At 31.9% G+C, this 72089-nt stretch overlaps 1 protein-coding gene across 3 annotated transcripts; it reads right to left on the bottom strand.

Moving 5' to 3' along the window:
- Positions 1-6687: 6687 nt before the first annotated feature.
- On the bottom strand, positions 6688-50709 carry LOC131045284 (homeobox protein knotted-1-like 3). Of its 3 annotated transcripts, none has more exons than XM_057978844.2 (7): positions 50683-50709; positions 49561-50575; positions 19126-19246; positions 8553-8746; positions 8202-8333; positions 7526-7662; positions 6688-7422 (listed from the first exon to the last, which is right to left on the bottom strand). In XM_057978844.2, exons 2-7 carry the CDS (start codon positions 50437-50439, stop codon positions 7419-7421), a joined length of 1467 nt encoding a protein of 488 aa, XP_057834827.1. In that variant the 5' UTR covers positions 50440-50575; positions 50683-50709; the 3' UTR covers positions 6688-7418. The 3 variants fall into 3 exon arrangements, with proteins under 3 accessions (XP_057834827.1, XP_057834826.1, XP_057834829.1); XM_057978843.2 differs by lacking the exon at positions 50683-50709 and having other exon boundaries at positions 49561-50397; positions 50505-50655; XM_057978846.2 differs by lacking the exons at positions 49561-50575; positions 50683-50709 and adding an exon at positions 26892-27346.
- Between the last annotated feature and the right edge of the window lie 21380 nt (positions 50710-72089).

The raw sequence follows: 72089 nt of genomic DNA on the forward strand, positions 1-72089 counted from the left end.
GTACGATCCGCACTCCCGGAATCACTGAATGTAGGATTTTTTGGCAACTAGCTTGGTTCTTAGTATTAGGTTTCGAAGGGTCCAGATCCAATGACGGATTCTAAGAGCAAGTCACTTAAGGCTTTAGTTGAGCTTATCGGTGCAGGGAAGGCCCCCACATACGTCGAATTCACTCAACACTCCAGCCGCCTGACCAGTATATTTATATAGCGGCTCAAAAAACCCGCTCGAGAGTACGCTGGGAGAGATGATATCCCCAACGCATCCCAATTCGAAGTACCTCTGTGGGGTGATGAAATCCCCAGTCAAAGATACCCCTCACTACGTAGAACAAAATAAAATTTGGATGTCGTTGTCACATTCCTTCTTTCTCCCAAGAGCCTGATGGTGGGTAGAAAGTTAGTTAGTGCAACAGTAGATCCACCCCAAAAACAATAAAAAGTTCTTTTCCCTTAAGAAAATGAAAATAATTTAATCTAATGCAGCCTGATTTACGTTCGTTTTATAGCCCAAATTTAGGGGTTAGATCTGCATGTGCATGTCAATTTTAAACACCAAATCCAAGAATGAAGGCATACATGTCAATTTTAACCATTTGTTTGATTTTTAAGCACCAAAAACCAAGTGAAAGATGCATGCATGTCAATTTTAGCCCATGTTCATTTTAAGCACCAACAACGAAGTGTGAGATTATCCATGCATGTCAATTTTAACTGTTGTTGTTTTTAAGCACTAAAAATTGAAGTGTGAGATTATCATGCATGTCAATTTTAACTGTTGTTGATTTTAAGCACTAAAAATTGAAGTGTGAAGTGTGCATGCAAAATTACTAATCTAATCCCCTCTACGAATCCACCACAGGCTACAAATAGAAGATTAGTAGTAAAATTAAACCAACAAAAAATAGAAACTCAAAACTTGACAGAGGCGATTGCATGATACTACCTGAGCGATTGCGTGATACTTACAGACCGAATGCGTAACGGTATCTGGTCGATTGTGTAGCACTAACAACTCGATTGCGTGACAGAATGCAGACAACAAAAAAAAGTTAGTAAAAAACAAGAAAACTAAACCCGATCAGAAACTTGCGAAACCAATTGTGAAGCCCTAGCCAAATCCCTCATCATCCATTCAATATTGATTAGATCATATTTAACTGTATAAGAAAGAACTAGGCTATTACATCTGTCTAAGGCTAGTTGTTCTTCTGAATCCTGTATCAATTTTTCTGTCTGGAGAACTTTTTGATATCGTTTGGCTTCTCTCCTTCGTTGTTTCGTCCTTCTTGCACATGAAATCTTGAACTGAACTTTTCTTGCCATAAACAGTGTTAATCAAATCATGAAATAAAAAGCAATTTGATATCGGATTAACCAATTTTAAGAAAAAATTAAACAGAACAGATAACAGACGGAAGAAAAAATTAAACAGCAAAGCTTCCTACGAATGTGTGACCCAGAAAGGGCGATTGCGTGATCTGGACAAGGCGATTGTGTGACCCTGTCAGAACGAATGCGTGACCCCAAAGGATCGAATGCATAATTCTGTCTATGCGATTGCGTGACGATGTAAGCTCGATTGCATGATGGAAATATCTTTTCTCAAAATTCGTGCAACCTGAAAAAAAATAAAAAATCCGCACAATCTGCAAAAATCACACAGAACACAGAAAAGGTTAAATTGTTGTTAGTTCACATCGAGTTCACCAAAATGTGGGATGCAAAATTCATCTTCCATTAACAAAGTAATCAATTAGAAGCAAAAGGGAAATCACGAATCCCTCTTAACCAAAGAATTTAACAAACAATACAATGGAGTAACGCAATTAAGAAATAGGAATTATAAATCATCAAATCAAATCAAAAACTCCCTATTTCGTGACTGCGTAGAACTTACATTGCTCTTCTCCTCTTCGTGGTGTGATGGCTCTCAGATATTGCGCTGGTAACCTGCAAGTGACACAAATATTCAAAGTTCGTGATTCAGAGTCATTGTTCAGGATTGAGGAGATTGCATGCTCAATTTATAGAAAATTGGATGAGATTGATTGAAAGGTGGAACATATTGATCAAGAGGTGTGAACTCAGGTGAGCTCAAATGAAAATTGATAGTTGAACTGCTGATTGTAGGAGTGAAACTCAATAGATTGAATAGATTAATTGAGTTAACTGATTGAGAAAAAGTTGACTGAAGGAAGAAAAAGAATGATTGGTGGAAATAAAGAAGATGACAAAGAGAGCTTGATTTAGAAAAAGCTAACCGAAAGATGGAAATATAAGTTGAAGAGATAAATGATTGAATTAATTAATTTAACATGTGCTTGCATTTAGATTTAGATTATTAATTTAATCTTTGCATGAGATATTTATTCAAATAATTGAATTTATTTTAATTCAATTTAGTATTTGAATATATTTAGAACTTGACTTTGATTTTCAATTTGGTTTTTGAAATCATGCACATGTAATTGAATTTGGAAGAAATTAGAAGAATATGAAATTAAATGAAATTAGAATTTGGGGATTTGGAATTGAAGAATTAATTAGCTAATTAAATCATTTAAAGAAACTATTTAATTATTTAGAAATGGACTTTAATTAAATAATAAAGATTATTTGAATTAAAAGAATTAATTAAATAATCAATATTTAATTAATATTTAGAAGAGGGTTGAATGATTAGATGATTAGAGATAGAAATTGAATAATTAGCAATTTATTTAAATAATAAAGAATATTTAAATTGGGGAATTAATCATAATTAATTAAATAATTAATATTTAGGAAATGATTAAAGTGATTAAATGATGAAAGAATAAGAAATAGAATAATTAGTAAGATGATGAGGAAATATGAAATTAGAAGAATACAATTAATTAAATTAATTAAATAGTAAAGATTATTTAATCAATTAGAGGAATAATTAGTACATGATCAATGAGACATTTTTAGGTGTCTACACATTCCACTGTCAGAAATAGAAGCAACTAACTCAACCATCTCAACCATCTGAGTAACAAAGGACTATAAACTTGATAGTACAATATATGTGCAAATCATAAACATTATATCCAGAACTACAATCCATAATCTTCACATATTGAAGGAATGCAAAACCTTCTTCCATTGAGACATTAGAAACTCTTTTTTGCATAAATATTGTTTCTTGCATATTGAACCTTCTACTACACCAATCTTCTGGAAACACCTCGTGCTTACTCAATATCATTACCAAACCACTCAACAACATCAGACCATATTTTTTCGAACCATCTACAAAAAATGGCAACATTAATTAATAAACAAAACAGGTTGACATCAATGACAACATAACACAACTCAAGTTTCTAATAGGAAGAGCCCCTAGAAGCCCTCCTTCCATCATGTTAGTGATAATGAACTATTCATCCTTGAAAATCAAAAGGAAGATGTCTTTTAGGGCTTGCTTTAATGCTATTTAAAAATATAATTCAAACTCTCAAAATGTAGTAGCAAAGACTCATCTATTGAATATTGCTTGTGTAATTTAAACCCACATAACATGTTTCTTTTGATCAAATAGTGGAGAACAAAGTGACAAATGGATAAATAATACATAGGAATCTACTTGTGGTCCACCCACATCAACCAAGGATGAATCAAACTCTCATTTTCTATTTCTTTTGGACCAGTGGTCTTCAAGTACATTTACTTTGCTCCCCTCACCCACCCTACCCCCGCCACTGCCCTCCTCAATGTATCAATAAAGAGCACTAAGGCATTGCTTGTCCTACCCCTCATCAAGAGAAAGTTGGCATCCATTTAGACCAAATTTTTCATTTTTTGAGGGGTATAAAATCTTGTATCAATCAATCATTATCAGGACATGAGCATAAATGCTCTTAATTCACACCAATCCATTGGTGTCCATTACTTTGGTTATTGAGCTAATTCATTTTTGTAGGAATAGATTAGGTTCAAAGTGTGTATTATTGGAAGGGGAGGCCTTTAGAATCCCAATCAATAGATTGAGGAATTCAAGATTTTATCTCTCTCAATGAATGTTTATTGGGCACTTAATCAATAGGTCAAGCAATGGGTGATACCAACCCACTAGGTCTTTACATCAAGGACCTTAGGCACCAAGTAGAAGGAAATCAAGAAAATCCCTTGATGTAGATATATTTCACTCAAGGATGAACAAGTGGACCATGGGCTAGCCTTTATTCACTCAAGTGTGACTAGAGTGAGCATGAGCCTACTAGTCTATCAATTCCAACCATGTCTTTATTCTATTATAGTTGATTATCCAAGAAGGTTGACTAAGTATTATTGATGTAGCTAGATTTTACTCTCAATCATTTGGTAATCAAAAAGGAAAGATGACTAAAATTTTGGGAGACTAAATGGTTTTGTGTCCAACTTAACTCAAGTAATCGTATCACATACATGAAAGGTGCACTTAACCAATGAACAACAGTTGTATAAAACACATGATACAAACCCACTTGAAAAAGAAAAGATTTTGCATCATTGATCCATAGATCAATAGGTTCAAGCAACTCTTTGGGTACCTTAATTATCAACCATGCTTGTTTATATGTTCTTTGAGTAGAGTGAGTTAAACTATCAATTGCAAACGTAAGCACCACTTATAATTCTAAAACCATCATCTAACATGTACAAAACAATTGTCATATTTGCAACTACCCATAACAATAACACAATTACTACCTATTGTTCATAGAAATTTTATTATTATGCAAAAGTCAATCAATTTGTGCATATTTTTTTGATGAGTTTTTTGATTAATTTTTATAGGGGTCTATCTTTACAATTATGGTAGCCCTACCATGTACAAGTATCTTTGGCCATGCATGCAAGGAAATTAGTGAGTTGCACAATTTCCTCCCACATATTCAATATGTGAAATAAGGATTTCTATTGATTATGTGCAAGTAATGTTTGATACATATATTTAGAAAGTGTGTTATATTTTGTGTGCTAAACATCTATTTTAGTGCATGGTATAAGCTCTCATTCATATATATTACATGAAGACTCTTCAAGTTAAGCTAAAACCCAAGAAAGATAATTGAGAGCCTAGCCCTTGCAAAGAGACTATTGTCAAATATAATTAACAAGTATTTAGGTTTTCTAGGTTTAATTTACAAATACATCTTTTAAGAGTGATTACCACTTATTACAAGCCATGGTTGATCCGATTACCACCTTATTACATGCAATGATTGAGAAGTAGACTTAACTTGGAAATTGTCTCTTAAGGATAGACTTAACTAGAAACTATCTCTTACAAAAAGATATTCATTGTAAAATTTAATTTTGAAATTTAATTTTAATATCATACTTGACATTATTCAATTCCGTATCAAATACGATAAACACTAATAAAAATATTTAGATTATTACACCAGCATAACCTACAAAGGCAACACTATAGTAGCTCAACATATCCATGTAAGAAAAACAAAAAGCCAATAGTAAACAAAATAGACGAGAAGTTTCTATTTAGAAGATTTAATTTCGTATGATATTTGATTTACTTTTTATTTATATCATATAAAGTAGAAAATATAGAGAAGTTTCTATTTTATTGGACTTGATTTGATTTTAATAATAATATCTATAAATATTTTTTATATAAATTTTTCTAAATATAAGTCTACTAGATAATATTCATTGATCTCTTTTAAGAATGATTGCCATGATTCTTACCACTACCAACTTATTACATGTTACTAGCAACTTGGAATCTACAATTATGCCCTACAATTCCTGCTTTGAGGCCGGCAAATTGAGGAATAAAAGAGAGGCTTAAGTAAATTTTGGTCGAAGACATACTCCGGCCTCAAGCTAACAAGCATAAAATAAGATGGAGAACATTAAGTCACATATCCTCCATTTGCTTTTTAGTTCATAGAGAATCATTTCCTGCATCAAAATTCGCCACATATGTGACTGGAGATAACCATGGTGACACAAGTATTTTGTATCAATGGATAATTTGGGGTACTCGAAAAATTTAAGGCAGACAGTCATGTTGAGCCAAACAGTAGTTTGCCGGTTTTCAAATTCAGTGAATTCCCTGCCAATTTGTGAGGTTGTCTAAATTAAGATTGGCCTCAAAGATTTCAGCAAGGAAGAATGGCACCTTCAATTGGAAACAACCTTTTCCATGCATGGCTATTATAGACAAATGGTGAGAGGTCCAATTATTGACATGACAAGGAGCATGAAGGAATGTTACGGAATCCTGGTTAGAGAACAATAGAATAAGTACCAGGGCGTCAACAAAAATGGGGAATGCAACAGCAGATTCAAGCAACAAAATGATGTCTTTATATATACCAATTCCTTTATTTTAAAATAAGATTAAATCCTACATTAATACTATTGATTCACTGAATATTACAAAATAAACATTTGAAAATAAATTAAAATGATCGAGAAATGGCTAAGATATATCTAACCAGTCTAAGAAGTCAATACACGAACCCTGCCTAAATGAGAAATGCCATGAATAAAAAGACGTGGCACAGAATATTTGCTATAAGCTTCAATCCTATTTTAAAGGACCCACTAACATTTATTGAGAAAAACATCTTATATGGCTCACAGATTTTTGCTTAATTAGTACACAAGCCTCCTCTAATTGGCTTAGAATCCCCAGTATAAACTCTTAAAATGCCACAAGAAGAGGGTGCTATGATATAAACTTAAAACCTTTCAGAACTGCGTAGTCCTGAACAATTATTTAAAAGTGAATGGCCCAAAAGACTAATATGAAATGGGGCACCCAAAGGCCCTCGTAAGCCTCTAAACATATAGATAAAGACTCTGAACTAACAGTTTGTATAGTGGAGTTGTGGATACCTTTATGCACGCCTGGATCTGTAGCTTCTTATTGATAAAAGAAGGCTGAATTGATGTAGTGGTTACATGTCCCATTCCACCAATGCATGAAAAAAAAAATTGTTATATTGAGCTTCTTAATTCTCCATAATGCTTCTTGTACATTTATAAGCGTAGGTTTTTGACTTCTTTCTACGCAGAACTAGATGCTAACGTATTATATCTAACAAGAGAATGTCAAATTATGTTGTAGGCAGCAAATTTTGTGATACACTCTTACAAATTTATTCCCTCTTCCCTGTGATCTCACCTTTTCTCTAGAAAGTCATTGGAACTTTAGCTCTGTTGAAATCAATATGATTTCCCCCCTGCAATCACTTCAGGGCACTGCAATTTGATACATTTCTCTTCTAATATATTTAGGCTACAATCTCAGATACATGTTTGGATGGTAATGTATAGTGAAAGCAGGAGTCAGTATACTGTTTGTACAGTGAGATATGCTTAAGTACCAAGCAAGTAAAGTACAAGGTTGATCTGCTATCGCATACTACTGAAGGCTCATCACCTGCAGCACAAAAATCTCTCTCAGCTTTTTGTAATTTAATTTTATAACTTTTAGTCAGTGACTGTCAAGACTCAAGACCTTTAGGAATTAGGGCCCAACATACCTCTTACGTTTGGATTTTAAAACGTTAGATGAAGAAGGGTTGCTGTGCCAGTTGCGTTTGCGCTGGTTGATGAACCAGTTATTGATTTGCTTAAGTTGCAGGCCCGTTTCTTGTACAAGTCTTGCCTTTTCGTCTTCCTGTGAACAACAAAAATGTAGAAATATAAAGCACAACTCTACAATGTTTTGTAGTACTGAAAATAGCACATTACAAAACCATGCTTAGTTCATAAGTGTACTGTTACTACTGAAAACAAAACCCAATATTCAGATATCTGGAGATCTCTGTCCTATCCACTCTTTTTAGAAATTTTACAACATTTCGGGTCTAACTTCTAGACTTCTCTTCAGGGCAATGTACAAACTGGATTACTACCATAACCACCACAAATGTAGCCTAAATAAAATTAGGCATGAATAAAATTGACTTTAATTTCTTAACCTTCAGTTGCAATTTGATTAGAAAAATTCGTCCTACATGTTATTAACATTGTTCAATTTGGCTATAAAATTAAGAATTGAACTCTGCTGAATGTTCTAGACATTTTTCACGAATGCAGCACAGCCAGACCATGAATAGCATTAAACGATTTCCATACAATTGACATTCTTGTCTACAAGTCATCCGTATGATATAACTTATCTATACAAAAAACAAGCAAAGATTAGATGAGTACAGTTGGGTAAGGCCATTTTGAATGTGATTGCCACCAAGCCTTCAGCAGAGACGTGGTATCGCCAGGAAGTTTTCCTGCTCTCCGCTTACGTAAGATCTCCTCTCTTACATCAACGATTCGTGCTTTGTATCCCTGTATGGAATTTATAAGCAATAGAAACAAGGTCTCAGGATTCACTGGATATTTGAAGCTGTTATTAAACATCACGTTTAATCCACAAAACATTAGCCATATTCAATGATTTGCACAGTGGATCTCTCTATCGCGCAAAACCCATGTGCTTATCGTACTCTTGCTTTAATAATTCAGCTATTAATAGAAATGCATTACAGTATATATAAGTCAACTCACCTGTTTGAGATCATGCTTGAGCTCCTGTCTGACACGTTCCATAAGAGAACGTTCGGTTTCTGTTGGTATAAGGGGTCCGAATCCTCCTGTGTCATGTCCATCCAAACCTCCATCATAAAGATTGGTGTCACTGTCACCCTGATCATCATCATCATCAGACATAGTTGCACCTGTACCTTCCCCAGGCGACACCCCTGTTACAGAACAAATTAATAATACAAAATTTTAGTCATTTATACTATGCACTACTAATATTCGGATTGCTCAGCTCAAGTAAACCCTCTAAAACATTAGAAACATACTACAATATCCTTTCTTTAACATTCCTGCAGTGATGATAATGATCTATGATATATTTCCTTAAGGGTGGAGGATCAAAGAGAAATCAAGGCAGCGATATCTACCAAGCAGAAGATATGTACCATTTTAAATGATTCTAATAAAAAACCAGAAGAATGAAAGACCGGTTAACATATAATTAGATCAAAAAATATCGTATGGGCATTGGACGCAGCGTAAGAGAATTTGGCTGATATCGGGTTCTTTGTGGCATTTTATAATTAAGAGAATGACCAATGTGCAATATGTAGTGTATAACTTATGGTGGAGAATAATAGAATAAATAAAAACTAAAAATAATATACAGTATTTTTATTTAAGAAAATTTGTTTGGATTAAAATTCAGTGCAGTAAAATTCTTCTTATTACATATGATTGAATCATTCTCCAATACAATAATGAAACTCTTACTTCACATTTAATCAATGATATTAATAGACACATGAAAAGTTTTTAGATAGGAGTGATCCAGTTTTGATTCTTTTGGGATTGGTGTATTTCTGATGGATGTTCCATTCTCACAAGTTCTCTTCTGTATGCCTCGTAGCTTTCTTTATATCTAATGAGGCTGGTTATGTAATTGGGAAGGATTTTTCCAGGCCCTTGGGCTTTTTGTAATGGGTAGATAGGCTTATGTTATCTTGAGCAATACTGAAAGGTTTTCTTACAGTGCTCTTTGAACCAGACACATGTAAAAAAACAAAAAAATATAAATATAATTCAGTGGTCTTATCCACTTTTATCAAGAAGAAATTAAAAAATTAAAAAATTAAAAAATAAAAAAACGATACATGAAAAGTGATTCTACACATTAATATGAAGCATGCAAAAGATAAACATGAATACTTTAAAACATTAGATAAAAATAGGAAAAACTCATGTTAATTTCTAAAAATTGTTTCGCAATATTTCAATAACTAGTGATTAGCCCCCATTTCAACTATTATCTTGAAAAATATATAAAGACTTATTCAACAGAAACAACTATAACTAATGATTAACCCCATTTCAATTATTAAATGAAAAATATACAAAACTTATCCAACAGAAACAACTATCATCCAAGCTTAGCTTTAAAAGAATTGATTCCATTCGATTCAATTAACCTTCCTTCACCAACATGTTGATAAAGCAGTCTTATGATGATTATTTCATTAAGTTGCCTGAGAATGTCAGTGGCATTCCTCTAGACTTTATGTTCTCAAGGCCGATAAGGTTCAGCATGATCACAGAAATTTTTTAATTTGTCAAATTTTAGTGAACTAAACAGTTTTCCACACCAATTTTATTGGAAGAAACGAAAACTGCAATATAATTTTATTAGTGTTTCGCAGTTCAGCTCGTAACCAAGATTTGTATTCCTAATTGTGTTGTAACTAGCTTGTGTACTAAATGAAATAGTCTCATGTTTTGGTGCAACTGCAACATAATTCCTTCCTTAAACATTTACTGATATATCTTCTGTTTAATATTAAAACAGAAGCCATGAGCACAGTTGTTTCATTTTTATTGAGAAACCTAAATTCAAGTTTTCCTTTATAACTTAAAGTTTAAACGTAAACTTGAGCAGGAAATAATTAAATATGCTCTGCGTTACCTCAGTACTACATCAGATGTTTTTGGTTAAAATGGAAAAATTTAGAAGCGATTGAGCAAAACAGGGTAGAGGCAGAGGTCCTCTGTATCAGTTTTGTATCAGAGAAACCAGAGCTGATTTGAAAAAGCTCTGCATCTCCCACTGTTATGTTTTCTCTCCAAGAATTGGACATGCATAGGTGTACATAGATTTCTTGGAGGACAGTAAATGAAACCACAGCTGCACTAAGAGGAATTAAAACCAAAGAAGGGATATAAAAAGTATTCACAAATGTGTGCGCATATAGGAATTTGCAGCAATGAGCTCTCTAAAGTCAGCAAAGATAAAACTATATATATAGATCATAATAAGTAAACATCATATCCTTTGAAAATAATATTTCAGAGTTTTTCCCTTTTTGTTTACAACATTAAATGACAACCTTGAATTGTGATGCACTGTTCCACAATTAGAAAGAATGCCCCTAATTTAGATAACCAAATACATATATCAAACAACTATTTAATCAACTGCAAACCAATTTCAGTGTCTCAAGCGTGACAACAATCTAGATATCATATGTTAACACCCAAGTTGCTGAATCAGAATCAAAGATAGATATACACGTTACATGGGTAAGGTATGCTAATACGGAAAAAATTGGGGGTTAGATATGTTCATATAAAAAATGTATGAAAATGATAATTATATACATATTTGCATTCTAGAAAACATGAATTAAGTTCAGAATACTACATATCACGCATATGCTAAACAAAACTACCATAAATATGTATAGTAATTTGATATCAATTTGTCAAACTCAAATGCTATGACTGATATTTACTGTTCAATATTAAATTAATACAATTAGTAATCAGTTTATATGGTTCTTCACCAAGATCATCATCATCACCATGTAGGTAGGTTAGAAGAACCATAGGCTGCCCCACTGGCACTCACAATTAAAGTATGATGGCTATCTGACTCCTCAAAAATTGACAGTTTTGTGGTATCAAAAAAAATTAGGTCAGCTCACTCTAGATCTGCATACTATAACTTTGTTGCCCCTTCTTCGTACTCATTATGTTTGTGTAAAAGAAGGTGCAAGTTAGAATGTATTTAAACTAGCTCCTCTACCTTACTTGAAGTCGACCAATTAACTTAGTGGATGGAGTATGTACTCCAATTCTCCTCAAATGAAAAGGAACTAGCAATCTATTTGAGGCAACGGGAGAGATAGTTATTGAATTGTAAATCAAAATTCAAATTTGAAAACAAATATTTCAAAAATAATAATAAATTCAAATGTAAAGAGTTGCAATAAACATTAAAAATCCTACTTCAATAGAATTTTCATCACGAGTCTACAAGTATGGTAATTTAGGTACCACCAAAGGTGAGCATCCTTCCTATACTTGTCATGAAGAGAGGAAACACTTCAACCAATGGAGGCTACAAAATCAGCAAACTAGCTCACCAATTTCTAGATAATTGTATAGTGGCCTCCTTGTCAGCAAAGGAAAGATCTCATTGGTGTAATATTTGGGATTCAATGCAAAGCCAAGATGTAATGGAGTGGTCATTTTTTATTCCACTACAACACAAATTGTTTACACCTCTTTGAAGAAAATCATTAGAGAATCTTGATATTTTTCATTTATGATGGACTTTTGTCTTCTCAGTCTTTGAGTTAATGCCATCATATATTTCTCTCAAACATGGCTTATCCATGACAAAAAAGAAAAGCATTCTCATGATGGACTCAATGAAACTAAAAAAATATTCCAGATGATTCCATATGTGTCATCTAGGATCATTTATGTGCATCTGTTGTTTTCTCACTCTTGGAATGTCTATATGAACTAAAGTTGACCATGTTGAAAACCACCTCTCACACCTTTACAAGCCATCTCAAGATGATTACATTGGAGACGATTGAGTCTCACCAAGCTATAATAGAATTTAAATATTTAATATAAATATATATATATATTTGAATTCTAGAAAATAAATTACCAATATGAAATATAAAATTTTAAAATTATATTGTTTTAATTATCTTCAGCAGCTCTAATTGCGAGAATGATATAAAAAGGGCCTATATTTGGTGGTTTCTGATGAACATTTGGATTATTTAGCCTCAACATAGACTTGTTCAATTAAATATATTTTCTTGACCAACCTTTGTAGCATGAGGTTGAACAAGCAATCAGAAAACAACACACGGTGTCAAAAATATATGTGAAAACCATGCCTCAACCAACATATCAGCGACTTTGCATTGTTCTTCATGACTTGGACAATATTTTGAGAACTAACTTCTTGAATGCATTGTATAACATCAAGGATGTTAGCGATAAATTGTGCACCCTTCAATATCCTTCAAACTCCATAGCTTTCGACAACACTGCCCTTATAGGGCGCATTCTAATCGCATTGATCAACAATTGGTTTCTGGCATCCTTCTATCAAAAGTGGACACCGCAATTTGTTTCCATGAATGCCTAATGGGAGCCAATAAAGCTTTTATATTTTTTACCTCCTTTGACAATAAGTTGTCATGCACCTTCTCATAACCTACACCAATGCATCCTTTTGCCTTTTGGAGTATCATTTGTTTTTTTCAAGAAAAAAAAAATTAAGGACAACCCATTTGTGTATAGGCATCTTGCACTGGTTTGATCAACAATCTATATAATGTCATTTTGCAATGCCCTCTCTAATGACCCTTCATTCTCTTCCAATCAGTGAGCTCTTTCTTATTCCTACCAAAAAACAAGTGGCTCCCTGCCACAAAATCAAGGATGACATTACAAGATGCGAAGTACAAGGCCTCCATGATCCCCTTCCTCTCCTCAAAGGATGCCCTTTTCTAAGGACAAGGGTTGCATCTACTTTCTCTTGCTCATTGATATATTTTGCTGTTTTATAAGTTGGCACAGTTACACCATTTTTCTCTAGGCAACCTTTGATTCCCATGCGAGGAATGACACACAAACGAGCTTTCACCCAAATATATGAGCTTGTATACCACTAACCACTCCCACTTCACATCCAAACATATATCCCACCGCTTGGAATCTACTATATAACTTCTATATGCTTCCACAAAGGTGAACTTGAATAGATTTTGAAGTGGGGATGGCCAACATAGCTAGAACTTGCTGCCATCGTAATCCCTAAGGCAACGAAATTTTAAACCATAAATCCTTTAATACATTAATTATAACAGTTTACACTTTCTAGGCTATGTACATCAAAATTGTTTAAGTCGCCTAATTTCAAAAATTGTCAAAGTGTAGAGACTAGTGTTACAAGATTCACCTAGACTAGAATCATGAAAGCAAAACAAAATGGGTTCTGGGGAATACTCACTTGGGTACCTATGAGTCCAAATAAGAAGACTGATTATGTTGAAAAAAAATAATTAAAAATATCAAACCTAATAACTTAAAATGAACTTCTACACTCTAAAATGCAAGCACAAGAAGAAATAGTGGAGCCAAAACTACATTCTCTAGAAGAAAAAAGCAGCACACAAGATGAGTAAAAAGTATTGATTGAATGCCATTTGGGAAAGTTTGTAGCAGCCCAAAGTACATCTAGAGGATCCTATCAAGCATTTAGAAGAGTCCATTGTTGCTTTGGAGCAGCCCACTATCAATCTAAACAAGTTTAAAGAGGTAATTTTCTTTTCGAATCTTTTTTATAATTTCATTTGTTTTCTATAGTTTTTTGAAAGATTTGTAGAACAAAGAAAAAACCCTCCCTATCATTAATTATTTTTTATAACACCCTACCTATTTTTGTAAAAAAAATTCAATTTTATAGTTGTCCAAGCTTGAAAATGCAATTCTTTTTTGACCAAAAGTCTATTAGCAAACTTGGGCTTGAGACAAATCTAACCTTTTAAAGATCATAATGTAAAAAATTACAAATAAACCTTCAATCTATATGGCAAGCATCTTGTGGTCGCTCCAAGTTCTAATGTGAAGAACTAGGCAATAACTATTTAGCCACCTACACTCTTTAATTGACTTTGAACTTGAAATTGTGAAAATGCCTTGGCATTGCTCATTATTTCACTTATAATGAAAAGACCCCTCCCACCCTTAATATGTTTGAGCAGCTTAGATATAGTGGTGGACCATAATATTCCATGGTGCATTTCCCTTTGCTACTTGGAATTGGCTTAGGAGTGTGTTTACCATCGACCTCACATTTTTTGCAGTCTTCTTCTACTCATAGGTTTCTTCAAGGTAATTCTTTTGTCTTCTCAATTGTGCATGGTGTTTTCTCTCATTTATATTCTCTATTAGTTCAATTTATTTACTAGCAAATTTACAAAAGCTTATTTCTTTCATTCAATCCACTATTGATGAACTCAGGTCCCAATTTGAGCCTCAGAGCATATTTCTTGTCTGGTTGCCCCATCTTCGGCCTTGGAACTTAGTTTTGGTCCTCACGTTCCATTTTTCCATCTCGTGTCCCACTTTTGCCCTGTGGTCCCTTTTGGGTCCCAAATGCCCGATTGTGGTTGTTGAGTCCCGCTTTGGGCATCAGAGCATGTTTCTTGTCCTCCAAACTCGTATAGTATGGAATAGTCATCTTAGTTTGTAAATTTGTTAGTGTACACCTACCACATCCCTATAATGTCACAACAACGCTTAGAAGATCTTGGTTAGAGATCCTCCAACAACACAAATTCCTTAGTGTATAGTTCTCAATGCAATCATATGCCACACAATCTGCATAGAGGAAACTGCCCCAAAAAAGAACTTATGTAGGAGAAATGATGCTAATGGAATCATAAATGTAGTAGAAAGAAATAATGATACACTCATTTATAACAAAAGAATTTACTTTGTAAAGCTATGTCGACAAAAACCCAACAAAAACAACATTCATTGTAATTAATCAGCTGTTAACTGTGGCCCCAATCCATGTGAATATTTATCATCACATCAATACAAGAAATTGCTAGGCAGTATTACAATGCAATTGATATAAACTATGGGCTGAATAAAGAAAACAACCTATAAGAGCCCAAAACATGTACTGATAACAAAGTACACACATGTATTGTCTATCCTCTTCTTTGTGTTTAGGTGACCTTCCTGATTTGGATAAGCACTATAATGCTAGATCAAAACAAAGCTTTCTAATGTATTATGTATTTAAACCACATTAAGAGGTGGTCCCTTTTTTGGTGGAATTTCACTATTTGCTGTGTCTTCCTCTACATAAGGTGTAGTGGTTTGTCATTGTGTTATGTCTCTTGATGTTCCTGCTCTTGGTTGTCAAATGTTGTTTTTCTTGCTTCTTTGTATGAGTTTGGCTCCTCTAGTTTGTAGCTTTGATCAAAAGTGTTTACTATGATTAAAAACAAAGCATACACACAAGGTATACAACAGATATCTTTTGTTACACAAGAACACACTACAACAGATATCTTGTGTTACACAAGAACACACCCCCACCCCTCAGAACCCCATCTCATGCCCTTAGGTTTTTTGGGGACAGCAGGGGACAGCCCCTAGCCATCCTCCCTCAACAAGAAAATTTTGGAAACATCTTGGAAACACATCCTCATTTTAGGGGATGTCAAGAAATATTTAGGGGATGCCTAGCTGTCCCCAAGGACGTCCCAAGGATCCCAAGCCTACAAAAAAATTGTTCATGATATTAAAAAAAAAAATTTAAATATATCATGACAGCATTAATACTACAACAATAAGTATATCATGACAGCACTAGAACAGCAATTAGATTAATCATGACAGCACTATAACATCAATTAAATTAATCATGACATCAGTGACAGCAATAACTGTAGTATAACAGCAATAAATGCATAGTGATTCAGATTCATTGTTAATGATATAAGTTATATAACATCTAACACTAACAGCAATGATTTGGATTTCTGATTTAATTGTTCAAAACAGTTTCAAACATCAAAATCTTGATGTGGTATTAGAGTTAGTTATTATTGTCAGTTGCAAAAGAGATTAAAGGTGCATTGCCCATGGTCTGGTACAATGTGGTGTTGTATGAAAAGTGCAAAGAAACAATTTCTTTTCGGAATGTGAGTGGCATGCATGCTTCTGCAGAAATCATCCAACATCATTTTAACAGTATCATGTTATATTGATACAGTTATACTGCTGTTTACTAATATGTAAAAAAATGAGTATATATTTCAAAATTTTATATATACTACCATCCCCTCCCATCTCCAAAAAGTTGTCCTCTGACTGCTATCCTTGAAATGCATCCCCTGCCATCCCACAGCCCCAGTAATGCCATGAAATATAACTCATATCCATCAATCCACCACATGACCACTTGCAAGTATCTGGGCACTAAATCTTTACCACAGTTTCGTGGCAATTTTGAGGACAAAAATTAAGACTTTTCCAATAAGCATAGAGTGGATTCCTAACAATTTTCCACAAGGAATGTAAATATGCAATCAGATCTGGAAAGTTTTGCTTGTTGATTCCCATGTGAACAAAATCTTCCACTAGTAAAGCAGTATGAAAACAGTACTCTCTAAACACGCTTCAAGAAATTTAGATCTGCAATCAGAATATGTGCTTTATGATCTATTTAAATCTACTCTTTAGAAAAACTATTTTAATTGAAGAAAAAATTGCAACTCAACACCTTGTGAGATCTCATCATACCTTCGCACTCCCTTGTAGCAATGAAGGACCAAAACCTAGGAAACCTCGTCTAATAAGGCATTCTCTATTTTGAGGTTAACTGTTAGACTGCTATTTCAAGGTTTTGCAAATGGGATGAAAAGTTAAGTGAGTTCAATTTTGGGAAACTTTTTTTCAAGTGTATTTTAGTTGGAGTAGTAATGGGATGTATGATCTTCAGAGAAGTTCTGAAGCTTTGTCCTTGTGAGCATCTTCTGTATGCAATGAATGCTAAACTGAAACAGACCATTCACAGTCATGAGAGATAAATTCTTGTTAACCATTATTCATGAAATATGAGCCAACCAGATTGACTCAAAAACTATAGAGACAAATCCTGATAAAACATCACAAAGACTGCCTTCTTACAATTCTTCTGATATTACAAAATTTCCTAGACCTGTAAGTATTTGGTAAAAGTTCTGAGACGAGGAACATGTAGCTACATTTCTTTCTCTGCCAATGTAAAAGACTAACATTCCTGTGGATGAGACCTTGACTTAAAAACTTATAGGGATCGCAAATTGTAAAGGATGGTTGTATCAATTAAACTCTGTTCAAGGTCAGATCAATTTTAAATTATTCACCTCCCAACATTTAGACTAGATTGTAGGAAATGCATTAAGGTAACTATTGATGAATTCCCCTAGATTCTGCTTTTAATCAGCTTGGCATGAAGATTTAGGCGGGGCTTACAACAAACAAAATCATTTACAATGAATATCAGCTTTATTTCAAGTTATGCAGTTGTTTACCAATGACCAAAATAGATCGCTAAGGATGATAAAGGTTCAAAGAAAGACAACTTGCTCTGTTGTGGTTATCATTGACCTATCAGATAATGGGTTAAAGCAACAGAGGAGTCTTAAAAACAAAATAAATTATGTAAAATCAATATTGGCTCTATTTCAAATTATGTCAAGTCTTTCCTAATGACTCAATGAGTCAATGACCATAACAAAACACTAAGGATGCTCTAAGGCTCAGAGGAAGACATTACTTGATCTCTTGGGGTTATCAGTGACCTATAAAACAGTACATTAATGCCAGATAGGAGTCAAAAAGAAGAATGGTCGTGGAGAATGAATTTTTAACTCTATTTCACGTTATGTAAGTGTTAACTAATGGCCAAAAGTGAAGCAGAACACTAAGGATGTTCCAAGGTTCAAAGAAAGACACAACTTGATCTGTCGGGGTTATTCGTGACCGATCAAACAATACATGAAAGCAAGACAGGAGTAATTAGGGAAGAAAAACGCCGACTTCTTGGAAGTACATACAGTTTCTCGCGGCTTGCCAAACAGTGACACCAAGGAAATAAAGATACCCAAAACTATCAAATTAATGGAGCATATCTTTCGTGCCTAGTCAGAATTTCAATAAACAAATCCTTCTACTTTTAGTATTGTTGAGAAATGTCAAAATTGTAATTATCTTTTAGTTGTCATGAAAGTTGCTAATTGCAATTGTGACAACTTGCAAAGATGTTTTTTATTGTCAAAATAGTAAAAGTATGAAAAAGGGGAAAAATAAAAGAAAACTTGCTAAAATAAAGAAAATCTTTCAAAAGGTATTTATTTAGTGCTTGAGTTGAAAGAAATAGATGTTCTGTTTTTATTTGTGATTTGTACATAAGTAGTTTTCCAAATCATTTATGATTTATGATTTTTCTCATATCTATTTATTTAGTGCTTGAGTTGAAAGAAATAAATGTTATTCACATAAGCAAAGAAATGCTGCAGAATTTCTGTTATGTTTTGAATTATTCTGTTATCCATTACCATCTAAAATTTATTGTTATCTGTTTATTTGACTGCATAAAATTATCAGTATATTTTCACTGTCAACAAGTATCACACAGGTAAAATGGAGCGGTCTATCAATGATAACTCACCAAAGCATATCAGAAACAAGCGTGTTCATTTTTCCTATGCATAATTTCGCATACCTGTCAGACTGAGAAGAGACTGTTCGAGCTCCCAGCAAGCCATTACTGCTTCCATCGCATGAACACGAACATGCTGCTGCAGCTGCTCCTTAAAAGAGCAAAGCAGAAAAACGTAGTGCGTCTACAATGCAACAAAAATGCATCCATCCAATAAGCACCAAAAGAACAATAATTTAGCTAGATCAATGATATAATTACGTATTAAACATAGAAAACAAGCATTCAGGTAGGAATTGCGTGGAACATCCATCAGAGCCAACAATGAGCTCCCAAATTTGGAGACAACAAACTCAGGGCGCTTCAATTAATGTTTAACCATGCGTAGAGCAAAGTGTTGCTTGTAGGAGGAGCCAAATATTTAAGATTTATGTTTTCAATAAAACAACATATACAAATGTGTATTTCGGTATAGTTAACCGAATTAAATAGGATAGGTATAAGCAAATTGAGTTGAGTTATTAGCTTTCAAGATTTATTTTTCTGTAAAAGAAGTCAAGGTGTGAATACGAATAAAACATTCAAAATTTTCTTTAATTATAATCTGCTTTCCTGTACTACATTAAGTTTTTATCCGGGCATGTTATTAGCATTGTATATATATTTTTTACATGGTATCAGAGTTGAATTTCTAAAGAGTAAGTTTTCCTCTAAAATTCTGAAAATAAGAGATTGAGAAATGGCCATAGTTATTGTACATAAATTTCTGAAGCTTGTGGAACATTTTGATGGTATTAGATTTAATTTCACAAATCAAGGAATGGATATGCTTTTGTTGAACAGAAGGTACTGAAATTAAACTTATTCAACCTTAATCATTGGGTGAGAGTTAAAAGAAGACAAGGAATCATTGGGTGAGAGTTAAAAGAAGACAAGGAATTTTAAATTCAAGTGACAAAGTGCTTTTACAAGTCAGTGAATCAAAGACAACAAAAGAAATGTGGGATCGATTAGTTCCAATGAATCAATCAAAGATGCAAACTTGATTAGGCAAGACTCATTCCTATTTAAATTTAAGTTTACGTGACAATGTTTTCGCATGTTAATGAATTAAAAATAAATTAAAAATTACTAAAATTACAATAACCACAGAAAATATCAAACCACACAAACCAATTTAAGTTTGTGAAAACTTAAATGTCAGTGTGCGGATCAATGGTTAGAAATATGTTATGAGTATTACTAAACACTCAATCTAATATACACTTGCAAAAAGTAGTATAGCACTATTTAAAGAGGAAGTCACAAAGAAGGATGCAGGATTGAACGTTGAGACTTTTACATATGTATTTTAAGTAGGATATAAGAAGAAAAAGTGAAAGCAAATCTCAAACATCTCAGTATAATGTCTCAAAAGTAACAGACAAAATGGATGGGAGAAACGAACGGAAATTACTTTCATTGTGCCTAAAAGAATTTCCAAAATGGTAAGCACAGCGCACTAGTTGGAGAGGTGAAAGAAATGAAGGCAGTTGGAGCCAATGTAATTTGAATTAGTAGCCACAAGAATTTTTTTACAATCACTACATCCACAAATTCTAATACATCAAAATGCTGTTACTAAGACTCCGGAGCAACCCAATACACAACACCAGAAATTATTTTTGAGGCATACCAGAAGGTCCGAAAGGAAAGAATGTCATTTTTCAAAATAACAGTAAACATAAGATGATGGGAACGGATAATACCACTTGTTAAATGCCTAATGGTGTATGTAAGGAAGTCTGAGAAGTATGGTATGTCTCTACTAGGTAAAACCCTTTTAGCATATGTATCAGTAAAATTAATAGAACTGTTCGGATATATTGGTATTGTTGGAATCACTGTTTTTCATTATGTCAAAAGCTCGAGCTGTCAACGAACGAATGGGAGAGTGGTCAGAGACAAAAATCTACGCGAAGTGGGAGGAAGCACGTCGCGAATCCCAAATGAAGTGCTGACCAAGTCAACAGGTATAGCTTGACAGCAATGCACCTTTTCTAAAGGATGTGCAAAAGAGGATTATTACTAAAAGTTTTTAAGAGATATTGCTCATTTGTTTTATTCTTATTTTTTAAATATGTTTTTTTTTTAATTTTTAAAATAAATTTGATTGTAAAATATTGTTCAAGGATGTTTAGAAAAAACAAAAACTTATATGTCCATTTGTTTAATTTTTTAACTAAATTTAGTTGTAAAATGTTGCTCAAGGATGTTTTAAAAAATAAATCAAACATCTTTCAAACGCTTGTCAAAAAGACAAGGCTTACTAACCTCTTTGAAAGGTTTGTTTTATTTTTATAAACATCCTTTTGCAACATTTTACAATAGATTTGCTTGTGGAAGGTTTGTTAGTTTGACAATTCCTCAATCTATGGAATATTTAATTATTCCTACACATACTTCTCTATTGCTAGTTATTATTCTATCATGGTTGAACCTTTGTCTAATTGTGTGTTTTTCAACCACTCTATGATCCACTTCCAATTTTAACAGTCTTAATAAACTGCAAGTTGAGAACATGTAGTTCTCTTTGAACACATCACTTCTTAAAAAGTCCATGTTGGCCCACATGACATATCTGAAATCTTATACTAGTTCCAAATGATGATACAAGTTAGATTGATTGGTGGATTGATGACATCACTTCTACTACCTATTTCTTACGAATTTGTTGTAAGTTTTGTAACTAGCCAGCAAGGATATGCCCTATATCTTACATGGTCATGTCCTCAAAGTTCAACTAGCTCTATGCTCAACTTGAACTAGCAACTTTTCATAAACCCTTGCAAGTTTATGTGGCCAAATTGTACCACCAAGTGCAAGTGATCAATGCCTATGCAGCCCAAGGAGCTCAAATTAAATTCAAACTTACTTGCTAAAAGATTGGTGATAGAACTTTCAAGGAATCTCTTGAGGCCCGAGAGAAAGAAATTTTGCTTACAAAGTCAAAACCATCAAGGAGGCTAGTGAATGCATATTTAAACATCCTAAAATTTTAAATGCTTTTACTTGCTATAATTTTTACTTTAATATGACTTTAATTTATTAAAAAATATTAATTAAAAAAAAAATTAAACTAATGCCTCATAAGATTACATAATTCAATTAAACATAGCAATAAATCATAATACAATAAACTATTAAGTTTTAAAATAAATGTAGGTATATAATGATTGAAGTTCAATTTTTAAAATGATATTATTAATATATTAAAAATTAATAATAATAATTTTTTTATAGATATTACAATATATTTTATTTAATATTTTTGAATTTTAATATAAATTAATATTTTATAAGAGATGCATTTCTTTATATTAAATAAAATAAGTTAAGAATATTACAAGAGGCGTGTTTATTTTCTTAAAAAAAATAATGGATTGCTATAATAGACATTACTCACATCTTACATTAGAAATTTTTATTTTGTTCATGAGTAATTGTTATATAATATATTGACATAAGAATCAGTAGAAATTTGCAAGAATATAGTATTATATAATGTTTTAAGCATCTCTTTCTCATCATAATAATCATAATATTTCCCATTATAATAGTAATTGTAATATTTATGTATAAGTGTACAAGTTCTTTGAAATCTCTGTTAAGATTTAAATTTTATTTCACAATTACCAACATAATAACTAGCATACTAACAAGGCATTATTGCATGTACAAATTATAATCTCAAGTCATAGTCAAACCTCCAAAATTAGCATAAAAAAGTATACATATATTAGGGTGCACATCTTTATTTCATTTGATTTTATGGCTATTCAATTGTTAAATAGACCTCAAACTTTTTATTAATATATAATAAGTATTATATTACGAATTTAATTTAGTGTTAAAATTTGACTCTACATTTTTTCCCCACTTCTAATACAATTGGGTAGCACTATAATGTTAATTGACAATCTTTTACATCAAATTTAATTTTGTAGGTTACATCGAGGCCTACTTAGGAAGTGTCAAAATTAATGTTAAGATTGCATTACAAATTTATATTTATATTTTAACTTCAATCGTCCATAATAAACTTTCTATCAATTTAATTTAAATTTAATTAAGTAAGAAAAAAATATTTTAAAATGCATCATGATTCATAACAAACATCGCAAATCCTAATCTAAAATTTGAATTATCAAAATTTTAAGAAATGCAGACTAACATTATTAATAGAAATCATATATCTACAATTATAATCATGTTAAAAATTCTAGATCTCAATATTAACTTTGCTTTGGAAAGCCTCATGAATTTTTAAGATAGGAATTCATAGTTTCCAAAAATAATCCACTCTTTGTATTTTCTTTGTCTTGTTCATGTGAAAATAATTAGTTTAGAACATTGTTATTTACCTAAAATAAATTAAAATATAAATGGGATTAAAATAAAAAGGAAGATGAAGTAAGCATGACCATTGCTTCATAACGAACTTAGGCACTCTGAAAATAATATGTAGGTTTGCTTCATAATGAATTGTCAATTCAAGTTTGAACACAAAACTTTTGAGATACTAAAGAAAAACATGTATAGTAATTTTAATTATAATTTATACTTCAATGTATTATTTTAATAATATTTTGAATCTAATTTATTTTTAAGATTGACATTTTTCAATCATAACGGAAGTTTATAATGTTCATGAGTGAAGAGAGAAATTTTTAACTTACAGTATAAATATAATCATAAAAAATAGTAGTAGTATTAGAATATTATTGTAAGAAAAAGTTCAATAGATAAAAGATTTAACAACTATTTAAAATTAAATTTTGATTAAAATTATTTCAATAACAATATTCTACTAAAATTTCATCTACATAAATAATAATAATAACAATAATTAAATTAAATTTTAAATGATTAAAATTAACTTAAAACATTAAACAAGTCTCAAATTACATGTTTTTTTTTTCTTTTTTATCAAGATGAAACTTAAAATCCATTAAAACATAGTAAAAGATTCTTATGATTAAAAATTGATTAATAGTTTGATAAAATAATAATGAGCGCGGTAGTATTTTTTAATTTAATAGTGAATAAAAGATGGAAAATGTGTGTTATACTATTATATACAAGTTATATTTAATAAAATACAATACCAAAAAATGGCACATAAAGTGCAACAATTGACTAATAATTTTTATTAGTTTTAAAACTATCTCAATTTTTAATAGATTTAAAATATGTTAAAATAAATTAATTTAAAATTTATTTCTTTGATTGAATATATTAAATTATTTAATCATATTGTGATTTTTGTAAATTTATTTAAAGGTGGTATAGCATACTTCTTAGGCCTTAACATGAGGTGCTCAACTATAAATATGTACCGCCTATTTCTAAAAAAAAAGATATTCCAATTTTTGTCTTAAGGGAAGATGATATCTAAGAAACATGTCCAAGGCATATATACAGATAAATAATGAAACCTAACCATATAGAGGTCAACAATATCAAGATATGAAATGATATTATTTTTAACAAAATTATTAATTGTAATATCAACCACTAATAAAAATTAAAATCGAATAAAGATTTCAACACACCCTAATCAAAAGAGATATAAATACATTTTATTACCTCCAATTAAAATAAAAAACAATTAATAAATATTATATTCATGACATGATAAATTTGGAGAAAAAATAATGTTTTTTTTTTATATTGGCCATTACATATTATAAATTATAAAGAAGATTTAATAATATTAATTTTTGTTTAATAAAAAGAAGAGTTGTGAAAAATAGTTTATCTATCAATACAAACATCTTAAATAAATATCAATTCCAAGCTATTATATTTATTTAAGAATTATTTTATTTTATTTTATCCACAAAGTACTTGTATAAGTCATTTAAAGAAAAAATATATCAACCTTTTAGTCATCTCTTCATCCTCCCTTGCATCAAAAAAACTCCCACAAACATAGAGACAATATTGTGCTAACTTTGTTTCAACATAAAGAAAAAATTGCACAAAGACCATTGTATAGCAAATAGCACAAGACCCAACTTTGATTACATGATTTAACACACTCTCATATTAGAGACCAGGATAAGATCCCAAGGGGTTAAATTTATAGTGTACCATTGCTCATGTATGAAGTGTGAGAGTGTGGTAAATTTGTATCCTCTTAATAATTTAAGAGTGGGATATCATCTCATTGAATTGACTCCATTTTGATCAGAGTGAAACCAAACTCATGATGTAAAGAACTTATCTTGGGTGATATCATATTGTCAAAAATAGTTGCAAAGTGAGTTAGCCTCCATGTTGGCTTCCCTATAGATATGTTGCTTATTAAGAGTGCCCATCCAATTGAAGATAGGCCAAGCATTCATGGTATTTTTTAATAGTATATCCACCGTGTAATGATACATGTTATAGGAAAATCCTCTAGGTAAAAGACAATAGTGTCACTGTTCCAGTAATGCGGACAATAGGAGTATGGGAATTTAGGCTTTTTTTTACCAAAATTCAACCAAGAATAAATAAAAGAAATCAAGCATTTCGACTCCGAAAAGACCTGTAGGACCTATATTTAATACAATGATAGATGCGTGCATTTGAGTTATTAGCGTCACCAATTGAAAACAAAGAATCAAAGCTTACGAACTAGAACATATATTTTCTACCATGAGCTTTAATTTAAGCTGTGAAACTCACTATAAGATCGTACATTCGAAATAACTTGAAAGCAGCCATTATTGCTTTCATCAATTTTAAGCTAAACCAAGATACAATCAACAAAAGGAAGATACACCTAGAGGCTTGAAAACTATATTAAATACGGTATAAAGCTACAGTCCATAAGGCTGCAGGCAGCCAGAAATAGTTTCAGCCATAAATATGTACGACCAGATTCCAGTGATTCGTACAACACTTTTAGTCATTTTGCAATTAAATGCCTAAACCAGGGCTGCTAGTTGATGGTCTGGGGACCGTACTTCAAATCTTGTCATGTTATGGTGTGAATTCAAAATCCCCATACGAGTTACTGATCCCCATAACAGTTACTGATTATAAATTTAGTATCCGACGATTTTAATAGAATAATATAAGATGTAAAATTTAGCCAATGCTGTATAATCAATAAGGATTTCACACTAAAACACTGTAATGGCCAACAGATTTTGATTTGCTGGGTAAAAATAGTTATATATTAAAGATAACTAAAATCTAGTAGTAATCAATGTTTTTGAGCCTATGAACCCAAGAATTAAAAGGGAACATTTATTACTTGTGCATTGGCCTAATCTCTTACTTCACAGGCAAATTAAGCTGCCAACGGTCTACTGATGAATTGTAAGGGATTAGGCCGATGTAAAAGTAAACTTCAATTCTAAGTCTTCTGGCCTAATCTATGGTGTTAAAAAGCTACTTTCTGCAATAAACCTCCCAAAGGCAGTGTGGAAAAGCTATCTTAAACAATAAGGCAGGTTTACAACACTATGAAGTTGAAAAGACCCAGCTTACCACTATGTCTAGTGTTAGAGGAAATAGTACGCGGTTAACAGTACAGCCAACAACTATTTAGTTTAGAGTTAAAAAAAACTTACACTAAATTTGTGTGGTTGATATTAAAAGATAAATAAATTGACTGCAGGCTGTAATTCAGGTCAACAGGCATTGAGATAGCAAACGAAGGTACTGAAAAACTTGGCCAAGAAAAACTAGTTTTGTAGATTCAATGCATCTAAAAGCAATATTCTGAGCCAGATCAACTTTTAAGGGAAAAATTAAAACAAAAAAAAAAGAGAAAAAAAGGCACAGAATCGAACCAGAAATTGGTCAAGCTCCTTTTGGTCGGCATCGAGGTTTTCAGAATTGCTGAGAAGCGAATACTTGGAAAGAACATGGTGTGCCTGCGTTAACTGAGCGTCTATCCTGGGAAGCTGATCTACTGGTGTTGCTATGCGCAGGCACGCCACATGGGCCGCCAACAATTGGTCATAAAGCGGACGAGAAAGAATGTCCGCCTTAAATTTTGCGATCTGCCATAACCCCGGCGCATCATCTTCTCCCTCTTTCCCCGCTCCTCCACCGCCTCCTCCTCCACTATCACCCGTATCAGATGAATGAAGATGAAGCAGAGCTGAATGGCTCTTCCCTTCTCCTGAACTCTGAGATAAAGCCATCACAAAACCTTCTCTAAACTTCCTCTCCGCGAACCGCTTCCCCCGCCCACCAAATTACAAACCCCAAATCCTTCCTTCCCTGTTTTAGTTTCGCTACGTTTTACCTCTTTGGTTAATAATGTTTTCAGACATGTCCCTGCAAGTCACGAGATCGTACAACACGTGTCGAAGGGAGAAGGTCTGGACCATTTAAGTGGAAGGATCTACGGCGCGTTTTTTAACGAGCCCGGAATGCCACGTAAGCACAAGCATCTTGATAGGACAGGTCCGTTTGACTTTTCCGACTACTGTCGGCGCAGGCGGCAGCTCTTTTCATACCTGACATCCCGCCGGCGTCTACCCTAACTTTTGATGGTGACTGGTCAGCGTCCACGGAACGGCGCTATTACGAGGCTGTCTTACTCGGCTTTAAATTCAGCGGTCACTTATGCCCGTCAACCGTTTTTAGGCTGTGTTTTCACTATAGTCATTTTTCTTAACGTACTGTTTTTTAACATAGATCCATAGAAAATAGAGCATCAAATTAATTTACCATAATGAATGTTAAAGACAACATTTATTTTCATAAATGATAAATTTGTGTGATTCATTAGGTTAATAAATTTCTTGTTTTCACAAACACTAAACTTATTTTCTGAGAAAACACAAAGGACGTGTAAACAGCGTCAAATTTTAAGCCCTGATCATGCCTGGAGCCCGATCTGCCTCGGTGTTTCCTATTTTACATGCAGCACGGATAAAAAAATATTTAAAAATGATTTCGGTAGACCCCTCCTTCCACTTTCCCGTACGGGGAATTCGAGACGGAACGGACCTGACGCGGAGATTTGATGCCATTCAAGTGCAGCTCCCTTGCCTAACTCCCTTTACATGTATTTCACCGCTGCCGTTAACGTCCATGGTTGTGGATTCCACGACAGCTAAGTTTTTATTATTGTTTTATTTGTCATACAAACAATACAAAATAGCAAACAAGCGTTTAAGGGCTGTGTCATATTTCATATCATGTATTGGCGCCCTCAATAAGAATGAAATCTTCTTGTTGGCAGACATCGTGATATTTTCTGGGTATTGGGGGCATTGGTGAATACATTGTTTTGAATTCTTCATCGACAGTCCGGACTTTTAACTACAAGATTTTTTAAGAGCACAGAGCACAGCAGTACACTTCGCCATTAAAGAGAAGCATATTGTCCTGTGAATAATTTAGAATGTGGGTTGCTTCAGTTCAGAGTTTCTGATTCAGTTTTAATTGAATCATTAATTGTGTTGTTGTAAGTATGTTGTTATAAATAGTTGTTGCTCTTAATTTATAATAGTTCCAGAGTTAATTTCATATATTATTTTTATTAAAATTAGCAAAATTAATTATAGTAGAGCTGATTATTCATGACAATTTATATATAAGAGTATATTTAATTTTATAATTAAAATTATACATTAAATCATATCAAACATGTTCAGTAGTCCTCTTTGGACTCTAATCTAATCTCTTTTATTTACCTGTAAGGATTATAAGGATTTCTATTTACAAATGGACATCTTTGTTCATATACTCTAAGGGTAAGGAGCTATATCAATAGTGACTTTCCTTTTTAGCCAGACTCTTCAACACACTTTTACAAGATTATTAGAGATTTAAAAACTTCGAGGAAAACTAAATTGAGACATCTACTTGTTAGGTGTAAAACCTAGAGTGCAATATGCATTGCAAGTAGTCACTAACGTAGGTAGGTGCAAAGTTAAAAAACATAGACATATCTTGTTCAAATGCCTACAACATCTTTTCCAATTTGAGATTGAGTTGAGCATATTCAATTCCATATCTAGCTTATGTTGAACCAACATTGAAAACCAAAGGTAGAGACATGTGTATGGACACAAGAAGAAGCATTCTCACTAAATCAAGAGTATTCGTAAGTTGAAATTTCATAGATCACAATTTAGGATCTTTCACTTCTGTGTTTAATTTCTTGTAACAGACACACTAACAACCCATTTATTACTGATTAGGAAAATAATGAAATACTTTCCCTAACTCTCAAAACTAGTTGATTTTTAAAGATAGCCCATAAGAAATATGTTAAAAAAGGTTGATTTTTGTTATCATAGGCTTAAATAGAGTTACTTTAAGTTTAAATAATATTTACCCTTGATAAATAACATATTACAACTCCTTAAAACAATCTAGAATTGAATCTTGACACAAGACACTCATTAATCAACAATTAAAACTATGCATTCAACCATATTGAACATCTTCAATAAACCTCTTATGACTCTAATAGCCTAATCTCATTTGCTTACCTATAACAAGTTATTATGATTCCCTCTTTAATAATGGCCATCTCAAATTATATAATATTAGGGTAGGAAGCTATATAAATAGTGACTTTACTTTTCAAGAAGATTTCACAGCACACGAGATTGAAGCAGGTATCAATACTTCAAGGAAATCTAAACTAATACATATATGTTTTAGGTGTAAGACCTAGAGAGTAGGATCCCACAAGTAGTCACTAACTTGGGTAGCTATAAAAAATAAATACATATAGATACCTTGTTCAATAGCCCACAAAATCTCTTCTAGTTTGAGATTAAGTCAAGTATATTTAGTTTCATATCTATCTTATGTTGAACCAACATTGAAAGAAAAGGTAGAGACATGTATAGGAACATAAGAAGAAGCATTCTCACCAGATCAAGAATATTTGTAAGTTGAATTTTCATATCACAATTTAGGATCTTTCACTTTTGTGTTTGATGCTTTGTAATAGACTTAGGACACTCTCACAAGCCATTTCTTATTGATTACAGAATAAATGAAATATTTTCACTAACTCCCAAAAGTAGTCAAATTTTAAAGATAATCCATAAGCAAATTAAATAAAAAATGTTATTTTTTATTATTATAGGTAAACGGAGTTATATTGAATGTTTGGATAACATTTTCCCTTATAAGATGGGTAAATAACATTTTACGACTCCAAGTAGAAGAATTGAGAATCAGAACTTGACACAAGATATTCATTAATCAACAATAATTAATATCTTAAGAAATAGTATTTGAAAGTTCGATATAGTCTTTACCCAAGAACTTATGTAACTTTCATAAGGGAGATCGAAGTCTAATATGCATCTTAAACCTACAAGAAAAATACAGAATCTACTCCCCTCTTAATCTTCTATTTTTATTATTCCTTAAGTGTGGTTCCTAAGTTGAGATCTCCTAGAAGCAACTTATAATAAAAAGCAAGAGAAAGCGAGAGAAATTTTAGGAGTGCAACTCCACCTTTATGTGGCACCTAAATCTATTTTCATGAGATTTATTAAGAAAAATCTATCTATTAATTCACAAATGTGGTGTCATCCTTCAACTTGAGTCAAAGAGACATGCAATATTTCTAATAGGTTCCTGCAATGTAGGAACTATAACATGAAGACTTCTCTCTGAATTGAAACTCTTCCTTCATACATGGCATGTGAATTTCCATGCATACAAAGGTTATATATGCAATCTAAACTTTCTTTAAGCTCAAATCCAACATTTCAATAAGTTCGGCTCTTTTTTCTAGGCATTCAAATTGCTAGTCAACAACTTTTAAATGAAGTAAAGCTCTTCACAAATCTAGGCATCATTTTGGGAGGGAAATGGATTTCCTTTTAATTTCCAAAGGATTTTGAGACATAATTAATAAAAGGAAAGAAATATCTTTTTAGGTCGTATTAATTGTTCAATTCCTATGGTTTACCATTTCATGTTCACACACAACCTACCCTTAATGATATTCATATTTCGCTCCAAAAAATAATATACAAAAAATCCTAGAGATATTAACATTTTAAGTATTTTAAATGATGCAAATATTCAAATAAGTTTTTCCTACATAAAGCTATCTGTAATGATGATGGTTTATTTGACTATATTAAGATCTTCTTAGCTATATGCACCTCTTTTTGACCTCCTACAAATTATCATATTTTAATCTGATGATTTGAGATATGATTTATTGTTCATTTGGTTGATTTTTACCAATTTAGCACAAATGATAGGCATACTTACTTTTGCTTGTATATCATCTTGGATATTAATTGATATTTATCTAATAAAAAAGGATTAAATGATACTTTTAGGAAGTGTACTTACAAATTTATCATTGTATATTAACCATTTTTGTATTGAAATTCACATATCAAATTCAATCAAAAATTTATTACTTTTTAAGTTGATACATCTTTAGTATTCCATAAAAAAACACGTTGTGAAAAAATATAGTAAGCATATGTTAACACTCAAAAATAAAAGTTAGATTCAATTTGTATTAATTAATTTATTTGAGTTGTTTACTAATTTTGTAAAATGTTATTGTGTTTATAATTTGATTAGGTTGTCATAATCATGAACCATACATATGGAAACATTGTTTATTTGGTATGGTTAAACTCTAGTTAATTTCTTATCTTTATATACTAGCTCATGAGATGAACCTAGTTGGTGTCAACATCATAAAATTTTAAAAATTCAAAGAAAAAGATTAATTAATTAACATGATTATGATTAGTTATTATTGAATCTAGTGACCCAAGTAAACAAGGTTGTGATAGGATATAAATGCAACATTATATGAATTACGACTCTTCATCTTTCTCATTTTACAAGAAACGATTTTCTTGCTCAAATAAAAATTTGAAACAAGTATCTATGATGTCATTATAAAATCTATTTTATAGAAATCTTTCTGATCTATATAACTTCTAAATGAATTCATTTTTTCTCCCAAAAGGTAAAGTAAAAGTGGTTTTTTGTCAGAATGTTGATAGGTGCATAGGAGACTCCATTATAGGTATGATTTAAGACTAGAGGAGTTTTATCCAAGGGGGTTTGATCTATGAGGGTTTGATCTAATCCTTTTCAAATAAAATTCTTCAAATGAAACCTCTCGAAGCTTAAATCATTATATTTTCTAAAAAATATATGATCTCAAACAAAAATCAAGATATACCAAGTTTGGGAACCATTGTTATGGGATTACCTTATAATTGAAAGGGTTGGTTGGGCATTGGCATTAGACGTCAAACCACAAGTAACCACCACATATAGTGCCACATCAAACTACTTTTTGCCCACTTGGCACATAGTAACTAATAAACAAACTTGATCACTTTTCAACTCACTTTGCTAGCAACAACCCCCCACATATGATCTAACCCTTTTCAAATGAAACCTCTCAAAGATTAAATCATTATATTTTCTAAAAAATATATGATCTCAAACAAAAATCAAGATATCCCAAGTTTGGGAACCATTATTATGGGATTACCTTATAATTGAAAGGGTCGGTTAGGCATTGGCATTAGACGTCAAACCACAAGTAACCACCACATATAGTGCCACATCAAACTACTTTTTTCCCACTTGGCACATAGTAACTATCAAACAAACTTGATCACTTTTCAACTCACTTTGTCAGCAACAACCCCCCACATCCATAAAAGATTTATCGTGCCCAAACACAATAACCATTTCAATGCCTTCCAATATTATTCATGGTTATGATTATCATCAAGCCAACTTGGAAATTAGACATACATCAGTTGCATTAAATGAGGCTATTTATTAAGATACCCTTTAACCCCTAGCTTTTTAATGTTTATTCAATACTAAGCTCTTTCAATTCTACCTTGGATTTAGTTGAAGTGTTAAAAACCTATTAAATGTTAGCAATACCACCCTCTAGAATTGTCACAAGGTAGAGTTTACACCAATCATGTTAGTTAGCCTGTGAGCAACATTAACACAAATATTTTCCCAAATATCATTTAAGGAAATGAGTAAATCAAGTGGTGGATTCCCTCTCCATCCATAGAGACCTTGTGACCCACATTAAAATTTCTATTAATGCCAAGCAATTCTCAAGCATAGGTTTTGAACATGGGCTCTAGAAGATTCAATTTTTCAATCATGGAATGATACATGGCCCATTATCGTGATAATTTCTTTTTATTTTACGTGACATTCATGTGGTGAACTTCTCAAAGTAGGTTTAGCTCCTTAAGAAAAAGGGACTAGATCATCTTATACAATAGTTTAGCTATTTAATTTAAGAGATCCTTAAAATTAAATGGAAGTCAAAGCATGGAATTATAGAACACTATTGGCTTGTTTTTTGCCATTTTTTTTCTTATTAAAGGCACTTTTCCCATCACATCACCCACCACTTGAGAGAGATTGATGGTGGGACTTGAGCAAGTTTTGAATTTTGAAATATATTTTATTCATTAAAGGGTTAGGAGAGGTTTAGGGATAGGAAAACACTTTATTTAAATCAAAATTTGTAATCCTTGAATGAAAATTAAATGTTTTGCATCACTATGCTTGTATCATAACTTCAACCTATTTAGATCAACTATCTAGCAAAAGAGACAATTCAACCTATAGTCCTTTAGATAAATTTGCAAGTGTAGATCCTTACTATATGAAAGAAGATAGACATTAACATAGAGGGCATTAAGTTGGAATCCAAAACTTAAGTTTAACATTACTAAATAACTAGAGTCCAAGTAAGTATTTAATTCAAGTCAGAATCATTATTATTCCCAACCATAGTCAAAATCTTATAAGTAGGATCTTATTTAGCTAAATATCAATTACTTGACACACCTCACAATTGATCTAAAATTTTGATTATGAAATAGAAGCTGATTCACTTTATCTATAATGATCAACATGCTCATTTTAAATAAACAAAATTTTAAAAAATATATATTAAATTTATGTTTTGATAGTCTAAAACATTGGGGTCTTATCTTTGCACACAACTTGAAAGAGGAAGACAATAATACCAATTGACATGCATTTAAAACTATTACTATTTTTTGTATTATGCAAGTGTTTAGTTAAGCACTAACATAATCATTTGATAAATCATGTTTTTTTTAATCTAATTGTGAACTAGCTAGTTTTAACTAGAGACCTTCTAAAAATGCTTGTTTTATAAATGAATGTGTTAAAAGAGTTTCCAATCTTTAAAAATGGTGATGGCTTGTCAAGAGTGTGTCAAGTATTGGAAACAATAGGAAAGATGGAGCCTTGAATTCATTTCTTGATTTAACATTATGAACATGAACTTTATTAAATGAATAAAACAAAATGAATATTTACAACATTAACAATGATAAAATCTTTGACTCTCTATTTAACAAACCAAAGATTAAAAAAATATTATAGAACACCTTCATGTTGAAATCTATTTGATTATATTGAAGATGGAACAAAATTTAATAATGACAATTAACAATAATTATTACTTCAACACAATATTTTTAAATTAAATCAAATAATATATCAAAATTATCATCAAATAATATATCAAAATTAACACTAACAATAGAAATAATCAATCAATAAATTTCAAATCTTTGCTCAAATTCTTCTTTAAAAATAGAACTATTATTGTTTGGACAAACGACTCAATTTGAAGAAAATAGCAAATGATATACATCCAATCTTATCATAAGGATCAAGAGGTACTCCCTTCATTGAATCTTAACTAGGATTTAGGAATTGATCAAACTCTTTTATTTAATAATAATGATTTTGCTTCAAAGTGGAAGGGAGGTTCAAAATGAATACATTATACCTTAATTTAGGTTGTTGTCTATAAAGTGGTTAAAATAGCAATCTCCAATTTAAATAGTAGAATGAGACCAAGATTCAAAAGTGCCATCCATAATACATTATTTTGGATATTATATTATTTTATGGATTCCTTCATTGTTGTTACAATAAAAAAGAAAGTTTCAAGTATAACTTATAATTTGAGAAATGTCAACCAGGAAGCAACTAGAAAATGTACGTATAATTATAAAATATAAATGTATAATTCGTTATGTTTGTTTTATCATTTAAAAACATAGTTTAAAATTTTAAAATATTTATAATAATTAGTTAAAAATATATAATTTCATATATATTCTAGTTATAATCTTAATTTATGAATTCGGTTGTATGAACAATAATATTATTCAATTGAATAATTTACATATATTTTAATATAAATGATATTTTATTATTTGGACTAATAATATATAGTGTGAATGCTTGTACAATGAATATGATATATTTTATTGAGAGACTAATCATTTTCATCATTTCAATTTTTAACTTATATACGAATAATAAATAACAAATATCAATTAAAAATCGAATCTTATTTATATATATTCTTATAGAATTATATATTTCGACCTTATTATGAGTATACTTATATTCTTCCTGGAATAGTTTGTTTGTTATGCCCTGTTCAATTTTGTTTGTATATTCTCTTTAGTTCTCTGGTTCGTCTATAAATGTAAAAAATTCCTTGTTATTTTCGTAGAGCACGCGTCGGGGGATGTGACAAAATCCGTCGGTAGCTTTGCCCACCTACTGTCAAATTAAGAAATCAAATTCACAACTAACCAACTTAAAAAGGAGTGTCATTAGCCGACAACACTTTCTCAAATCTTATCTTCGTACATGTTTTTCTATGGCCCCAACATGCACGTGCTTTGCTTAGTTGTATGGTAGAGAGAGTTTAGCGCTTGAGTTAAACTTGTTTGGTTAAGCCAATAAAATGGTTGTTGCACTATGAGGACAAAATGCAAAAGAGGAAAAACAAAAAAAAAAAAAAAAACAAGAATGGCGCATATAAACTCGGTAAAACCTTATCTCCTAATATTTACAAATTAGTTATGAAGTTTAATCATGGCGCATGATGAATGTAATGGCATATCCTATACTTTCAAACGTTGATGATAAAGCTCTTTTATATAAATCGACGGTTGGTTAAAGAGTGATTATAAAGTAATCAAGTGCACCACTTGGTAATGCAGTCTGGCATGGTTGGTGGGGCTACCTAGTGCTTTGCTAGAGACGATCAATTGGGCGTGTTTATTAGTTGGTTTTACCACAATGCTTAACAAACAATTTTGTATATATATAATTGTTACACCATATTATTTTGAAATATTTTAAAACAATTGAAATCTTCTCAGCTAACAATATATATTATACTATAATATATTGTTTTAAAAAATATATTTTTATATAAGTATTGAAAAAAAAATATCTAGCAATTAATACTTGATTCATTGTTTTTTATACAAGTAATAAAGAATATGTATTTAATTATAAATAAGAGTCCAAATATTAAAGTGTCTAAATAGTATAATGATAGAGATAGGTTTTTTCTCAAATAAAATACTCTGGGTATTATAAGAGCATCTATTTATCAACTCAAAGTTTTGAATTAGAATTGTAAAGAGTAGACTAAGTATATGGTCTAATTTCTAGGTAGCCTACAATGCGAGGTGATTTGTGAAGAGTTGAATAAAGATTAGAATTCCAATTTACTTCCTTCGTTCCCTTAGCTAAAGCACCTCGATTATTTACAATAACACTTGAGTAATCCATAATGTCATCCATATATTTCTTGAGCTCTATTTTAGTCTACAAGATATTGTTAAAAAATATTGACAAGATTAGAAACCTAAACAAGAAAGTTAGATAATAAATGTGTTATTGCAACTCCAAGAAGTTTGATGTTATGAGAAAATAATGTTGAACATCTTTATTTCTAGATGAAAAAGGGATCATCTGACATGGTGAGAAGTATTAATCCGTAACAAAAAAATAATAGAGAAATGATTAGGAGCATTACAAAAATATTTAGAAACAAGAGTAGACTAAGCATATGGTCTAGTTTGGGTAGCCTTCTATTCATGGTGATTTGTGAAGAGTTTAATAAAGATCAAAATTTCTAGTTAAAATTTCTTAATTCTCTTAGCCAAATCACCTTGACTTTAATAGTAACATCTAGTTCATATGAAATGGCATCTATATGTTTCTTTGTTTCTTGAGCTCTATGTTAGCCCACATGGAATCAAAAAAAAATATTGACAAGATTGACAACCTAAAAAAGAAAGATAATAAATTTGTTATTGCAATTCTTAGATGTATGATGCCATTAGAAAATAATGTTGAGTATATTTATTTCCAGATGAAAAGGGATTATTTTTCAACATGATTCAAAGATGACATGACAACAAGTATTAACCCCTTATATGATAGATTTCCAAGTTAGTTTTATAAGGTAGCTAATAGGGAAAGGGGGATAAATTTCCATATAAATAGGGAATGGATATAAAACTAAAATATGTGTTTGGCAATTTTATTTTTTCGTAAACAAACAACACAAGGGACATGACTCAAAGATGATATGATGAGAAGTATTGACCCCTAAGAAGGCATATTTTAATAAGCATATAAAGACAAAGCCATATTTTATCCAACTTCCATTTTTGGGGGATCCACCATGATTGATGTACAAAAGAATTCAAAGTATTTTGATTTATTCATTGATAACTAAGATCAAAACTAACACAATAAAAAACTCAATTAATTAAGAGTATTAGATATTTATTTTGTCAAATTTTACAAGAACAATATGTTATCATCTATAAAATGGGTGTTTAATGTCGTAGCATTATCAAGTAGAAAAATATAATTGATTAGATTTTTAGCTCATGGTCATGTTGCAAGAGATACAATACCCAATAGCCTCCTCAATGAAATACAATACCCAATAGCCTCCTCAATGAAATATTGTAAAGGATTTCTCTAAGAACTACTAACAAATAGGTTCCTTAAAAAAGAGTGCAAATGACTTCTATAATACTTGGAATAAATTTGCACAATTGATTATTCATATTCTTAATTGCTTTTGTAAGCTTTTTCTTGCTTTTGTCCTAGAAATTAGAAGAAAAAAACTATCTTTGTATCCATTTTGTCTAATAAAGTATGGCTTTAATTTGATCCCCTTTGTCTTTGTCTACTTCCAATTTCTTTCAATTGTGTTAAAAAATTGCCATCTTCTTTTAGATGTCGCTATTGGTAGAGCTACAACCAACAAGTATTAACCTTTTCCAAATTGACTATAAATTTTGAAGCAAAATAATTTACTATTATATGGGATGAATCACGAGGATACCTCTACGGTAACAAAATAAAAGAAGAGTGAGCCCACTCTATCTTAGTGGTTAATTATATTTATTTGGAATCAAATTAATTAATTAATTTTATAAAATCATTAATAAAATAATATATTTTGTTTCAAATATTTATATTAAGTTTTTGAATAAGGGAAAACAGGTTTTGAAGGGACTCGAAACCCTGTACAAAGCAGGTTAGTAAGGGGGAACCTAAAACCCACATCTAAAGATATTCAAGAATAACCACTAAACGAAACAAAGCTAAGACAAGATGGAACAAAGCCAAGAAAGGGGATCGAAAAAGACTAACCCCTCCAAAAAGAAAAGTTGCCTGACAAAAAAAGCATATACATGGGAAATCTGCAGGCAGTCTGATATCCAAAAGGAGAAACAAACGAGCAGTAAAAAAGCAGTTGCCCAAAGGGATTTTAACAACAGCCCCCCCCCAACCCGGAGCAAACAACCAACATTAGGATTTCCCTTTGGATCCCTTCTTTTGGGAAACATTTAGAGAAGACTTTAAATTTAAAGAAAAAATTTGGTCCACAATTTATTATAATGGTGAAATTTGCACACCTATGTCATTTCTCATTTAGTTTGTGTCTACCTTTTTTTTGGCAAATTGCTACTAGTGGGTGTAACTCTCATTATATTAATAAAAATAAATTTACTAAAGGGCCTAGCCACAGAGAGAGAAAGCTAAGATTCTGATGCCCTCAATGACTTCTTGGCTTCTCTCAACTTGAGTAAGAGCTCGAGCAGATTCTCATTAAAATTCAAGAAGTAAGAATAGATTTCCATGTTATTTTTTAATAATCAATTGCATAGCATACAATGGCTTCTCTCAGTGTATTGCTTTGTAGTGCATCGGGTTGGAGCCAAGTATTGTACTTAAGTAAGGTTTTCATTGCCTAATATCACCATCATAGTTGTTTATCCTAATAGGATTCCCATCGAATACAATTTGAATTTAGATTTATTTTCGCTTTGCTCAATTCATGTTAGACTCTATCATATTTTTTGGACTCTTTGTATGTCCTTCCTTGGCAATGATATCTTGGAAAGAATCCCAAAATGGGCTATAATCGAAGGATATGCAAGAGATAAGTTGATTAATTCTATAATTTGAAAGGTAATTCACTACCACATTCTCCTCTCTATAAAGGTGCTTGATTATATAGTCACTAATCCCTTCTAGTAAAGAAAAAGTGTTGTTAATTGTCCACATTTTAGATTTCCATCTTGGTCTGTGATTAATTGATATTGCCTAGATTACATTTGCCAAGTCCCCCTCCATGTTAATGTGGTTCAGCTTTAATTCTTTATACTTCTTAAGCCCTTCAAAGATTGTTTCAAACTCCATGTCATTGTTTGTGCCATGGGGGAGCTTAATCAAGCCAACCCATATAAGCCTTCCAAAAAGAATTCTAATGATGTAACCGGCTTCTGAGGTACTAGAGTTGGCCTTGGATGCCCCATCTAAGTTTAGCTTTATTCGACCCACGAGAAAAAGTATCCATTTTTTCATAGTTTAGTCGCATTTGGATTTGATAAATCGCGTTTGGGGATGTCATGTGTTTCCATACTTTTAACATTTGGTCATCTCATGTCAAGTAATACTTGCATTTTTTGTTAAGAGTCTTTGTATTGTGATGTTCACATATTCCATCTTCAATATGATTCTATATTTGTCAAGTGTTGATTCGATTTCCTTAAAAAAATTGGCATTCCTTTCTTTCCACATCTGCCAAATAATCATTGCAGGAAGGGCCAACCAAAGACCAACCCACAAAGAACATTTGTACAGAATGGGAAAACTAGAAATAGTTTGTGTCCACCTTGCTAGAATATTTTTAATACAATTACATATCAACAAGTGGCATACTATTGTATTAAGTTTGACTCATGGTTGCATTCTTATCTATGTCTCATTTATTCATACTAATTACCATTCCTATATACTTTCTAACTATTTAACCTTATACAATCCCCATAAACACCTAATCTAATGCATTTGTCATTTATTGGTCATCTATGCACCCCTATCTACACATATTTCTATGCACTTACCTCATCCTCTAATTGATCATTTTTTCTACCTAGTTCATTTTTTATCATAGAACCTAGTGAACAATCTAGAGGAATGCAAAATTGAACCTTAGTTCAAGCTTTCAATTTTTTGAAATATAAATATATTTGACATAGGTAGTTATGAGAAGTTTGACAATTTGTATGTCCAATTTTCTAACAGTGACACATAATTGGCCAAATTTTCTTGGGACTACCCATGCTAAAATCCATAAGACCATCATAGAGAATTTTGCACATTAAAAAAGAAAAATGACACAATAACAGAACATGCAAAATTATTAAGACAAAATCAACCTCACATTACAAAATTATACAATCTAATAAAAAAGTTGTCAAGTCTTTAAAGCTTTAGTCTTACCAAAAATTCTTCCTAACTTGTCTAACCTTTAGTTGTATCATCCAAGCTACTTTAAAATGTTCATGTCCCAAAATTTTATAATAAATTCGCGTGGAGGTGATTGAGAAAAACTCAATCATATGAAATCATATCAATAGCTAATTATGACCTTTAATCACTTATGGATGAAGAGGAACCAAGGCCATTGACTAGGTCATATAACACAACATAATAAAATATAAAAAAATATTAAAAAAAGTTAAGATTAGAACATAGTAATGAGTGTGAGTGTTTGTTATGGTATCCTCCTTACAATTAAAATGGATAAGGAAGGGAGGAAGAATCACATGCCATCCCCCTTTTGAACAAGTTCTCAAACTCCAAAAGTAAAAATGAAGGACTAAAGGCTTGACATGAAAATAGTGCACAAGTTGGAGTATAATAGATGATGCTAAAGATGGTGAATCCGAAAAAGAATGTTCTAAGGCACCCACCGAAGGAAGAAGTCCCATGATAAGTTAAATATCTAAGACTAAATGACATTGGTATGAAAAAACCAAACGAGTGTTTCACAAAATATGTACAAGACATGCAAAAGAAGCAAATATCAAACACTTACCATAATAGATAAACCCTCATCAAAAGAGGAGTTAATAATACAAATAAATAAGCTACTAAAGTCAATAGAATTAAACACACTCGCTAAAATTGTGAAGTGCTTTAGTTATACATTATACAAAAAGTTTATAAGAGGAAAAGTGAAGCATAACATAAACTTTAGAGGTATTGTCAAAACTTGTACAACTTAACACAAAAAAGACCTCTAATGGCACAAAATATCACCATCAAAATACATAACGTTAAATTTTTTTTTTTTTCTTTCATCCTATATAAGAAAAATGGGCATATAACTTTAAAATGAGGCTATAGAGGCCTTACAACATTGAATAGATATATGCCATGATTGAAATTTGATGACACTAATAGAAAAATAAAATAAAAATGTGATGTATAAAAAATCCAAAATATGAGATTGTGTTCTTTTAAATATACCTAGAAGAACTTGCCAAAATAGAAACAAATTACATAGAAACTAAAAATATTATAATTTGGAAAGAGAAAAACTAACCATATAGTTACAAAGCTCTCAAAAAACAAGCGTAATAAAGAAAGTAATTAAATAGGTGTTGAAAAGAAATCACATAAAAACAAAGTTAAAAAAAGATGTCCACTTGAGATGAGTCAAAAAAAATGTTTGATGAGTGGGAATTTTATGAATCATAATAAGGAAAAATGTTAGTTCAACAAGTAGAAGAGATTGCTTTGTGGAAGGAACTAACCACCTATCGCATTAGACCCTAACCTCCTCATTATGACCTAATTAGCTTTTTTTTAATTTGGACCTAAGTTTCAAACCTATTGCCTTTCAGGGCCAATTATAGTAGAGAGTTCCCTATTTACCTAAGGCCAATTAAACCAATTTGTAATTTTCAAAGAATTAGGGAAGGCATTATGAAACAAGAGTCTAAACCTCATTTTTAAATGTTGGCTAGATGAGAAAATTCAAGCCAAGATGGATGGGGCTAGGTTGGGTTCCAACCTAGGTAGCATGATTAGAAAGCCACTTACAACAAAACTCAAGTTGAGCAAGTCACCTTCTTCCTTGGAATAATCAACTCAAGCTCTCTAGAAAGGATTTCATAGGATCCAAGGTACATTGATGTAATGATTGTGAACCCATGGAATCCAACAAAATCTAAGTAGGGATTTTAATAGGGTGAAATTTCAAAGTTGTATCACACTTTTATGAAGGAAACGACAAACCACTAATCTAATTTTTTTAACTTAAATCACTAGAAAGTGACATATATGTTTTGAATTCTGAAATGATAGAACGTAATGAGATGTAAAAATTTTAATGTATTTTATGTTTATAATTTTTAAAAAATAAAAATGATTTGAATGTAATTTTTTGTAAAATTGACACTATAATTTAGTTGTTAATAAATTTTTGAAAAAAAAAATTAAGTGGAATTCATTCTTTATATTGTGAATTTTATTTTTGTTCTTTCAAACCTTTTTTAATGCATAATTCTCTTTCTCCATTTTCATAAATAGTTTTTCTAAATAAATCTTAAAAATTTTGCACTAAAAATACAACTATTTCAGTGGAACATAACATTTTGTCTTAACTATTTATCCAAAATGAAAAAAATTATATCATCTTGACATTAAATCTCTTTTCAAGTGCATCGAATATTTATCTTTTTTTTTTTTATAAACTTTAGTATTTTTCCTTGACAAGGGAATCAACTTTATGTTTTGGTGTTAATGACTTTAAATAAATAAAATAGAAAAAATAAACAATAATTAAACTATTTAAAAATTTATATTCTCAAAAATTAAACTTATAGATGTACAAAAGGGTATTCTTATATATATTTTTAATTGTTATTTACATTATAAGTAGAAGTTATGTAAATACCAAAAAATTAACAATTTTATTTGTTAATAAGTTGAGCCCAATGTGATGCTACATATGTATTTAGTAATCATCTTCGGTTGGAAAAGTTGTGGCCCATGTCTAATTTAGCTAGAATAGATCTAGCTCTAGACCACATGTCTAAAAAAAAATTGGCTTTCAATTGAAAATGCTTCAATTTACTTATATTGATAAGTTGACCTCCAGCTACATAGTTTTGAACTTTTACTCTTTAATAGCTGCAAAGGGTGGGCCAACAAATCTTCGCGGGTTGGCCCACTCTTATGTCACTTAGCTATAATGATATAAAGGACATTGCATGTCATCTTGTCAATCACTGAGTCATTCATTTATGGCATTTGATTTCATTTATAGTGTTCTTTACTCTTGATCTATTTTCTCTTCAATGCTTGTGGATTATGTTCAATTATTTGGACTAATGAATATAATCTTGTAAAAGATTACTATTGAGGACTATGTTTCAAGGTTAAACTCATCTGTGAATAAAAGCAATAGGTGAAGATTGAAATAATAGAGTGCATGAGACCTTTCAAAATTTAAGTTGGCTATTGCATGAAAGTTTAGATGACTAGTAATATTTGTTCAAGGCAAAGCATATTCAACAAGAGACAATCTTGAAGGTTAGGCTCTAAATAAGGAGCTCACATAAAGGAATGCATGGGAGTGACCTAAACCAATCTATTAACTAGTATACAAATTCAAGATAAGTGTAATCATATTTTTTCATAGGGAAATTGATAATTAATGATATGAGATGGAGTTGAAGAGGGTAGCAAGGTAAGTCAAGATAGATCAAGGTGGAACCAATCAAATTTGATACACCTAAGTTATACTAAGTGCAAAGTAGAAGGTATTTAGGCCTTTGAGGTTTTTATAAAGATAATAAATGAAGGTCTTCCTATAGATCTGTACAAATGCAAAGATCATTGAGACTATTGAATAGGGCCTACTAGTTGGGAATCCATGCTAATAGTTGTTAGCCACAAAGGTAAACAAAAAATTATATGGGCCAACTAAGAGTGTGCCTATTTTAGTTGATGCCTTAACAAAACCTAATTTTTTGTCTTTTTGAAAAGAATTATAATTATAAAATGATATTAAATATTAAAAAGTAATAATAGATCCAAAGTAAATCTTAAAATTTATATTTTTAGTTAAATTATAATTCTATTGATTCAAAAACAAAAAAAAAGTTAAATATTTTAAACATAGTCGCATAAACAAAACACTTTAATGTTCCTAAACATGTGAATGCCCTTGTAGCAATTTCACTTCAACCTTATATCACGACACAAAGATAGAAGACTTAGGAGGAAAGCATAGAATTAAGTTCTAACAACATGAACAATCATTATTACTCCTCATCTAAGGCAAGGTAATATCTAGTCATATGTGTCCTACCATTCTTCCCATCAAATTCACTCTACTACAAGATTGTATTTTGCACGGTTCTAACCTATTACTTGCCACTAAATGAATCATACCTAATAGAATGAAAGAAAAATGTCACTATTGCCATCATGTACAAGCAACATCCAATGATGTTTTGGGGATCATACATAAAGAAAAATTAAACTCTCATCTCTTTTTCAATTCTTGTTATAGTGATACAACTCTTGGTGGATCATATCAAGGAGGTAATTGAACATGTGAGTTTTTTAATCATTTATTTAACTTATGAAAATATTATTTAACACATTGAATTTATAATAGAAGACCATATAAATCATCGCAAATACCCAAATACTTGAAATATTGTCATCAAGTTATTGAGATTTAGCTTGTTAGTTGTAAGTTCAAAGAAGTTATCCAAATTATTAACAAGAAATATCAAGTGACTTTCACTTGAATAGTATTAAAACTTAAGCTCAAGAAAAATTCAAAAGTCAAATGTTGAGTCATACTCCGAACTCCACAAAACTTGAAAAATTAAAAATATATAAAGATTCATAAAAAAAATCTTAATAGAAAATAAAATATTGTTATAAACCATAGCAAACAAATTTAGAGAGTAGCTAGGAAACAATTGACAAATTTGTTCTAATAAGGAAAAAATGAAATTTAAAAAAGTTTAAAATTTTATATTACAGAACTAGTTATTATTGCAAACTATTCATTAAAACTTGACAAAAATCAAGACATACTAAATAAAAATTCAATTGAAAAGCCACTTACAATCACTTTTATCTTACATATTCTACAAATTCCTAATAAGTTTGAGAACCATAATTGTTTGTAATAATCATATTATATAACATCTAATTATAATTAGAGCTTTTATTTTTTTGAAATAGTTAGTTAAATCTTTATGAATAGGATCATTGTAGATTTTGTACCTACAATAGTCTAAGATTTTTCATGATGTCATAATGTCATTTTGTCTATGATACTATTATAGTAGCCTTCTCATTTTTATAGTCATTGTAGCAATCTCAACTTTCTAGTCTATCGTTTATCTTTAGCTTTTTAAAATAATTTTTGTATATTGTAAACATAAAAAAATACATTTATAACAATTCTATTAATAACAATTGTGATATGAAAAATGGTTAGATAGTATTATATGCAAGAGAAAAGTTAAAAGAAATTAAAATATAAAAAATATGAAATATTGAATTTTTTATAGTTATTGATTCTCCAACATATTAAACAAAATACTTACATATTCTTGTATGCCTTTTTATCTTATAATTATTAATAATATAGACATAAGAGTATTTAAGTCATTAATTTAATATTTATATATGAATTAACCAAAAATTGAAATGTTTATATAAGTTTTATTATTCTTTTGTAATCATTAACACTATACAATAAAATCATTTTAATAATAACTATTCTTTATAATTTGCTATATATACATAGATATACATATGCTTATTTTTTATGAAATTATTATTTATTTGATTATTATTATAAATATATTAAAATCCTCCAAACAATTTTTATATAAATTCTTTATGAATTATAAAACACTTGTTATTGACTTCAATATTAAAAACAACAGATTATAAAACAATCCAAAAAGATCAAAATAGTCTTTGTAGAAATCTATATATCAAACCTCATTTCTTACATTCTAAATTTACCTTGAGATATGATAGCATGTTTACTTAACCTTATTATAGTAGACATATAGTGTTCAATAGAAACCGTGAAGTATAGGAGAGCGTAGGCTTCGAATTCAACGGTTTGAATATTACATTTAGCTTTTCGTAATTTACGGGGAAAACGTTAAGTGAGCCATAGCTATTTGTAGTTGTAAATTTAAAAACCGGCCTATAAAACACTACAGATGGATTTTAGAATTAGTATTTATTAAATTGGTATAGTTGTGAAGGTAAGGGATTCAAAATTGTTTTGAACATTCCACCAGTTGAATTGTACAGTTGATATTATTAATATTTAAAATAGGTTAGGCTTAAAATGATATTATAATTTAGCGTTACAGGTGGGCTAAGGAGAAAGTAGTAATTTAAAAAAAAAAGATACAGCACGATTTATTGACTGGTAACCAATTGTTGGCTGTTTTTCTCTTTGCCATTGTCATAGTCTGTGCAAACAACGATTGAGATCGTATGTCATTTATCTGGTTTTAAATGATTGGAATTGCGTTTCTGTGTTGTAGAAGAAGAATTATAACGAAGCTGACGAACTGGATAAATCAGATATAGAAGCGACTAAGTGTCTCAACGTAATGTTTCTTCCCCTTGATTTCAGTAATGGGAACATCTTTTGTATTCATTATCTTCCGCGTGGGAGAGGAAATTAATTGCTATAAAACGGCTCAAGGCATTTGAATATTCTTTGATATAAGGTGAGAAGTCAATGATGATTTTAAAGATTCTTCATAGAAAATGATTAGTTTTGAAAATCTTTGCTTATTTTAAGGAAAAATGCGGAGAATTGGGGAAGTATAATACAAATTCCATCTTTCGATCGTATAACTTGTTAAAAAGACGGTTTAGTCGTCCAAATTCATACAATATTAAAGCCTTGCGACCAAGGTTAGGCTACCCAAGATTATTTGGTTTAAAAAACAAAGAAAAAGATGATTATTTAGTAAAGCTTCAACAGCAGCTTATTTGGTTGCCAATTTATATGTTTATTCAGATAAACTGAATTGTGTTATTTCATCAAATATAGGCCACTAAGTTTTGATTATATGTTTGTCTAATTTTTGTTCAGCTAAGCAGTCCCTCCATAAGTTAAAAATAATTAACGAAGTTGCATTTTCGCCTTGATTTTGGTTACATTTTAAGCCCGTCTGTCTGTTCCGCTCTCAATAAACAAATACTCTCACCAGATTTTATGACGACAGAAAAAATGATGAACACAAGGAACCACAGAAAAGCACAAAAGCAGCCATAAACTTGTACGTGAGAATTTACGCCATAGCTCCTAAGAAGTTAGCCTTGACCTCATTTTTCATGAATAAATTAGGCATATTGCAGTGAAAAGGTTAAGATATTCTCTGTGGAAACTACCACTAAAGAATTTTAAGGACCGGACGTATCGTCGATACAAAAAAATAAATCTTAGCCTAAAAAGATAACATTTTTAAGAATTACGACGAATATTAGAGACCAGATCTTGGTTAAGGAGTTCAAAATCTCCAAGCAACCAGAAAAGAAAATGTAGCTTGAGCGCATTTAGGTCAAAATTGGAAATACTATTACACGGTTTCGATAAAAATATTTTCTTTAAACTTTCGTCTGTTGATGCGAATCAAGGAAGCGGTCGGAATACCCGTCGTTGCGCTCAAGAAATTTCTAGTCGCACAAATTTAATCAATCTATAATTTAACAAATCGGAGATGAAGAAACAATTGAATTCCAGAAATTTCTTCCATATTAAACTCTTTGGAAATTTGAAACACGGTAGGGTTTATAATTTTGGGGAAAATATAGTTAATCGTTGAACAACCAGATCAACAAATCAGAAGTAACTTTAAAAGAGATAAACCTTTTTCCTTCCAAACCAGATTTTCTGCGATAAAGTTCAGTTTAAGACATTTCACTACTCTTGAGGTCCTCTATCTTAAAATGGTGAAAAACCGCATTCGTGGATATTAGGCAAAGGAAACATATTTGACAGAAATTCGGAGGAAACTAAAGAAGCTGATTGTTCAAAAAAGCTTCCAACCTTCCTTAAAGAAGCTTACGATTATAAAAATAATTTACAACAGGATTTTATTAAATTCGTTGTAAAAAAAGATCTTATTCATTCATGAAATCAACCAAGCTATTCTCTATCATAGCAAATTTAAAGGCTTGATTAATAAGCGCTACAAAATTAAACGAGAGCGCGAGACAGGTTAACCAGGTTCGCGTATCAGATCAGCACGAATAAAACAATAAGAGCTTTAGTTTTTTGACCGTTTGTTAAGACTGTTGCTTTGGATATCTTCTGGATATATTTAGATGCTCAGATGTTTTCGGTCTACCAGCAGAAATTATCAACAGGTAAGGATTCCAAATAATTAAATATTCCGATGCTTTTTCAGTCCCTCTGTAGAACCCTTCATTAGGTAAATATTTCATACTTAAAGAAAAGACTGATTAATTTTTAAAACCTGTTGACGATTGCGATCGCACTACATCATGATAATGGATTCTCCGGCAAAAAAATATTGAAATTTGACAGCAAATTATTTTTATTTATTTGATAGAAGATATATTTATTTGATAGAAGAGCACCGAATGATGATGTTGACCGGTATAAACTTTAAAAATTGTTCACGAGCCTTTTTTAAGAGAACAATCCTTTAATGCTAGGTTGACAATCTTAGCTACTCTTACCTAGAAATTCATTGAATCACAGCCTCGTCCAACGAGATCCATTTATATACAGACTAGGAACACAAATTCTATTCAGTAATTGAAATGAATCACGCAATTCAGCGAAGATATTGTTTGTCCTTCAAAACCAGAATTTAAGAGCAGAAAGGCAGGAATTACTGATCAAGATGGGAAAATAGTAATTAAGTAGAAGATTTATAGCTTCCCTAGATGCATCGATGATCGATTTTCTCAGGCTTTAAAGGTAAGGACTAGCAAATAATTAATCTTCTTCTACTCTATTGATAATAAATTATCTGAGGCTTAAAGCTAAAGTCTTAGCCAATAATCATTTTTCTTTGGCGATTTACTCGGGGTGTAGCGTTATTCCAAATTATCAGATAAATTTTTTAAAAACACGATTTGAAGCATGATTGTTAAAAGTTAAAAAAAACGCAGAGAATTTTCTTCTAAGAGAGTGCAAATCAAAGCTAGATAAATGGAACAAATCAAAGCTAGGTAAATGGATCGATTTTCAGAGGCAATTAAGCAGGAAAGTCAGAAACTAACCATGAATTGATCGAGCTCCTTTTCGTCGGCAAGTAGGTTATTGTTGCTGGCGAGAAGCGAATACTTGGAGACGACATGCTGCGACTGCGCCAGCTGAGCGTCGATCCTGGGAAGCTGATCTACCGGCGTCGCTATGCGCAGGCAAGCCACATGAGCGGACAACAATTGCTCGTAAAGCGGATGCGAGAGAATGTCAGCCTTAAATTTAGCGTTCTGCCATAACCCGGCCGCATGATTATCATTACCGTCGTCCGCCTCCCTTTCTCCACCTCCACCGCCGCCGCCACTATCGACTTGAAGGTCGCCGCTGTTGGCCGTATCAGAGGAGTGAAGATCCACAAGTCCTCTGGCAGAGTGATTCTTCACGTCTCCGGAGCCGTGCGAAAGCGCCATCATGGATTCGCCAGGGGTGACCTCCTCTCCAAGAACCTCGGAGCCGCGCCTAAAGGCCCTGGGAAGCCATTGAGCGGGCACGGTGGCGGAATTGGAAGGCGCGCCTGTAAGGTTTAGAAAGCTGCACTGTACGCATCCACGAGAGCCAGGCTCACAGCATCCGCACCATTTCCTGCTTTCTTCTCTTCCTCCGCCTTCAGCGTACTGCTGGTTCTGCTGCCTCAAAATGGCGCTGCTCAGCCAAGTAGGTGCTCCAGCCTTTCCATCCCCTCCTCCTCCGCCTCCTCCTCCTCCTCCTCCGGCCAATTCTTTACCGCTTTGCACAAGGCTTCTCAGGTTCGGCACGCAGACGTCTCCCTTGTCGTCCTCTTTCTCCCGTTGCCGGAACAGAAACTGTTCATGGCTGCCTCGCTCCAAATGCTGCGGCGGCGGCTCTGAAGAATGCTGCGGCACGGACATCTTGTGAGAAAGGCTGTGGAATGCCATCAAATCCGTTTTACTAGAAACGGCACCTTCCTACGCCTAATCTATACACTAATTATAACACGCACCGCCTCTAGGTCTGGTACATCAAGCGCCGAATTCCTCAGCGCCGCAACTTCCCCTTTCCGCCTGCAAAAATCTTTGGAAAGGCATATCATGCCGTAAGCAAACATAAATAAAAGGACGAGAGCGGATTTATTGAGCAGAGAGAGAGAAGAAGGAAAACCGGCAATGTTGCCATTTTACCTTTGTTCCGCTTCCTCACTCACTGCCACTGGCGGGGCAGGGCGGGCGGGCGGGCAGGCGCAAACAAACCGCCTTAGGCCTCCTTTGGTAGTTTGTTTGTCTCTCTTCGGGACCACAATACACCCCAATTACCGCTCATGAATACGCTCCACCAACTCTCCTTTCACTTCACCAGCTAACTTAACCAAATAACTAAGCATCCCCCACAACAAACAAACTAACTAACTCTAACCCATCTCCACTATCCAATTCATTATTCTCGCTAAACCACAGCTAATTCCACTTCCCAAAACATCCTCCACTTTTAGTTATAGACATTGGCGAGGAAGTTGACGGTCTGGGGCCTGTTTCTCGATATTTTTTGACCTCATACAACACACTATTGTTTTTTTTAAGTATTTTATTTAAATTGACGGTCTGGCGCCTATTTGTCGATGTTTTAGAGGTGTTTTTTTTCGAAGTATACAATTCAAGACTCAACAACTGAAGTCAAATGCTTAATTTATTACTCGACATTAGATTTGATGGAATCTGTCAATTTTAAAATTTATGACGGGTTACTAATTCTATATCATGTCCCTCTTGAGGAAGTAATTACCTTTTCTTTTTCAGAGTAATTTCTGATTTTTACAAGGAATCTGTAAATATACAGTATATCAAAGAAAGGAGAATATCTTTCAATTCTTAACTCTTAATTGAAAAACTATTAGCATAACCTTAATAGATAATATAAAATCTTATATTTTTAAAACTAATTTATCTATGATTTTAAAAGTTTTAAAAGTTCAAATAATAATGGGATGAAATTAGCATAACCCTAATAGATAATATAAAATCTTATATTTAAAACTAATTTATCTATGATTTTAAAAGCTCAAATAATAATGGGATGAAATTATTGTAATTTTGACAATCGAAATGAAACATATTAATATAATTTTGACAGTCGACAGCAAAAGTTAGGTCATATGTGACAGCTAGACTATCTATTTCAGGGGGTAGAAGTTCGTGTTGAAGTCGATGCATATTTAATTTTTATACTTGGTTGCAGGCAGCGCAGCCACATCTTTATCTTTAGGTATAGTAAGTGCAGACAAAGCTTAGCTCGGGGTCTAGATATAGTTATAGTTAGAGAGGTTGAGTAGCTAGCGCAGACAAATCTCCGCCAGTCACGGGTGAGAAACGCCACGGGTCGCAAGGAGAAGGTATGGACCATCTGGAGGGCAGGAATTAGACTGTTTACAGAGACAGCACTTTTAACGAGCACGCCTTCTGGTGGGCAGGACACGTGGACAAGGAGCATCTTTGGAGAAGAGCCGGCAGCTGCGTTGTCCGGTTTGACTTGTCCAGGATCAGACACGGCACTGTCGGCGCAGCTCTTCCTTGTAATTTTGTCTGACATCCCGCCGGCGGCTAACTATTGACGGTGACAGGTCAGCTCTGGCGTGGCCGGCGCCATTATGGAGGCAATCGTTTCGTTCGTATGTATGTATTCATGAATTCAATCTGGGACCATTTCTCGTTTCGCACGCAGCACGGCTTCATCCTTTTTAGATGAAAATTAAATGCTCCCGTTTTCTTGTCCTTCCCGCGCAAATGGTCCCCTCCCTCCCGTTTGACGGGATCGGCGGAAAGCGAAACGGAACGGCTTCAGATTCGATGCCCTTTTTAATTCCCAGGGTTAACGGGTATTCCGCTCGACTGCGCGTTTTGGTTTTGTCGTTTTGCGGCCTTCAATTCTGCAATACGATTTAAATAAAATATACATATTGGATAATGTAACCATAAATTTGATATTCCAAAGTTTGGAACCTTTCGTCGTCAATCATACTCGGAATACTGAAAGCGATTGGGTAAAAGATTGTGGTAATAAAAATTTCCAGATAAATTATTAAAAAAATTACAACTAATACATTTTATAATTGCAAGAGATTTAAGCTTTCCACGCTTTCCACATTTCATAATAATATTATATAAATTGCACCCAACGACAAATTGTGGAAAAAGTTTTACATTTGTTCATTAAAGCTCTCACTAAGGTTATAAGATACGGAAGTTTTGGTAAATTAAACAAACTTATTAGTCTTCTCTCCTCCATCAAGATATTATTGTTTTTATTTGTTTTCTACTAAACTGTGATATAATCTTTTATTTTGTTTATTGATATTTTTATTTTAAAATTTGAATTTGTTCAAATTGAAAAAAAACGTTATTCATAATTAAAAAATTAAAATTATTTATAATATTATAAATTTTGTTAGGTAATAAATTGAAATAATATAAACAAAATTCAAAGTTTTTGGAGGTAAAGGGGAAAATAGCTTTCAACATGTGTTGTAATAACACTCACATTAAACAGATACATTGTTGTAAGGGTGTAATAGATGTTCTTGCTCTTCTACTTTCTTTTAATGGATGAATTGGCTATGAAAGAAAATTGACCAAACTTAGCTAGCTTAATTATTTCATCCTTATTTGTTCCTAGATCTCATTCGGTTGGTAATGTTAGCATATGGGCATTCACTCCCAATTTTTCTTTAGAATTATAGTATTGTCCTTTGCATTCTTGTTAATGGGTTCAAGTCCCTTCATATTGTCATTTTCTCTATGAACAATTTCTTAAAATTGTATCATGGCTCTAATCACCTTATTAAACTAGTAAAGGTCATTGTCATTGTATTATTGAGTAGATGGCTTTACAAGACCAAGTCAACTATTGTCCATATTTCAATTTCTAAAATTTAATTCTCACTTGAATTTTTTTTGAAACATTAATCGATTTGTAAACCTTAAACCCTAAAACCTAAAACCCTAGTTAATGGGTTCAAGTTTCTTTAGGTTGTCATTTTCTCTATGAATAATTTTTAAACTTGTATCATGGCTCTTATCACCTTATTAAACTAGTAAAATCCATTTTTATTATATTATTGAGTAGATGGCTTTACAAGACCAAGTCAACTATTGTCTATATTCAAAATTACTTAAACTTATTTGACTCATTTAAATTTTTATTGAAACAATAATTGTTGACTCACTTGATATCATAAAAAATTTGGAGTATTACTTACATCTTTCAAGGGTCTAATTTTCTCTAATAAAGACCAATGTTTCCTCTTTCTGAGAGCTCGCAATACACTTCTCAACACCCTTATAGTTATTAAAGAAAATTACTATTATTTTCAATAATAATTTATGTATTTTTTCTTTAGGATTCCTTCATTTTAAATTTTTATCTTCTAATTACCACTCAATGTCCTTGAAATAGTTTTAAAATAGCCTCTTTTTTGCAAATGAAAGATTGTTCTTTTAATTAAGTTGAAACCCTTAAATTAAATGCAGTGATGACTCACAACATCACCTTCCCAATACATTGTGATCATAACTATTAATTCTAAATATACATGGTCAAGCTTTCAATGTCATCTAATAAGATATTGGTCTACAACCAAATGAAACTCAAAAATATTATAGCTATATATATGATTATTGTTCAATCCACAATATCTATTCCTTATAGACTACAATAAATGATTATTTACTTTAACACCTCTTACTAAGAAAAAAATCCATTCATATTTCATTATACTTTATTATAAATGTCTTTATTGGCTCTCATGATAGACTATAAAATGTGGATTTTTTCTAAAATAATTTTATTTTAAAAACATAAATTTATATTTAAAAATTTATATAAAATAAAAAGAAATATTTCTACCATAATTCTTAGATGGTTATCAATAAATTTAATTACAATAATATATGTAAATGTCTAAGAATTTGAATATAAAAATATATATATATATATATATATATATTTAAAAAAATTATGATACCTTTTATCTTTTAAGATTAATATTTGAATAGTTTATAAAATGGCATAAAGAAAAACTACTTTCATAAATATAATTTTAAAAATTCTTTAATTCAAATTAATAATTATTAATGAATACTAACATATAAATCAAAGTATGATATCTTTATAGATTTTACAAATATTTAAGATTGATCTCATTTTAAAATTATATGTTTTTTTATTAATTTGAGACGAAAAAGAGTTGATCATTACTAAAAAAAAATTAACTCTTAAGAATATTAGAATATGTTTGTGTATTTATTAATATAAAAAACATTTATTTATATTTTAATAAATATCAAATTTCATATTAATTTACAACATTAACTTCATTTTTCTCACTTTTCTTTAAGATATCTTCCTCTTGCATTGTGAATATCAAACTAGGTCATATATTTGTCTTGATCCAAGTTAAAATGGTAGAATTATCTTTTCTTATATAATTATTATCTTAAAAGATCATGTATGAACTAAATCAAATATTATTGATTTCATCAAATAATTAGATATTATGATCTTTTGAAGTATTGATTGTATAAAAACAATAATGATATAATTTTGTATCAAAATTGTACAAGATAATTCATTTTTAGGTAGTGCATACATATGTAGATATTTGTTCATGTGACTATTAATTAATCTTCAACCTATAAATTATGAGTTATTTATTGTAAATACAATATTATATATTCATATTACATTAGAATAAAATAGATTTCATCTCAAATTTGTCTAATGATTATATCATTGTCTATCAATCATATCAATTATTTCTCAACTACAAAACTTATTACATATTTTTTTAAATGATGTGATAGGATTAATAATAAGTGGTTTGTTCTTGAAAAATATTATGAACGTCGACATTAATTACCTATAAAAATTTCAAATAGTTTCATTATAATAGTAATAATAAATCTAGCTTAAATGATATACATAAGATGAATTACATTCTCACTCGATTTAGATTATATAACAATGTTTAATACAATGTAAACATACTTTAGTAGATAAAAGATTTTAAATAAATATATATTATAAAATTAATTTTTAAAGTTGGATATTTGTAGAGAACTTGATCTAAAAAGGATAATTGTGAATTGTGAATATTTCATGCATTGTCATGTAGATTGTGGTATACGAGCATAAAAAATAAAAAAATGATATTGTTCATATTAAAGTCAATCAGCTTTGACAAAATAATGTATTTATTTAAAATCTAGATGACAAAGGCACATAAAACCAACAATAGGCAATGTGAAAATTTGAGTGGATCCCACATAAGATGTTTATTGCACATCTATAAGTTAGTCAATACGAACCAAGTGATGGGAAAAATTAAGTGGGTCCCACAAGATGTTTGTTGTGGTTCTACTGTTGTTAAGGTCACATATTTTTTATCATTGAATTTGTTGCTTACAAATTTTTTCATGGTAAATAATATCATTCTGATGGTGAAAAGAAGTAGAATTGACACATAAATAAATTTCTCCAAAATTTATGCCTATTGGCTTTCTATTTGTGTTAAAAGAAGTAAATATGTTTGCAAGCTAAGTACATTTTTTTAACTGTTAAATAAGATCATAGAAAAGTAAGCGTGATGCTTAAAACAAGCAAAAATAATAATAATTTCCACATAAATAGATTATAAAATAAAATTATAAATTATACATATATAATATAAAACACAATTATCTTAAAAAAACTTAATTATTTATTTGAAACATAGAATCTAATTTTTTCAAATAAAATTTACCATATTAAAATATTAATTTATAAATTAAATTTTAAAAAATACTAATTTTTTAAATGTTTATTTATTCTTTCCCTTTTCATATTTCACAATCAATTTTTTTTAATTTCCGAACACTCAATAATTAAACACTAATTTGGCCTACATCATGACCTTTTAAACAAGTACAGACCTTTATAGATGATAGAGACTAAGAGCTATAAACCCCATGACATATTTAATATTCTTTTCTCAAAAGAAAAATGTAAAAAAAAAGAACCTAGCAATTTAAAAATGTAATGCCAAAACCATCGATATAAATACTCAATATTAAAAACAATGGACAATACAATGAAATGGTTAAATTAAAAATTATTATTATTATTAGTGTGATATCTGTACGAATCCTTTAATGAAGAACGCATCCCATGATTTATCTGGCATCCTTATCTTGAGTGTGTGGTCCATAATTTGTCCTAACCTTTGCGATTATAAAATTTTCTCTTTATTGTATAATAATAAAAATCCTCCAATCCACACTTTCGTAAAGACGTGAGACCTTAGCCATATACAATTATATTTCCCCATTAAGCTTAATCTGCGCGTACTTTATATTTCACAGCTATTTCGCACAACGCCCTCTACCAACCCAAAAAATAAAATGAATTTTAGTTAGAAAAAAAATAGGTTTTAAAATGTTCAAGTAATTCACTTTGGAGTTGTTATAAAGTATATGATAGAATTTAAATTTTCAGTAGTAAAAATATTTAATATATTTAGATGGTCAATAATAGGTAATTGTTAATTGTATTGATTCTAATTTCTAAGTTGTAATTTAGAATCATTTTAGAAAAAGAAAAATAAAATTTAGGTTAGATCATTTGTAGAATTTGTAATTTTATGATTGAGTTTGACATTTTTTCTAATGAAAATAATATTTGGCTACAAATTTGACCCCTATCTATGGAAATCTCCTTGTTGCTTGTACTTGCAAATGAAAATTCTTGTATCCTTGCATGACAATTTGAAAACCAAGTGGTGCTCATGAATATTATTAGTAACTTATTGTGTAAGGATCTTTGTCTTAGACAAACTTTATGATCAATTTAACAATTTTGGAAAGAGTTGGAAGACATTAACCAATAGATGTAGATGGTGATGTGGATACAATGATGTTGGGTGAGGGATACTCAAGACAATGTAATGGAATACAATGCAACAAATATTGGAATAACCTAGTGCAAGAGCTAGGGTTTGACCATGTGTTGATTCAGATGTTGATGTAATTGATCTAGAATGTTGAATAATGAAGGCGGCTTGATCTCTTGTGATAGATAAATGTTATAGGGCTGTTCTAATTATGGTTGGCTCCTAGATGCTTCTCCTTTATCTTTAATATGACCTAGGGGTGACTCTTTTAACTACTCAACCTAGTGCCTTTTTAAGACCCTTATAAGAAGTTGAATATGTGACCACATTGTTTTATTCTAGAAGGCCCATGGGACTAAAAAAGTAAACATATGTCTACATCAATCAATTCTAAAAGGACACCCTTACAAATACAAACATTTACCCACGATGATTTTAAAATGTTCAAGAAGTAAAAGTGGTAAGGGTATGCACTTTTTCACCCTTACATGTTTCTCCCATATTGACATGCATACAAATTTACATTAGAAAGCATACCAAAGTTAAGAAGATAAGACAAACATAACTTGAAGAAAAATAGTTCTACGATAGTTTAGAGTTAACTTATGAACTGCACATGAAATTGAAAGTGATTAATGATAATATGCCCCCTTGGTTTTGTATGTTCCATAAAGGGATGCACACAAATCAAGGAGAGATAAAGATTGGATAAAGATTGAGTGTGCTAACAAAATTATTGTTGTATGAATTTAATCAGCATAAGTATAATAAATCAAATAGGAAGCACAAGCATGAGTTATTAAGCATGAATTGTTTGCAAAAAATAGAGATACGTAATTGAAACACTTACTTTTGTGTGAGCAAAGTGCATGTAAAATTGAAGATGAAAATGCCTCCACTTTTTCCCCTAATTTGAGTAATTAGAAAGCATGTATCTTGCAAAAAATATGTCACATTTTCCCCAAGTAACTAAACCAAGAGAAATAAATAGAAAGGAGCATAGCATAAAATTACACATAACATGTAATAAGAGAGAAATATATGTGACAAAGTTTAACCAATAAACTCATTACCATTGAGTGGATTAATCTTAATGCACATAAAATATATATCATTATAGTCCATGCTCCCAACATGACTGTCCATGTCACCATGAAGTATGTAGATCTATAAATAAAATTGTAAGCTAGAGATGCCAAGTGTGATGTATGCATTAAAAGAACCAACTTAGATGTTGTTTCATGCATTTTCTTTTTCTTGGATTATTTGAAAGGTTTTATTTTATTTTATTTCATTTTGGTGAAGAGGGCGTGGTAAAATAAATGTATGAACCATCCATGGCACTTGTAGGAGGTCATAATTTGGATTGTCATACATGAAAAACTCTTATTGCACAAGCAACACAAGATCGTATCAAGACATCAGAGAATAATCAAGAGGTGCAATTTTTTAATTTGCTACCATACCAATAAACTCATTTGGAGAGCACAAGTGAATTTTACACATTAAGTTCTAGGTTGACAAATAGCCTACATAGGTCATCATTGACAATTATAGCCAAAAGAATATCATCATGTAAAACATATATTGCAACACCTTAAATTCTCCTCTAGTACATTCATCCAACTTGGATACACTTTGGGATAGCTACAACAAGGTAAGGACATCCAAATGAGTTGTAAATGTACTTTCAATTTTGTTGTTAAACCTATGCACAAAAGTCACTTGCAACATTGCACCATTACAGGTTTACAAAATGTTACTTGGTAGACTCTTTGTATATGACCACGAGGATGTCTGCAATACTGAAAAAAATATTTCTATAACTAATGCATTAACCTATATGAAATTTTGTTATAAACCAAAATCACTCCATTTTTAACAAAAAATATTTGCAAGATTATTGTAGGCACTCAAAATTTTGTGCTTCTTATGTTTTTCACAAAAAAGTCCCTATAATTGGTAAAGCATACACACTCACAATTTGCAACCTCACACCCAATTTGCCATAGAAACAACAACTTAGTGTATAATAGTATGACAATGAAAAAGTCTGCATTGATCGCATGGGTCTTCCAACACATTATACAAAACAATAGACAACTAGCTTGGTTCTTATATCACCGCTTCTAAATATCTCCTTGTACTATATATCCATTTAGGAGAACGATGAAATTTAGTGTCAAATTTAAGAGTCGACATATTAAGTATATGTTAGGCCAATTTCCTCACCTTATAATACTTTGATTATACTCATGTTATAATTATTAGAGCACATCATTCTAGGTCCATTACATGCTTGCTTCAGATTGTCCTTGATCCTTTTTCTTGGAGCCAACAAGTTGGTTTGTTAGGGGTTTGATTGAGGAGAACATGACCCTCACAATCCAACAAATATTGTAAATATGTTTGTGGACATTATTTATCCTTACAACAAAAAAATTATAAAGAAGGTAATAAAATTCATCAAGTCACCTCTTGTTCATTTAGGTTGTGTATATAGAGAAAGATCCATTAAAATGGAGGTGAACCAAAGTGAAGATCAATCAATTTATAAAACCAAAGATATTTGTTGTAGACAACCTTAAAAGTGTAAAACATCAATGAATTGGTTCTTGACATGTGATACATTATTTTTTCACATATAATCAGTGTTTCTTAGGGATACACCCCACACCCCGCCAAAAAAAATCCATGCATTTATGAAATGCAAGGACTTGGGGAAATGTCCCCTTGCCACACCACCACCTCCTCCTTAATGTTGGGAACACCACTAGGATGTCTTAGGGATGTCCAAGCATATCCCACGATCAACAAGCCCAAAAAGAAACTAAAAAATAAGGTTAATTTTTTTGAGAACCAGCATTGAAGGGAAAACCCTAATGGGCAATAGGGAACCAATGCTTATCAAACCCTATAAAAAACCTAAAATCCTCATTTTTACTCACAAATTCATTTCAATAGAAAGGTTGAGGAGGAGAAAAAAAGTGAGTGAAGGAGTGAAAGAGTGAGAGTGAAGTGCTACAAGTGCAATATAGTTGTGGAGAAGCATGAAGAAGAGAGACTTTACATCAAGTTGTAAGGATTTTTCAAGTAGAAGGTAGGATTATATTACTATTCTTTTAATTAGTTACATATTCATATTTAAATTTTGTTCATAATTTCATAGACGTGGCTACAAGTGCATATTCATTATTCATAGTGTCATAAAAAATCAACTTAGATTTAAAAAAAAAATTAAATTAAATCATATAGACATGGTTGTCATGTTTTTTAAATTTATTTACATTTTTTAGGTTTTTTTTTTAACAAATCAAAATCAGTAGTTTATATGTTCAATGTTTTATTTTGTTTTGTTTAACTAGGATTAAAATTTTGTGTATTCGCTACTTTTGCACTTCATGCAACCTAAAGTAAGAAAAACAAAAGTGAAATCCTTGGTTGAAAAAGATTAAGAACAAATATTTCTATTTTTTTATCATTTGATTCTATGTTTCTTATAACCTGAAGTAAGAAAAAGAAAAAGAAAATCTGTGTGTCTTAATCGTTTGCACTATGTTGCATGCATAGATTGAATTTTACTTTTGAAACTATAAACTTCTAAATTTTATATTATTTATTACAATGTCACAATGAGCTCTCATGGCCTGAGTAAGGATGACCCTGATTAAGGTTCAAAGTCAAAGTACAAAATTCAACAAGGTTGAGAGGAGTGACCATGGTGGTGAAACCAAAACCACCAATTCCATGACAGGTGTAGCTACAAGAATGAATTACCCCTCCACAATATTGATATTTTTTTCTAGGGGTCCCTTGGATCCTAAGTCTCCTTTGGAATAATTTGCAACAAAAATACAAAGCAAGCCTAGGATATGTGGGGGCACAAGGTTGTGGAAGTGTCACTTTTGTGGCATTGAATTTCAAAGCAAAATTACTAGAGTTAATGACCACCTCCTTCATATTCAAGGAAAAAGGTGTGGAAATATGTTATTTTTTTGATACATTGACAAATGCAAATTTCAAGGTTGAGATATGAAGGCTATGAGGTGTTGGTGGTGAAGAAAATCAAGTTGCACCTATATTTACTTCTTTGTCTCATAGGATAATGGGTCATCAAATCTAGCCACACGTTTCTACTTCTACTTTATAGAGGCAAGTTACATGTATGTCAACTTCTTCTACTTTAGAGGCCCATGCAATAGAGGCTAGGAGAAATACAAGTTGATTAGTGATGCTCCTAAACCAATAGTTGAATTATTCAATGTGTAGTTGATGGATGATGTCACTGACAAATTCTTCTTTTCCAATGGCATTCCATTCCATGTGGCTCAATTTTCTTATTAGACTATGATGATAGTGATGGTAGCAAGGGTAAGACCATCATATGTGCCACCAAGGCATGTGGGTTTCACTTAATGAACCCGAGTTATAGCATGTGCGTTCATGGCATACTAAAGAATTCCCCCTATTTTCAAAAAATGTTTCCCTAAACTCCTTTTTTGTCATCCCCTCCCAATACACAGGCTGAATTAAAAGCACCCCCTATTTTCATCAAATATTGTTTTTTTCATAGCCCGAATTAAAAACCCCCCTATTTTCACTGATAGGCAATATATTGTACCCTCATTTTTGGGATATTAAACCCCCCAGATGAATGCACTTGATATAATATTGCCTTGCTAGTGAAGCCCCCTTGCACCAAGGGAGACAAAATTGAGGACCAAAATCTTGGATAAAAATTATTCCAAGATAAATGTCTTAATGAGGGAAATGAAGGATGTTGGGTGATAATTGGATGCACTATAGTCATTGATAGGTGAACGAACATTATGAATCATTCACTTATTAATTTCATGGTTATAAGCTCAAAGGGCCCATATTTTCTTAAGGAAATTGATTGTTCAAGGCATTGCAAAGATGTCAATTTTTAGTTTAAAATTCTTAAGGATGCTATTGAGGAGTTTGGGCAACAAAATATGGTTTAAATAGTGATAGATGTGGCGCATGTGTGGTGCAAAGCTCCAATGGAATTGAGGCAACTTGTAGACATATTTGGTGGACTCCTTGTTGTGTACATAACATAAATAATGCACTCAAGGACATGGAAAAGATTGGTTGGATCAAAGAAATGATGAATGATGCTAGAGATTTGCAAATGTTTATCTGCAACCACCACACTTCACATGCAATCTTCAAGACCTTCTCCAAGAAGGAATTCTTGAAACCTATTGAGACTAGATAACATCCTATATCATTCTCTTGGAGAGAATTCTTGAGTCATAAGTGGTATTGGAACTAGTGGTTATGAAAACATAATAGAATTGGTGGACCAATTCCAAGATAGAGCAGGGATGAGGGTGAAGGATGTAGTGAAAAGTGATATTTTTCAAGGTGATGCAAAATATAGTCTCATATATTACTCTAGTTTTCCAAGTCATTGGATATGGGGATTCCAATGCACCTAGCTTTGGAGGTGTATGAGTGTATTAATTCTATACTAGACCAAATGAGGGTTCTCGTGTGAGAGAAGGACCCCACATTAGCATTATACAATGAGCACATTCAACTAAGCATCCATTGTAGATGGGAGAAGCTCAACACTCCCTTGCATATGGTTGCCTATACATTGAATCCCAAGTGGTACAAGCAAAGACTTGATTTAGTTACACCCTTACATGATGTTGAGCTAGAAAGGCAAGGTTCATGAGGGCCATCCAAAAGATGTATGATATCGTGGAAGCTAAAATCATTTGTATTGAGTGGACAAAAATTGCCAATCTTGAGGCTTATTTTGAGGAGGCCAAGATGGATAGGGCAATTATGGCATAAGAGAACCCAATTTTGTGATGGAATTACCATGAATTGAATTCTTTCACTACCACTCTAGCCATTCAATTGCTATCTTAGGTTTCTAGTTCTTCTGCTCCTAAGAGAAACTGATCTACTTATAGGTTCCTCCACTCTCTTAAGAGGAACATGCTTACCTCTAGGAGAGCAAAGACACTTATAGTTATACATAGTGCATTGCATCTCATTAACCGCAAGACACTTTAGTACAAAGAGAGTCTAGCAACACAATGGGATGTAGAACTAGAATAACCAACATAGATTGATGAGGATGCTATGGTTACATCAGGAGGGCTAGTTGGTATTAATTTGGAGGAGCTTGAGTATGAGTCATCTTCCAACAGTTCTAGTGATGATAAGTTTGGGGATAATTAGAGGCCTTACTTCACTCCATTTTTTTTATTTTGACATCACTATAGTCACTGTAATCATTATGAAATCTTGAATATAATATAAATTTCAAATTTGATATTTTGAATTTTCATTGTGCAATATTGAAATTGTTAATATTCACTTCAAAGTTCAGTAGTATTTAAGTTTTACTAATTTGCCAAAGTTTCATTTGTGATTCTCATACTTAGATCTTTTTATAACTATTTTTTCAAGTACTATATGTATATCACCTTCACCCCCTCCTCCCCCCTAACAATTGTTGCTCCATCATTGTGTCGGCAATATGGAGGAATTGATATGTGTTGCATTGATGTTTTGTCATTGATGTCAACCCTAGCTGTTTTGGTTGGTTACTGGCAGACAGGTTTTGGTTACCGGTAGAAGATCTTGTGTTATCGGTAAGGGTTTAAGGTTTAACCGACAGAGCTTTTACTGGGCATCTTTGACAAAATGCATAAGTGGTGGTGCAGCTTCTAGATGGAATTCAGGATGCAAAAGGTGATCCTTGATCATGCCTCAACTGATTGGAGACATCGCTTTGGCGTGATGGACCCAGATTAGGTCCGGTACCTATCTAGGTTATGGACCGATATCATGTTAACATGTTCTCTACACATTACTGGGATGATTTATGGATTGGATAATGTTGTTTTGGTCTTAAGCCGACATGGCATATCACAGTAATATGGATATATGTAATGATCTTATTGTAATATATTTTAGGTGGCCGACCTAATTGGTTTAGGCCTTAGGGTTTGTATAAATTGATGGAAGATCTCATTGTAGATCATGAAATGGGAATAATAAGTGTCGTGGTCGTGGAATGAAATATCATATGCGAATGAGATTTAGTCGATCATAGGTGATCGAATTAGGTTTAAGTAAGAGGTCAAAGGCCTCCAGTATTGAGCTTAACCAAGATTGTAATCAGGCATGGTAGATGCTATCTCTGGCAGTTCATTCTTCTGGATTGTTGTCTAGTTATCTTGAGGTGGTTATAACCTCTCTGTAGTCAGTGAGACTCTTTTGTAATGAGCAATACGCTCTAGGCAGTGTGCCAACCTGCATGTGCAGACCCCTTATTGTATCACATACTTTATGCAGAAGTATCATCTGACTATGGGTAGGCTTCCCACTGTGGTTTTCCATGTACAAATCATGGTGTTATGTGGTATGGTTGCATTGTGTTAATTCTTTGTTTCATTCTTAAGTTTTATTGCTTACCAGTATCTGTTTCTGCTATTCCGGTATTCAATGTTTATGTGCTCCGGTTAAAAGTTATAAAGTGGTTTGATTAATATAATCTATTAACAATTGATTCACCCCCCCCACGCCTCTCAGTTGTTCACCGGTTATCCTAACACATTGTCCCCCTTGTTGTCCCCAAATTGAGGCCCTTAGTTCCCCATCCTTAAAAGCAGTCGCCGCATCCCTGTCAAAAAACTCTCCCCCATGCCCACCCTTGCCAATGGCTGCTCCATCATTGTCCCCCTCATCTTCCCCAATCTAGAACCTTAATTCCCCGTCCTCAAAACCCATACCCATCATAAAACTCCATAGAACTATACATATAATCCCCACACTATTATTTAAATTAATTGTTATACAATTAAACACATTTATTTAATCACATTTATTTAATTAACATTTTACTATTTGATAAAAATGACATTATATTAATGTCATCTGATAATCACAAGTAGTTAAAAGGACGGAAAGAAGCTCCAATCAACTAAAAGAAAGAAAAAACAAAAAGTGCATAAAAATAACATCCCCAAATAAAAACGCTATAAGTAATGCTTCAGAAATAGAAGTTGAAATCTCATCTCCAGATGAAGATACTGCAAATAGGGTACTACCTATTGCAGTGAAATTGGTTGGAAGGAAATGAGACAGAGAGGCCAATCTAAAGACCAATGGTATTTGACGTGTAAAACCTTGTAAACAATGAAACATGAACAAACTTTTTTATCCGCAGATGACGTGGAGAGTGACGCAGGAGCAGGTATGTTAGGAGGACCTGTAAGTAGTTGGGTGACAGCGACTGCTCCTCCTCATTCATTCTAGGTACCCATCTCTCTCTCTGTGCCTGCAAACGAATAATTCCTCTGCGGCGGGGCCGGGATTCGACCCCTCGACCACCTCATCCCATACAATACATTACATTGCTTGTGCTGCTCTCAATCATTGCCCCACACACCGAAAACAACTACTCGACGTTTGACACTTCTTTTTTCACTCTATCCCAAGTTCTGTACACACGCGAAAAAAAAAGTACCCTAATTTCTAATTCTTCTTACTTTATTTAACTCTACATTGACACCTACTGGGCGTCAAATCGTCCTTCCTGTCGAGTGAGGGAAAGAAAAAAATAAATATTGATGACGCGACGTGGAGCCGCTAAAGGTCAAGGATTGTTTCCCAATTTCAACAGCGAATTGACGCACCGCGTGATGTACATTAATATTATATATGTCTGTCTGTCACTCAAGTCTTTTTTAAAAGTCCTTAAGGTTCCTTCACACATTACTCGTTTTTGAAAAATGCTCTCCATCTATGGGACTTCCTGGCCACTTCATATCATTATGAGTTTGAAACACCATCTAAATCAAGAAAGAAATTTCATCCTAGGGAAACATGATATGGATATGGACATACTTGTTTTGTGGGCTTTGAGCACTTGGTGTTTTGGTGAAAAGAATGTTATCATTATTTGTTTAGTGCCTTCATTCACTTTGACATGAAAATGATATGATATTACTCTTTTGGGAAGTATTCTCTTCTTATCTTAATCATAAGATGTCTTTCATATTGGGATGTGATGTTAAGAATTGATTTGCCTTTTATTGTTATTATAAAAAATGTTACTCTCTCAATGCCTTTTTGTGACCAAAATCTTTTGGGAGGCCCAATTTTCTATATAAATAATAATAATAATAGAAGTAAAGAGATTAAATAGTTTTACTCTTTATTATTATTATAAAAAATGTTATTCTCTCAATGTCTTTTTGTGACCAAAATCTAATTGGTACATCTTTTGGGAGGCCCAATTTTCTATATAAATAATAATATTAGAAGTAGAGAGATTAAATAGTTTCAGAAGAATCTCTGAAAGTATATCATTTTCTTGATATCTAATGAATTATAAAATGTTAATAAAATTTATTATATCTATTATATCTTTAAAAAATCATTAGGTTGGGGTTTGTCCTATAGTGTGATGGTTAAGTGATTGCATTGTTAATGGTGCAACCAAGGTTCAAATCCTTGCTTGACTCATGTGATGTTCATGTCGGTCATGGATTATTAATGTGGACATGTTGCTTATTGTTTGTGATCCTTTTTACTTGTCTGTGTAATCTCTCACTGTCTACATGTACATTATAATCATTCCATCATGTGTGCATTATATGTAACATTTATTTTATTATAACTCACATACCAATAAGTAATGTACATAATTACTTGAGACTAACCTCAAATTTTAGGTTTGATCATTTATGCTCTCTAACTGTTTCTTCCATCTTGATGATGGATCATGTGGTATGATCCAAAACTTTGATGATGAAAAGATACCATACACAGTTTAAACCAGAAGTTGTAAAAACTAACATGATGGATTGTAGAAATTACACGACTCTAAGTTTTAATCATGTTAACTTTGACTTACAATATTTTTTTAATTTTCTTTTTTAAGATCAAATGTATGTTTTCATAAACACAATCATCTCATACATTGGGTTGCACTCTTGATTTTTTGGTCATTATGAAATATCAATTTGATCAATAAGATCTCTCTTGTGCAAATATTTTAAAGAGAATCGTTATTCCGTTTACTTAATATGTTATATTGAGGTGTACAACTCTCATTACCTTTCAATTTAAACAAGTAAATCAATTTGAAAATTTTATACCTAATTTCATTGTAAAATAGATAAATTAAAAAGACCAAAAGAAAAATGGGAAGTAGGGATAGGTGTCATTGCTTATTTAGAATGGTTGAGACAAAGAAGCATTTTATTTTGGAATGTAAAGCTTCCAATGACAAATGAGTTAGATATGCAAATACTTTATCACTCCTTTTCAAATTATAATCAAAGAGGAATTTGAAAAGACATAAGAGCTCATAATCAAAATAAATAACAAAAGATTATCATTACAAAAAGATAAAAAAATTAAATCAATCAATAAACTTATAAAAAATCTTGAATCTCTTACACATCCATCAGAAATAAATGACAACCCCAAAAAAACTGTCCAATTAGATTTAAAATCTTATTTTCGTACATTTGACATGAAATAAACAATAGCATACCTAGCTTAAGCGTCGAGCTCAATATAACTATTCGAACTAGAATTGTACTCCAAAGAGTAAAATTTAAAAATTACTTGTACTTAAACTCTAGTCAACGAATATAATGCATGCACAAATGTTTTGCAAATGCAAAATTAAAAAGGATGTCATATCATAGTAATTGGGTAAAGTAATAAATAAAATATTTAAATGTGAAGGCCCATTTCTTTATATTATAAATCAATGGCATGCCATCATTCAAAAGTGACCACAAGTAAATCGGTGTCTCCCTTGTCAATCCATCAAATGGCGGTGGAAAGATGTTTAGCCGACAAAAGCAATGGCCTAAATATATTATTATTATTATTATTATTATTATTAAAGCAAACACTCTAAATGGAAATGGAAAGAAGGCAACACAAATCACACGTTGATGCCTACTTTATAAAGTACACGTCAACAAAGGGGATGTCTAAAATATTAATAAAAATATATCACTGAGTTTTTATAATATTGAATAAAACAAAATTATAAAGGATCGGGATTATTAATAGTGACACCTAAATTTTTTACTTTTAAAAAAGACTATAATTATAAGGATGTTTGAAAGTCGAAAGCAACAAAGAGTTAATACATGATGATGTAAAACTTTAGTTAAATCTATACATAACATAGTATGAATCTAATTAGAAAATAAGAATAGAACTTGTAGTGAACAAAAGAAAAAATTAAGAGCAAGAAAGAACAAAAACTTTTCATTAACTTACAAATGGAGAAATTACAAAATATAAAACCTTTGTCAAAGTAAAAAACAGAGGAAAAGCAAGGGTACTTTTGGAAAAGGCATCTAGATAGATAAGTCTCAAACTATTCTACCTTGGTTAGCTTAAAATAAAACAAGGCAACAATAGTTTTCCTACAGTAAAACAAGGCAAAAATAGTTTTCCTACAATAAAACAAGGCAACACCAGTTTTCCCTTAAGTCATGGGAAATACATAAGCGTAAATAAGGAAAGAGGAAAGAGAGAAAATCTCGTGGGAACAAAACACCCCCTCAAAATATATGCTAATTGTGCATGGCTACTACTATGTTGTAGTGTCCTTCACTCCAAGAAGGTATCGCAAAAAGTGAAACTTCTGCTCAATGAAAGTCTTTGTAAAGATGTTGGTAGTTTGTTTAGAAGTGGGATAGTATTGCAAGTTGATGACCCCATCATGTATCAATCCTCGAATATAGTTTATGTGGACCTCAATGTGTTTGGTTTGCTATCGTTGTACGAGATCTCTACAAAACTTCAATGTACTCTAATCGTCGCACCAAATGACAATCAAACAATGAAAAAGGATATCGAGCTTAGTTAGGAAGTTCTGCAACCAAATGGCTTGAATGGAAACATTGATTGCACCTCTATATTCAACCTATGTTGATGATAAAGCAGTGATAGATTGCTTATTGCTTGACCAACAAATGAGGTTGAATCCCAAACTAAGAACATATCTTGAAGCGGACTTGCAATAAATGTTTTCGCCAACCTAATCAAAATTAGTGTAGTTAATGAGATCCAAAGTACATCTTGTTGAATAATAAATCTCATAGCTAATGGTTCCCCAAACATATCAAAGTATATGCTTGACAACTTTCCAATGTAGCTCATGCGATACTTGCATGTATATGGAAACGACCCCAACTGCATATGACAGATGTGGATGAGAGTGAGTGAGATAAAGTTGACTCCCCACAAGCTCACGATATTCAATAGTGTATCCTTACCATCCTCAAGATTTACCCTTGGTAAGTAAGGTGTGGTTGTTGGCTTTCTGTTTGTCATGTGAAACCGAACTAGGAGATCTCTCGTATACTTGGATTGAACAACTTTGAATCTGATTCATTTTGGCTAATTTCAAGTCCAAGGAAAAAGTGTAGGAGACCCATGTCTATCATGGAAAACCTTTCATGCATAGCAATTTTGACTATAGCAATGGTTGTGGCTGAACTACCCAATATTAGTAGATCATCTACATAGAGAACTCTGAGCAACAATGAGTCATATGTTATCACCATGTAAACATTTGGAGCATATTTGCATCGCATGAAATTTTGAGACCACATTTATACAAGACCATTTTAGGATACCAATCTCTAAGTGGCTGCTTAAGACCATAGAGTGACTTCTTGAGTTTGCATACCAATGATGAATTTTGTACATACCTTTGTTGTTGCTCCATGAAGATTTCCTCCTCAAGATCACCATGAATAAATGCATTCTTTACATCCATGTAGTCAACCTCCCACCTTCTTACTGTTGCAATGACAAGAGCCAACTGAACGGAGTCCATTTTGGCCATTGGAGCAAAAGTCTCATTATAGTCGATGCCATGAACTTGCTGAAAGCCTTTGGCTACCAACGTTGCTTTGTATTTTCTCACATTTCCATTTACTTCCTTTATTTGTTATAGACCCACTTACATTTGATAAACTTGTGATTGGAAGGAAGTAGAACCAAGTCCCAAGTTTGGTTCACAATGAGGGAGTTGTACTCCTCCCCCATGATGACTTCCTAAAGAGGGTTCCCAACAAATTCCGTATAAGTGTGAGGGTTAGTTGCTAGAACCACATAGATATGCATTTGCATGATGGGCTCGATAGTTGGGAGTACATGGGGGACATCATATATCTTACTTAAGCTCCTTGTTCTTTGATTTCTCATAGGGGATACTGAATCATCACAACAAGCCCAATCGGGGATTGGATGTGGATCAACATATGTATGCTCATGTTTCTCTAAATTAGATTCAAAAATATTTGAAATCATATCAAAATGATTGCATGTATCATCTCTAAGATCTATAAGAGGAGGAAGTATAGAAGTTGTGGTATGTTGTTCCTGAGATGCATGTGGGGTCTTTCTTCAAATTAGACACTCTTCTCAATGAAGAGTGTTTATTTTGAAAGATCTAGTGGTTTGTATCCCTTTGCGCCATCTAGATACCCAACAAAGATGCATTCTTTTATTTTAGGATCTAAAGACTTTCTCTTGTCTCCATTAATACAGGCCCATGCACATGATCCAAAAATGCAAAATTATGTGCTTTCGGTTGAATGCCTCTTCATGCTTCAAAAGATGTTTCTCCAGTGACAAATTTGTGAGGAGATCAATTTTGTATGTACGAAGCATAGTTGATTGCTACATCCCACAATTTGGAAGGAAGGCACCTTGCATCTAACATGCAACTAGCCATCTCTTTCAAATATCAATTCTTCCTCTCAGCTACCCTATTCAGTTGCAAAGTGTAAGGAACCATGTTCTACAACTCTATTCCTACTCCATCACAAAGATGTTAGACATTGTTGCTGACATACTTCCCCCCAATTATCTATGCAAAGGATCTTGATCATTTTTCTAGAGAAGCAAAATACACCCATGTATATCATGTGCAATCATCAATGAATGATAGCACATATTTGTCTTTACTCATGGAAGGTTTTGGAAATCACCCCATAAGATCACTATGAACAAGCTTTAAAGGAGAAGAGACTCTCCATGCATTCCAGTTTTGAAACTTTTCTTGTGGATGCTTTCCAAGAGCACAACCTTCACAAATTCCATCGAAAAATTCTATGGGATGCAATCCTTTTACCATCCCTTATTTGGTAAGCTACTACATGTGTTTGAAGTTTAAATGACCAAATATTTCATGCCAAATTCTACTTTCATCATTTGCATGTGTTAGTAGTAACATGGAATCTAATTTAGCAACAAAGTCAGAAGATGTATAGAGATGAGACCGATTATTTTCCTTACTAGCAAAATTTTTGGAGTTGTCTTGCATATCAATATGTTCACTGAGTCTGGGGTGAATTCAAATATCCTTCCAATGCCGGTATGTGTCATTTGATTTATAGAGACAAGATAGAGAGAATATTTAGAACATGCAAGGCATTCTCAAAACTTCCAATTCCAAGCTCTACCCTCCCTAGTCTATTGACCTCTACTAGAGAGTCATCTCACATGAGAATAGGAGGACCATCATATGGTTTTAAAGATGAGAGATTCATCTTTTGTGGTTTCTATGTGATGTGAAGCTTTAGAGTTCATGATCCATGCATATAGAGAAGAATGAATAACAATTAATGCTTG

Source organism: Cryptomeria japonica, chromosome 9 (assembly GCF_030272615.1).
Source record: "Cryptomeria japonica chromosome 9, Sugi_1.0, whole genome shotgun sequence".
Taxonomy (NCBI): Eukaryota; Viridiplantae; Streptophyta; class Pinopsida; order Cupressales; family Cupressaceae; genus Cryptomeria; species Cryptomeria japonica.

Coding starts and splice junctions, on each gene's coding strand:
- LOC131045284 (XM_057978843.2), bottom strand. CDS start 50,609: ATGTTTGCTTACGGCATGATATGCCTTTCCAAAGATTTTTGCAGGCGG. Junction 50,398..50,504: donor ATGTACCAGACCTAGAGGCG/GTGCGTGTTATA, acceptor TCCGTGCCGCAG/CATTCTTCAGAGCCGCCGCC. Junction 19,247..49,560: donor AGGAGCTCGATCAATTCATG/GTTAGTTTCTGA, acceptor GTTGCATTGTAG/ACGCACTACGTTTTTCTGCT.